Source organism: Oncorhynchus keta, chromosome 34 (genome assembly GCF_023373465.1).
Source record: "Oncorhynchus keta strain PuntledgeMale-10-30-2019 chromosome 34, Oket_V2, whole genome shotgun sequence".
Taxonomy (NCBI): Eukaryota; Metazoa; Chordata; class Actinopteri; order Salmoniformes; family Salmonidae; genus Oncorhynchus; species Oncorhynchus keta.
The window spans coordinates 51,890,664-51,962,752 of record NC_068454.1 but is presented as its reverse complement, the minus strand read 5'-3'; the positions used below and the strand labels follow the sequence as shown (position 1 = coordinate 51,962,752).

At 42.5% G+C, this 72,089-nt stretch overlaps 1 protein-coding gene across 4 annotated transcripts; it reads right to left on the bottom strand.

Moving 5' to 3' along the window:
• Positions 1 to 19,195: 19,195 nt before the first annotated feature.
• LOC118367252 (vascular endothelial growth factor A-A) lies at positions 19,196 to 36,772 on the bottom strand. Of its 4 annotated transcripts, none has more exons than XM_035750509.2 (7): positions 36,089 to 36,772; positions 34,744 to 34,786; positions 30,854 to 31,050; positions 30,236 to 30,312; positions 29,751 to 29,783; positions 22,086 to 22,217; positions 19,196 to 20,774 (listed from the first exon to the last, which is right to left on the bottom strand). In XM_035750509.2, exons 1-7 carry the CDS (start codon positions 36,155 to 36,157, stop codon positions 20,753 to 20,755), a joined length of 573 nt encoding a protein of 190 aa, XP_035606402.1. In that variant the 5' UTR covers positions 36,158 to 36,772; the 3' UTR covers positions 19,196 to 20,752. The 4 variants fall into 4 exon arrangements, with proteins under 4 accessions (XP_035606402.1, XP_035606403.1, XP_052349987.1 ...); XM_035750510.2 differs by having other exon boundaries at positions 36,498 to 36,772; XM_052494027.1 differs by lacking the exon at positions 36,089 to 36,772 and adding an exon at positions 34,957 to 35,362.
• Between the last annotated feature and the right edge of the window lie 35,317 nt (positions 36,773 to 72,089).

Genomic DNA, 72,089 nt, shown 5'->3' with positions numbered 1-72,089 from the left:
TGACAGCTTTGTACACTCTTGGCATTCTCTCGACCAGCTTCATGAGGTAATGCATTTCAATTAACAGCCCGAGAATTGAAGCCTGTGGTACCCCCATAGAGACTGCCAGAGGTCCGGACAACAAGCCCTCCGATTTGACACACTGAACTCTATCTGAGAAGTAGTTGGTGAACCAGGCGAGGCAGTCATTTGAGAAAACAAGGCTGTTGAGTCTGCCGATAAGAATACAGTGATTGACATATTCGAAAGCCTTGGCCAGGTCAATGAAGACAGCTGCACAGTACTGTCTTTTATCGATGGCGGTTATGATATTGTTTAGTACCTTGAGCGTGGCTGAGGTGCACCTGTGACCAGCTCTGAAACCGGATTGCACAGTGGAAAAGGTATGGTGGGATTCGAAATGGTGAGTGATCTGTTTGTTAATTTGGCTTTTGAAGACTTTAGAAAGGCAGGGCAGGATGGATATAGGTCTGTAACCGTTTGGGTTTAGAGTGTCACCCCCTTCGAAGAGGGGGATGACCGTGGCAGATTTCCAATCTTTAGGGATCTCGGACGTAACGAAAGAAAGGTTGAACAGACTGGTAAAATGGGTTGCAACAATGGCGGCGGATAATTTTAGAAAGAGAGGGTCCAGATTGTCTAGCCCAGCTGATCTGTATGGGTTCAGCTGGGTACCAAGGGTTATAGCTGTTCTTAGTTCTACATTTTTTGAAAGTGACACGAGACAAGTGACATAAGATGGTGAAGATTTTACTTTTAAAGAACGACCAGGCATCCTCTACTGACGGGATGAGGTCAATAACCTTCCAGAATACCAGGATACCCAGGTCGATTAGAAAGGCCTGCTCGCATAAGTATTTTAGGAAGCGTTTGACAGTGATGAGGGGTGGACATTTGACCGCGGACCCATAGTGGATGCAGGCAATGAGGCAGTGATCACTGATATCCTGATTGAAAACAGCAGAGGTGTATTTGGAGTGCAAGTTGTTCAGGATAATATCTATGAGGGTGCCCATGTTTACGGATTTAGGGTTGTACCTGGTGGGTTCCTTGATAATTTGTGTGAGATTGAGGGCATCTCGTTAAGATTGTAGGACGGCCAGGGTGTTAAGCATATCCTAGTTTAGGTCACCTAACATAACAAACTCTGAAGATAGATGGGAGGGCAATCAATTCACATATGGGCACAGCTGCAAGCGGAGGGGGGTCTACAACAGGCGGTAAAAGTGAGAGACTTATTTCTGGAGAGATTCATTTTTAAAAGTAGAAGTTCAAACTGTTTGGGCATAAACCTGGAAAGTATAACAGAACTTTGCAGGCTATCTCTGCAGTAGATTGTGACTCCTCCCCCTTTTTCTATCTTGAAGGAAAATATTTTAGTTGGGGATGGAAATCTCAGAATCTTTGGTGGCCTTCCTAAGCCAGGATTCAGACACGGCAAGGACATCACGGTTGGCGGAGTTTGCTAAAGCAGTGAGTAAAACAAATTTTGGGAGGAGGCTTCTGATGTTAACATGCATGAAACCAAGGATTTTCCGGTTACAGAAGTCGACAAATGAGTACCTTTGAGTACCTCGTTTGGTAGAAAAGCGCTATATAAATCCAATAAATTATTATTAATTATTATTATTTGTATACGATCAAGTGTCTCTTTTATGCGTGGGAATACTTCGGAACAGATTTACAAAATTAAAATCACTTGGAGCTGATTTTGACAGTCTTTTATGTCTCAAAAATATTTGATTTTTTTGAGCTCAATAAACTTAGGGGGCCAAATACGCGGGCCAAAATCGGCCGCGGGCCGCCAGTTGGGGAGCCCTGTCCTAAGGGGACAGCCGAAAAACCCTGTTGGAACACCTTTTTTCTAAGAGTGTAGTAGGACATAACCTTTTGGGTGTATTGAGTAGCATGGGAGTCATGAATATGAAGCATGGTAATGGGCATATCATTTGTTTGCTCGTTGTGGAGTGGGAACTGATCATAGAGATAGATAGAGGACTCTAGTGCCCAAAAGCCAGTTTTAGCATGGGCAGCGCCATTGAGGACTTTCACGATTTTGAAGTAGTCAACTGGGTGGGACTTTGTATGGGTTATGGAAGGATAACATAATTCCATCCAGGTCACCAGGAGGGATCAGCCAATGAATTATACTCGTGAGGAAACATTCCATAACTGCAGGTGGCAGTACATCGCCAACCTTGGCTTTATATCTGTTCAAACAACACAATCTAGGTGGCAGTGTGCCCCCTTTCAGTTTGTTTGCCAACTCATAAAAGTAGTACAAGAAAAAAATGGGCTAAATTCTAAATGGAGATGGCCTCAATAGCGCTGCCCATGCTCTCACAGACGCCCTTACGGGACAGATGTCTATCTTAAATCTATGGGCCTGATTCATGGTGTCATTGCCAATATTTATGCTGTGTTATCAGCCCATATCTAGCCTTGTAACTCCCCTTCTGTCCTGTTATCATCACTTGTTCCTGCTTACACGTGTTTTCACTGACTTTTGCCCTATTACGCAATGGCTGTCCTTCATTACGGAGGCTCTGTTTGTGTATCACCACTTGTTTGCATAGCCGGCTGTTTGATCCAATACATAAGTGTGACACATGGGAAGATTTTATTGTTTTTTCTAAAGGTATACTCACAGCGCCAGGCCAGACACGCCTACAGGAATACCATGAGTCAGGAGACCAGTCCAATGTGTCAATGTTTTGACTTTTGTATGACTTGTGTGGCGGTTTGCAATGCTAGATGTAAAACCTAATTTCGCAGAGTGAGTTTGATGGAGTCCACACAATTACAGTAACCACCCTAGACATTCCAGAGATAACACAGAGTGCAAAAGACAGGTCACCAAGACAGATTAAGGAATGGTCACCCATAGAGAAGTAAGTAGCCCTCTTCTGTTTCTGTAGCATAAGACATCTTTATGTACACGCATATTTGGTGTGCCTCGACCTGGGATCGAACCCTTAACCTTCCAATTTCAGGATAGACTGTAACCACAAGGTCGCTGAGTGTTTTCTGTAAAAAAATAATACCGCATCATTTAAAATACGAAGGAGGGAGGATAGAGGAATGCTTAGCTGACGATGGAGTTCAGTATATGTAAAGAGGACATGTTATCTTCAGAGAAAAGCAACCAGAAACCAAAAACAGATAACGTCTGTCTGTGACTCTGGGATTATAACTACCTAATTACTCATACGATTTAATTGGTTGGTAATTAAAAATGATAAACCTATCTGATTGGACCTGCATGAGTATCACTTAACCTTCTGGGCGGAAGATGTATAGTATAAAACCTGGAGTAGCTTGCAAATGATTAACTATAAACCAATGTAGTGAAAGAGTTCAGGTGCTTGCTATAAGCAATATGGTGTAACTGCAGACCGCAATTAGGGGCATTTCTTGAAGGTTATAGTGTTTCCAGTAAGCGTTGGTGTGTGGTGTCAATGACACCTTGAATGGGTTGATCATTGAGGTCAGTTTGATTCCAGAGTCATAACTGTAAACTGGGTTTGCTTTCAATGTTGTTATCGGTGGCATGATCATCATGGCATCATTTACAGAGCTGACGGTAATTGAGTCACTTTCAGATGAGGCGTGGCTCGAGAGTTGCTGTCATTATTATGGACTGATTATTTACATTTTAGAAGCTGGATTTAACTGCTGTAGGCTAGTTGGTAGAGGCATGACAGGGAGACAGACACACAGAGGTGAGAATCAGTCACATTTCTGGCAGAGGATGTTGTTGGAGTCATGCATTCTTACTTTCTATTTCTAAACATCCATGCCTGCATGCATGTGATTCTGTCTGTTTGTCTGTCTTTGTCTGACTGTCCATTCATCTGTTTTCTACCTGGGTAGGTGTGTTTAGGCAAGCCTAGAAGTAGTTTATCTCTATACTAGGGCTGGATTCAATCTGTATCGCGGAATTTAAATTTAAAGGCATTGTTCCCGCATTCGCATAGACAGCATTCACAGTAAACGCTGCATATCTTCCACGATACTTGCGCGATACAGATTGAATCCAGCACTAAGCCAATGAAAACGTGACCAAAATGGGAAGCGGTAAATAAATGAATGACTAACTTACTGGCAAAACTAGTAATCTTTAAGATTCACATTTGCGCAAACATTACTTTTATTACAGTGCTATTATGCCCATTGTTAGCTTCTTAGTGTTTTTGTAGCTTTCTTTGGCTTTTATAAACCAACAGTCTAGCTTGTTAGTTAACTAGCTGGCTAACTTAGATGGTGACTTTCCTTGGGCTTGGCCAAATGAGAATGTCCTAATTCTTAGGGTCTGTTTCGGCGGTCCAGTGCAAGTGGTCTTTGTGAGAAAACTTTGTGCTAATGGCTATTTTCTCCGTGTGTATTTGTAGTACAGTCACTTACAGTACCAATAACTACAGTGAGCAAACCAGGATGTGTGTCAATACTGTATGTGAACAGCTCACATGAACAAATACCACAGTTTACTATAGAATACTATAGTCCTTACTGTAGAATTCTGTAGCAAACTGTAGTATACCTCAATCATGTGTACAGTAGTACTTACTATAGAATGTTGTAGTATACTGTATAATACTATAGTAAATACTAGAAGTATACTACATATAATAAAAACATAAAAACACAACAGTAAATACTATAGTAATGTTTACAAATACATGACAGTCCGCAAAAACCCTACAGTAATTACTATAGTATATACTACAGCATTTAATTTGCATATACACTACAGTTCAAAAGTTTGGGGTCACTTAGAAATGTCATTGTTTTTTAAAGAAGAGCACATTTTTTTGTCCATTAAAATAACATCAGATTGATCAGAAATACAGTGTAGACATTGTTAATGGTATAAATGACTATTGTGCTGATTAAAGAAGCAATAAAACTGCCATTCTTTAGACCAGTTGAGTATCTGGAGCATCAGCATTTGTGGGTTTGATTTCACAGGCTCAAAAATGGTCAGAAACAGAGAACTTTCTTCTGAAACTCGTCAGTCTATTCTTGTTCTGAGAAATGAAGACTATTCCATGCGAGAAATTGCCAAGAACCTGAAGATCTCGTACAATGCTGTGTACTACTCCCTTCACAGAACAGCGCAAACAGGCTCTAACCAGAATAGAAAGAGGAGTGGGAGGCCCCGGTGCACAACTGAGCAAGAGGACAAGTACATTAGAGTGTCTAGTTTGAGAAACAGACGCCTCACAAGTCCTCAACAAGCAGCTTCATTAAATAGTACCCACAAAACACCAGTCTCAACGTCAACAGCGAAGAGTTGACTCTGGGATGCTGGCCTCCTAGGCAGAGTTCCTCTGTCCAGTGTCTGTGTTCTTTTGCCCATCTTAATCTTTTCTTTTATTGGACAGTCTGAGATTTGGCTTTTTCTTTGTAACTCTGTACTGTACCCTGCCCATTCCCCTCTCGATATCCCAATTTGTGCCACCCATGGGGCGGCAGGGTAGCCTAGTGGTTAGAGCATTGGACTAGTAACTGAAAGGTTGCAAGTTCAATTCCCCGAGCTGACAAGATACAAAATCTGCCGTTCTGCCCCTGAACAGGCAGTTAACCCACTGTTCCTAGGCCGTCATTGAAAATAATAATTTGTTCTTAACTGACTTGCCTAGTAAAATAAAAATAAATAAAAATAAAACAAGTGCGAAACCTACATGATAAAAAAAGAGAGTAGAAAAGAGCTGAAGCTCCGATGTGTCCATTCGGACTACAGTCCTACCTACCTAAATGCTCTTTGAATATTTTGCCCAGGGACAAAGTCCTCACTGCTATGTCAAAGATAATAAAGGCCTATCTATTAACTAACTCTGTGTTGTTGTTTTTGTTGCACTGCTTTGCTTTATCTTGGCCAGGTCACAGTTGTAAATGAGAACTTGTTCTCAACTGGCCTACCTGGTTAAATAAAGGTGAAATAAACACCACAGTAAGTACTACAGTATACTACAGTCCGCAAAAACACTACAGTAATTACTATAGTATATACTACAGTTTTTTTCCCCCCATACTACTGTATTTACACTACACTTTTTCCATTCACTCGCGACGTTGCTCCCTGTCCCAATACATTATTTTTGTATGACTCTTTTCAGTGGAAATCCCCACGGGATTCTCAGAGGAGATTGTTTCCTGAAGCAGGAGTCTGGAATGCAGCAACAAGTCTGGGCTTGCTGCCTGTCACCTGAGTCTCCCATTGGAATGTACACCTTCCCCCATCTATATGCACACGCAGACACAATCGTGCATGTACACGCATGCACACACATACACACACACCTGAAAGCAGGTGGACACAAATGCGTGTGCGCACACACACGAACACACACACACACACACACACACACACAGAGGATCTACATACATCCATGTAATGTGTTTACTTTCATATTTCTATGTGGTAAATGGAACATTTGCATATTCCTCTTTATCTGCGACTTTATCTGTATCTGAGTGTGAAATTGCAAAAGCATTGTGTAAAATTGCTCACACAAAAAAAAACGGAACTGGGTTCAATGTAAAAACAACTCCAGCAGAGGGCTTGACATAAGATCAGTGTGTTCACGAGAGCGTATAGAAGACATCCACTTCCCCGCCACGCTAACCTCGTAAACACCTCTCCTCACACAACAGTTCCAGTGGGAATACACAGGTAGCCATAATGTATCAAACATTTTTTTTTTACAGCAACACTGTTCAGGGCCCAGCCTCATACTTCTCACGATCATAAATATATCAGACGTGCTGATGTTCTAGGGGAACTAAGCCACAGACAGACAGACAGCAGAAGCAAAGGAACACCCGTCATGAAAGAAACCGGTCATGTCAGCCTAACCCCCCACAGTGGCCTCCCCCTAATCTTACCATGCGCCATCTATCACAGCATGCTTTACTGTAGGATGAGGTCACTTTGCCGTAGTGCACCCTGCTTTTTATTGGTCTTCCCACTGGATGTTTCCCTCAGAGCCCCTGGGGCATGCTGGGAATAGAAATGAAGTAGCTGAGCGGCCTATAATTCTCAGGCATTCTGACTCAGTAAGGGGTACACTGCACTTCAGCCATTCCAGAAAGAGATTCGAGGGAGTGGAGACTAAGAGAGTGGAAGAGAGAGGAAGAGAGTGGGAGAGAGTGGAAGAGAGAGAGAGACAGGGCAAGGAAGGTAAATTAGTATAAGAAAGAATTTAAAAAGATAGACTACTAGGTTGTACTCTTTAACTGTCTTGTATTATATAGATTTAACATTTGTAAAACCTTTGAGCTCTCTTTTTTTGGAGAGGGCAAATTGAAAAGGACGGACATTGTGTGTGTGCACCCTGGACCTATAGCACCCTGTCTGGCAGTCTGGCTGCCTCCTCATCTGTCACAATTATTCTTTCTATTCTATTATTTTATTCTTCACAACCAATATACATCACTTTATCTTTTTAATCAACGGCACAAACACATATAGAGATACTCAGGCACAAAGGGCAAGGGTTTTCAAAGAGAACCCGTTAACAGATTACATTAGCGCTCTTGGATACTAGTACTGTAATCTAAATTGGTTTAGCTAATTAGGGTCAGTAAGGGCACAACTGATCAGTGGTCAACAGAGGTGCTTTACTGTCCAGACACAGAGGGTGGTTGACAGCTTGGGAGTAGTTAACAAGATACAGTATACTGTCTGGTCTGGGTGATACTTGAAAATCATTGCCACAGTGGCCCTTGTACAATCATCATGTGAGATAGAATAAGGCTAATCCCCACGGGAGCTATTTTGGAGATGTCATTTGACATTTGAAAGAGGGCAGACATCTGCATCCAGACTGAAAGAAGCAACACTGCAATACCAAACCCCAGAAATTTCCAAACCAGTGACTTTCCACTTAAATAATTACTTAGGCAAATCAGGGGCAGAGTTACACTACACAGACGGAACGGAATGGAAAATGCTGTCTGTAATCTCTTTCACACTCTTGCTCTCTCCCTGGGAGGTGTGTGTGTGTGTGTGTGTGTGTTTGTGTGTGTGTGTGTGTGTGTGTGTGTGTGTGTGTGTGTGTGTGTGTGTGTGTGTGTGTGTGTGTGTGTGTGTGTGTGTGTGTGTGTGTGTGTGTGTGTGTGTGTGTGTGTGTGTGTGTGTGTGTGTGTGTGTGTGTGTGTGTGTGCATCGACAGAGCTGTAGTGGAGCAAGTTGAGAATTTCAAGTTCCTTGGTGTCCACATCACCAACAAACTATCATGGTGCAAACACAACAAGACAGTCATGAAGAGGGCACGACAAAGCCTTTTCCCCAGGAGACTGAAAACATTTGGCATGGGTCCCCGGATCCTCAAAAAGTTCTACAGCTGCTCCATCGATAGCAGCATCACTGCCTGGTATGGCAACTGCTCCGCATCTGACTGCAAGGCGCTACAGAGGGTAATGCGTATGGCCCAGTACATCACTGGGACCAAGCTTCTTGCCATCCAGGACCTACAGTGCCCTCGACTAATATTGGCACCCTTGGTAAATATCAGCGAAAGGGCTGTGAAAAAAGTGTCTGCTGTTTATCTTCTTGGTCTTTCATTCAAAATATTCATAAAAATCGAACATTTAATTGAAGTAAAATGATTGAAAATATAAATAAATAAATTGATTAAATCAATATTTTTTTCTAGAAATTCTTGAGTAAAGTCTAACTAAAGTATATTCCCATTCATATATTTTATATATATATTAAGTTCACCTGAGTGATTAGGAATACTTAAGTAGTAAGCCATGACTTCCTGTTTCACTAGGGTATAAATATGAGGTGACACACAGTTCCCATAGTTATCCCGAGCATACAATAATGATGTGCGCCAAAAGGTTGTTGACCTGCACAAATCAGGAAATGACTATAAGAAAATAGATCAACGGTTGAAAATGCCCATTTCCACTCTCAGGGCATTAATTAAGACATTTAAAGCAACTGGAGATGTTAACAATCGGCCCTGGAAGAGGATGTGTGTCTATATTGTCCCCACGCACAGTGAGGAGGACGGTTCGAGTGGCAAAGAAATCTCCAAGGATAACAGCTGGAGAATTGCAGACGTTAGTTGGGTCTTGGGGTCAGAAAGTCTCCAAAACTACGATCAGACACCACCTACATAACCACAAGTTGTTTGGGAGGGTTGCCATAAAAAATAATTTGCTGTCATCAAACAACAAACTCAAGCGCCTATAGTGTGCCAAACGTTACTGGAACTTTCAATGGGATCTATGGTCAGATGAGACCAAAATATAGCTTTTTGGAAACAAACACCAGAGGTGGGTTTGGCATAGACAGAAAGATAGCCATGCAGAAAAGTAACCCATCCCCACTGTGAAGTATCATGTTGGATCATTGATGTTGTGGGACTGTTTTTCTTTCAAAGGCCCTGGACAACTTGTTACGATACATGGTATCATAGACTGGGCCATGTTTGAATCTTCCAGCAGGACAATGATCCAAAGCACACCTCAAAGCACACCTCCGTGCTAGATCACGGAGACATCATTTAAAGATCGGCAGGTAAGGGTGCTCTCGAGCGGCTAGATGTTCTTTACCATTCAGCCATCGGATATGCTACCAAACACATCACTGCACTCTATACTCTATACTGCACTCTGTATTGTATACAGATCTCAAGACGCACTAGTTGATGCTTATTTATAAAACACTCTTAGGCCACACTCCCCCCTATCTGAGATATCTCCTGCAGCCCTCATCCTCAACATACAACACCCGTTCCTGCCAGTCACATTCTGTTAAAGCCCCCCAAAGCACACACTTCCCTGGGGCACTCCTCTTTTCAGTTTGCTGCAGCTAGCGACTGGAACGAGCTGCAACAAACACTCAAACAGGACAGTTTTATCTCAATCTCTTCATTCAAAGACTCAATCATGGACACTCTTACTGACAGTTGTGGCTGCTTTGTGTGATGTATTGTTGTCTCTACCTTCAAGCCCTTTGTGTTGTTGTCTGTGCCCAATAATGTTTGTACGATGTTTTCTGCTACTACCATGTTGTGTTGCTACCATGTTGTTGTTATGTTGTGTTGCTACCATGCTGTGTTGTCATGTGTTTCTGCCTTTGCTATGTTGTTGTCTTAGGTCTCTCTTTATGTAGTGTTGTGTTGTCTCTCATGTCATGTTGTGTGTTTTGTCCTGCATTTAAATTGTATTTATTTTTTATTTTAAATCCCAGCCCCCGTCCCCACAGGAGGCCTTTTGCCCTTTTGGTAGGCCGTCATTATAAATACGAATTTGTTCTTAACTGACTTGCCTAATTAAATAAAGGTTAAATAAAACATATGTATATACTCGGCGGTGTCAGAGGAAGGCCCACATTTTTCTTTACTATGATCTCAGCTACTGCACGGCAAGAGGTACCAAGCCCTAGATCCAAAAGGCTCCTTAACAGCTTCTACCCCCAAGCCATAAGACTGCTGAACAGTTTATCAAATGGCCATGCAGACTTTATTATCTATGCTTAGCCACTTTACCCCTACCTACATGTACAAATTACATTGACTAACCTGTACACCTGCACATCGACTCGGTACTGGTACCCCCTGTATATAGCGACGTTATTGTTATTTTATTGTGTTACTTTTTTCCCCCTTTTTGTCCCCTTTAGTTTATTAATAAATATTTTCTTAACACTATTTTCGTAACTGCGTTGTTGGTTAATAAGGGCTTGTAAAGTAAGCATTTCACGGTAAGGTATACCTGTTGTATTCGGCACAAGTGACAAATAAAATGTGATTTGATTTGAAGGTACTTTTGTGCCTAACCAAAAAAAGGTGTTAAATATGTGTAACACAACAAAATGTTCAAAAAGTCAAGGGGTATAAATACTTTCTAAAGGCACTGTAGCTTTCTTCTCGTGTTCTTCTTATTTCCATTTTGTATTTATTTTGTATTTTTCTCCTAACGTATGTTATATTTAGTAAGACGTTGTTATTGCTTAATGAATTGTTGGGTTTAGAGGTAGCAAGAAAAATTATTTGACTGTACTTGTGCACATTATAATTTTAAACTTGAACTACCCTATGTTTTAGCTAACCGACATCAGCAATCAGCTGATGATTGCATCATCACTCACACTCCATTCCTCAAAGTCGCTCTCACCTATAGCTTATACACTTCTCATTAAGACACAATAACCTCTCCCTCTGTTTCTCTCTGTTTCTCTCTGTTTCTCTCTCTCTCACACACACACACACACACACACACACACACACACACACACACACACACACACACACACACACACACACACACACACACACACACACACACACACACACACACACACACACACACACCACACATCTGAGTGGGGTAGAGTGTGAGACTGGTGACGTAGTGTGGATCTGGTGGTGAGGGCAGTTTCCACCGCCTGCAGCAGGAGACCAAGAATACCTGATCAGAGGCACATCGTCTTAGTCTTAGTCCCAGTGACAGCGTGTGAACTGAATACAGCACAGTGGGACTCTTAAAGCTACAGTACACAGTGACATGCATTCAGGGGAGGGAGTGTTAGCCTGTTACAAAATTGTCATCCTTTTTTGTTATCTAATATCTTTTTCTAAATTATTCTGATGGTTTCTATACACAAAATACAAAACATTTGCTGAAACTGCATTGTCGGGAAAAGCGCCACGGTATGCATACCTTCCTCCCCAATGTCCATTCATCCATTTAAATTGTTGACGCGCACGGCCGTTCCTGACTCCAATGACTGTTAATGGACAGGGTCAACATAAGCCTCGCTGCTTTGCCTAGCTGACATTTGTTTTATTATAGGTGAATTCCATGTTTTGCATTTTGCCGAAACACGTTGTGTGGGTATTGCCTGGGGTAAATTGTGCAAATTTGTGCGTGTCTGCATAATTTGGCATCCCTTGAACTGAACTAACTTGAAGCTAGCTAGCTAGCAAAAACAACCTGACAGTATCGCATACTGCACCTCAAACTATTTTCCAAGTTGGAATAATGTAATGCGCCTTTTAGAACTTTAGAGGGTATGAAGAGTGGAAGGCACACTCACACAATAATTCGGATTAAATGTGTCCATATATTGGTCCACTAGAAGGTACACTTTTATTCCACCTAATTTCTTCATGTCCTCCTGCATGTGTACTTTGAATAGCAAATTCCCAGTGGTATTTCCATAATTAGATTGCCAAAACCTTTCAAAATAGTTGTGTGCACACAGGTCAGTCTGACAGGCTTGGTCATTTGGGTTCCTCCCCCACCCTAATTTCAGGAGGACCCCATGGGATGTACACACACAAGCATACAAGCATGCATAGGCACAAACACACACATGCACAAACACGCATGCACGCACACATGCACCCACCCACACAAACGCACACACAAACAGCCATACAAGCAAGCAAACATGCACAACATGCATGCATGCATGCACACATGCATGCAAGCATGCGCACACAAACATTTAACAAAAATTAAGTCAGCGGTAGAGGTTTAATGCTAGCAACAGCAGCTTATAGCTGCTAAAGCATCACTTTAAAGTCGAGCGCAACACTTGCCCTTAAAGTTAACACAGGGTCAAGTTGGCCCGATATTTTTCATTCCTCTCTAATCACAAATAAAATAATTTAAAACATTCTTCGGAGCAATTAGTCCAACAATGTTTTGGGGGAAGATGATCTGTTCTGTCTCAAAATCTGACATTTAGAAGTGTTTCAGCCTTGTTTTATGGCATTCATCTCGGTTATTCTGTGTTGGGCGCTACTATAATTTGTAACTGTGATCTGGATGTCAGTCAAACAGCTGGATTGGCACTGCATTGTGTTTATGATCTCTGCCTCATAAGGGCAGCAATACAAGTCAATGTTACTGGGACTCTACAAAGCAATAACACGCTCCCGTAATCAAATGTCCATTCAACAACCGGAGCAAAGTTCACTAGACCCTGAATAACTTGAGCTATGTCAAGTGAACCTGAATAACTTTCGTGAAAAGACAACAAACCAATCTAGAGTGTTGTGTTTAAAATAATGAAACACATCATAAAATAATAAAACACATATAAAATGATTGTATATCAGTGGTAAACAGCTAGCTATGAAAACCAACCTGTGGCTGAATCCATATAAAAAAGACCCAACACATTTACATTCAAACCTTGGGACAGAGAGATTGAAAAAAAGCTTCTATCTCAAGGCCAACATATTGTTAAACAGCCATCACTAGCACAGAGAGGCAGCTGCTTACCCACAGACTTGATATCATTGGCCGCTTTTATAAATGGAACACTAGTCACTTTACGAATGTTTACATATCTCATATTACTTATCTTGTACTGTATACTGTATCCTTATCTATCTATTCTGTACTATCTATTGCATCTTAGCTGCTCTGTCACTGCTCATCCATATATTTTATATTTATATATTCTCATCCCATTTCTTTACTAGATTGTGTGTATTAGGTTTTGTTGTAGAATTGTTAGATATGACCTGTTAGATACTGCTACACAGTCGGATCTAGAAGCATAGGCATTTCACTACACTCACAATAACATCTGCTAACCATGTGCATTTGACCCAATAAAATTTGATTTGATTTGAAACCTGTATCGATTGATAACACTGCTGCTGATCAGTCAAGCGGAGCTGAACAGTCACAGAAATGTGATCAAATACTCACTCATGGCCTTATCGATAATCTGCATAGCTGACTGGACAGGACCTTTATTAAACATGCTCCTACATTGTATCATGTAATTCCTCCACATTCGTTTCAGTGAAGTCCTGTCATGACTTCCGCCGAAGTTGGCTCCCCTGCCTGTTCGGGCGGTGCTCGGCAGTCGTCGTCACCGGCCTACTAGCCACCACCGATCCCTTTTTCGTTTGTCTGTTTTGTCTTATCGATTCACCTGCATTTCCAGTGGTGTTGGGAATTCCCTGGCTAGCTCAGCACAACCCGGTGATTTCCTGGCGACAGGGGCTCTTAAGGGGTGGTCAGAGCAGTGTTCAGGCAGGTGTATAGGAGTTGCCATCGGTGCGACTACGGTGGAGAGTCCAGACCATGTTTTCACCGTGCGCAATCCCTCTGAATATGCCGATTTGGCTATTGCCTTCAGTAAAAGGAAGGCAACCCAATTACCACCCCATCGTCGAGGGGACTGCGTGATAGACCTGGAGAACGCTGCACTTCCTAGGAGTCACGTGTACCCATTGTCCCAGGAGGAGACCGTAGCTATGGAGACATATGTTGCTGAATCGCTGGGACAGGGGTACATTCGGCCCTCCGCATCACCCGTCTCCTCAAGCTTATTTTTTGTGAAGAAGAAGGAGGGAGGTCTGCGTCCTTGCATTGATTATCGAGGTCTAAATTCTATCACAGTGGGGTTTAGTTACCCACTACCTCATCACTACGGCGGTGGAATCATTTCACGGGGCACGTTTCTTCACAAAACTGGACCTGAGGAGTGCGTATAATCTGGTGTGTACCCGGGGAGGAGATGAGTGGAAAACCACATTTAGTACTACATCTGGCCATTATGAGTACCACGTCATGCCATATGGGTTGAAAAATGCTCCAGCCGTCTTCCAATCCTTCGTAGATGAGAATCTCCAAGACCTGCTTGGGCAGGGAGTGGTAGGTAGTGTACATCGATGACATCTTTATCTATTCTGCCACACGCGCGGCACATGTGTCTCTGTATTGCAAGGCAGAGAAATGTGTGTTCTTCAAACAGGCCGTTTCCTTCCTGGGTTATAGTATTTCCACCTCCGGGGTGGTGATGGAGTGTGACCGCGTTACAGCCATGCGTAATTGGCCAATTCCGACCACGGTGCAAGAGGTGCAGCGGTTTTTAGGGTTTGCCAATTACTACCGGAGGTCGGGGTTTTGGTCAGGTGGCTGCTCCCATTACTTCACTGCTGAAGGGAGGACCGGTGCGCTTGCGTTGGTCAGCAGAGGCGGGCAGAGCTTTCAGTCGTCTGAAGGAGCTGTTCACCAATGTGCCCGTGTTGGCGCATCCAGACCCTTCTTTAGCATTCATAGTGGAGGTGGACGCGTCCGAGGCGGGGGTCGGGGCCGTGCTGTCCCAGCGCTCGGGGCGTGCCACCAAAGCTCCGCCCTTGTGCCTTCTTTTCGAGGAAGCTCGGTCCGGCGGAGCGGAACTATGACGTGGGGGACCTGGAGTTGTTAGCTGTAGTCAAGGCTCTGAAGGTGTGGAGACATTGGCTTGAGGGGGCGAGACACCCTTTTCTCATCTGGAATGACCATCGTAATCTCAAGTATATCCGGGCAGCAAGGAGATTAAATCCGCGTCAAGCTAGATGGGTCATGTTTTTTACCAAAACACCAAAGCCGACGCGCTGTCCCGCCTCTATGATATCGAGGAGCGGTCCGTTGAGCCAACTCCCATCATTCCACCTTCATGTCTCGTGGCACCGTTAGTATGGGAGGTGGACGCAGAGATAGAGAGGGCCTCACGGTTAGAGCAGGCCACCCCAAATTGTCCAGCGGGTGCTCAGTACATGCCGAAGGGGGTCCGGGATAAACTAATCTGTTGGGCTCATACTTTCCCCTCCTCGGGTCGTCCTGGCATCGAGAGGACAGTGCAGAGTCTTAGAGGGAGATACTGGTGGCCCACATTGGCTAAGGATGTGAGATTTTATGTCTTCTCCTGCTCAGTGTGCGCTCAGAGCAAGGCTCCTCGACACTTGCCTAGAGGGAAGTTACAGCCCCTCCCTGTTCCACAACGGCCGTGGACACACTTATCGGTGGACTTTCTTACCGACCTTCCCCCGTCCCAGGGAAGTACTACGATCCTGGTCGTTGTGGATCGGTTTTCTAAGTCCTGCCGTCTCATCCCTTTGCCCGGTCTCCCTACGGCCCTGCAGGCTGCGGAAGCCTTGTTTACCCATGTCTTCCGGCACTATGGGGTGCCTGAGGACATCGTTTCTGATCGGGGCCCCCAATTCACGTCCAGAGTTTGGAGGGCGTTTATGGAGAGACTGGGGGTCTCGGTCAGCTTGACCTCAAGTTTTCACCCCGAGAGTAATGGGCAGGTGGAGCGCGTAAACCAGGATGTGGGCAGGTTTCTGCGATCATATTGCCGGGACCGGCCTGGTGAGTGGGTGAAGTATGTTCCTTGGGCTGAGCTCGCTCAGAACTCCCTCCGCCACTCCTCAACGAACATGTCCCCTTTTGAGTGTGTGTTGGGTTACCAGCCGGTCCTGGCCCCATGGCATCAGAGCCAGACCGAGGCTGCTTGCGGTAGAGGAATGGGTACAGCGCTCCAACGACACCTGGAAAGCCATCCAGGAGTCGCTAAGACTAGCGGGGGAACAAGGAGCGCTGACCAGCACCGCAGTGAGGCCTTCGTGTTCGCACCGGGGGACCGGGTCTGGCTCTCGACCTGAAACCTGCCCCTCCGCCTGCCCTGTCGGAGGCTGGGGCCGCAGTGTGTGGGGCCATTTAAAGTCCTGAGGAGAATAAACGAGGTGTGTTACAGGTTACAACTTCCTAGGTATTACCGTATTAATCCCTCGTTTCATGTTTCTATCCTCAGGCCGGTGGTGGCTGGTCCCCTGCAGGAAGGTGAGGTGCCTGAGAGGTCCCTCCACCCCCTCTGGACATCGAGGGATCCCCGGCGTACACAGTATGTGGCATTCTGGACTCAAAATGCTGGGCGAGGGGCCTACAGTACCTCGTGGACTGGGAGGGGTACGGTCCGGAGGAGAGATGCTGGGTTCCGGTGGGGGACATTTTGGATCCTTCTCTCCTGAGAGACTTCCACCGCCTCCACCCGGATAGCCCGACGCCCCATCCGCCGGGTCGCCCTCGAGGCCGGTGGCGGCGTGCTGCGGGAGCCGCGCGTCAGGGGGGTGGTACTGTCACGACTTCCACCGAAGTTGGCTCCCCTGCCAGTTCGGGCGGTGCTCGGCGGTCGTCATCACAGGCCTACTAGCCGCCACCGATCCCTTTTTCATTTGTCTGTTTGTTTTGTCTTATTAGTTTCACCTGTGTTCTGTTGTATGTGCTTAATGAACTTCCTTATTTAAAGTACTTATAGGGGTACGGTCCGCGCCCTGTGTTGTTGGGCTTGTCTAATTTTGTGTGCGTTATTAAAGAGCACTTTTTTTCCCAGTGCAACTCTCTGCGCCTAATTCCTTCCTCACCCACCTAGTCCCGCCTGACAAGTCCATTTCACTGGAAATGAAACTCCCTTCATGTAGGCCTCATGGTGCAATACTAGTTTGAGGGAGGAACTTCCTTTTAAGTATACAAAGGGAAAATGGGCCTGACCCTGTTGGTTAGCCATTTACCTGAAGGTTATTCGAACTTTATTCAATTACAGGCCTCATTGGGCATTTCCTGGAGTGGTTGGGTCAGCGTTTCCATGTTGTTCCGTGACTAAGCAATTTCTTAGTGCTAGGGTGCTTTTTACCTTAAACGTGATTAATGACCTACAGTACAAGAGGAAGAAGGAAGAGATGGAGGGAGGAGGCTGAAGAAGATAAGGATGCAAAATAAAATCCAAGATAATAGGCTACCTCCTTCCTCCTTCCCTCTCTGGGGTTTATTTTAAGAGAGAGCCAATGCTAATCTTTTCTTAGTGGAGGTAGAATGCATGAAATGACATAACCACATAGACATTGGGTACTTTTGGATTCTAATTAGAGAGGTTCAGTATAAAAATCACAACCCGCTCCTGACAGAAAAAACTCCACTATTTCAGAGATTCTATTTGTGAACAATTTGGGTAAATTATTTGAAATATGGCACAAGGTCAATGCTTGGGTCTGACATTTTTAGTGTGTTTATTTTCTCCTCCTCTTTTGTTCATCGTAAGTTATTGTGTTGAGGTGTTGACCACTTAACCAAGGGCTATAGTGCTATAGCGCGATTGTAATGTAAAGGCAATGTTTGCCAAAAACCGCATTCATGGTAAACGGCTCAATCGGAAATTACCTTTCCCTTCAATCCTGCGATAGCACAGAACTTTTGCAACACTTATCAAATCGAAGTGAAAGTGAGTCTACCGCTTTTTTTTAATGTACATCTGCCATTGTACAAGTATGGATAGATCAAAACCTTTTGCCGCTTCTTTTTTTCCAAATGTTTATTTTATGGTTTAAGCACCAGTTGGACCGACTTTTGTTCATGCAAAGGACCATGAGAGACCTATGGTTCCATTTGGGGCATTGTGGGAAAAATGTCAACTTCCTGCAACTGTATTGCACTTTGTACTGCACTTTGTACTGCACTTTGTGTTGCATCAGTGCTTAATGTAATGTAATTTCTGAAACTTTTTGCATGTAGGCCTACATACAGGTAACTGCCAAAATAATGGAAACACTTTAGTACAGTAAACGAGGGATACAACATATATTGAAAGCAGGTGCTTTCACACAGGTGTGGTTTCTGTGTTAATTAAGCAGTTAGCATCCCATTATGCTTAGGGTCATGCTGGGCAGGCCACTAGTTCGCCCATTATTTTGAATATCATGGCTCAGCCCCCACAGGATGACAATGGTCATTGAATGGTTTGATGAGCATGAAAACGATGTGAACCATATGCCATGGTCATCTCAGTCACCAGGTCTTAACTCAATTGAACACTTATGGGAGATTCTGCAGTGGCGCCTGAGACAGCGTATTCCACCACCATCAACCAACCAAACACCAAATTACGGAATTTTGCGTGGAAGAATGGTGTTGCATCCCTCCAATAGAGTTTCAGACAATTGTAGAATCTATGCCAGAGTGCATTGAAGCTGTTCTGGCTTGTGGTGGCCCAATGCCATATTAAGACACTTTACTTGGGGCGGCAAGTAGTCTAGTGATTTAGAGCATTGGAATAGAAACCGAAAGGTTGCAAGATTGAATCCCAGAGCTGACAATGTAAAAATCTGTCGTTCTGCCCCGAACAAGTTCCTAGGCCGTCATTGAAAATAAGAATTTGTTCTTAACTGACTTGCCTAGTTAAAGGTCAAATACATTTAAATGTTGTTGTTTCCTTTATTTTGGCACTGCATGTATTTTATTGTAGTCTTGTACTCTTATGATGCCTTATCAATTGGCTTAGGAATGATGAATAAAGTAGGATTGTGTTGTATTGTTACTTAATCAAATTATTTTAGATTGATCAAAATGTCAGAGGTAATTTCAAAACAGTTAAAAAGAGGCTTCCAAATAGAACTGAATTTTCTGTTTAATAAAAAACAATATATTTTCTAAATAAATATAGTTAATAGTTACACTAAAACAAAAAAATATGTTACTATTGTAAAACGGATAATTTTACAGCACCAATAAATATATTAATGTGAAAATATACTAAAAATGTGTCTGTACATGATACAACAAACAAAAAGAGCATTTCTGACACGGAAATACAAATAGAATGTTTCTTTTTTCATCAAAGGGCAGAGAGCATCATCTCCTAATGCTCCTGGTTCCCCACTAGGCCAAGTCCTGTTCTGGCTAAAGTGGGCTGGCCAGAGTCTCAGTCTCTCAGTGTGGAGTTTTCCCAAGCTGACCAAGGTCAGGGAGACGCCCTCAGTCCTCCTCACGTGTCTTCGGGCACTCAAGTACAAAAACACATGTCCCGCCTAAAACTGCAATGTTGGCTGGGCATCTTTTCACAAAGATGTTTGTGGCAGGGTTTGTTTGTAACAAAGTCAAGACACATGCTACCAGCCTCTCTAGCCCAACAAAACATACAGTATCTCATTTTCAGGAATGTTGAAGTTTATCTATCTGTTCTTTTTTTAAAGAAATATGTCTACAGTTTTCCATGGCCAAACAGATTGGTGATAACATCCTAGTAAAATCAAAATTGAAGTAAAATCAATATCAACCATAACACTGAATATAAATATATAAATTAAATGCACAGAATACTGAAAATATTCTAGCATTATAAATTAGATGTACTGTACTAGACAAAGGGATATTAGGTAAGTATATAGAGATCGATATTTTTTCTATAACGGACTATTCTTTAATATGTGTGTGCAATTATATCTTTGGAAAACAAATGAAGACATTAAACAAAGGAAATAGAGATTATTGATTTTGACAGTGGTGAGTTGAATACCACTGCTCCTAAGCGGAAGACGGAATCAAGTTCAGTATTGTCTCGTCTCCATACATACCTACGTTTAATATCCCTTTAGAATTATTCTCTCACCGAGTCCTATCTGGTATTAGTAGATACAGCGGTGACAAAAACGTAACCCCACAGAGGAAGTAGTTCTGCTTTCTGACAGTTCTCTCAGACCTCTGAAGGTCTAGGAGAAACATGTTCCCGTTGCACCTCTCAGTGAAGTTATGGTCACAATTTCTCTTAGTTTTTTATATAGATATATTTAAGATACTCATATCCACAGCAGACCAACATCCAGTGAAGTGTTACATAAAATTACAAAAACTCCCAGTCCTATCCACGCGAAGGCCCAAACACCCTGGGAACTAAACATTTGTCCAATTCACACGCCAGACAGTGGCGCATTCGTTCACTTTATAATGTCTCGTTTTTTTATAGCAGCAATACACAATGTCATTGTCCTTTTAGAATATATATCTTAGAAATATACAACAGCATGTTGCTATCTCAGTCTCTCTCCATCGTTCGCTCTTGCTCATTCTTTCATTGTAATTTTCAGTCCATTCAGGGAATGCGTCCTCAGGTTTCAAAGTGCTGTGCCAAGAAAATATTCCTTCATTTCATTGTCCCCCTCTCCTCATCTCATCTCCTTGGTTTGTCACATCTGTGGATGACAAGACATGACAGACAGTAGGTTAGAAGGTGGGCAACAAATCATCCTCCCAGCAGGGGTGTAGCCTGGAGCCAATCACATCATCCCAAATGTGGAAAACTCCTGCAGCTCCTCCCTCTTCCTCCCCTGACCAATTGGAATCATGTTGCTGGTCACCCCACTCATGTGTGGCTCTCTAAATCCAGCAAACCGTGTGGGGGGGCCCCTAAGGTTCAAAGGTCAGGGATGTATATAGTAGTGTCAAGGCAGGTCACCGACACAAGGCCTTGTGGGAGTGTGGAAGCAGTCAGCTCTCCATTGGGCCACTGACTGAATACAGCCATTATTTGCAACCAATGAAGATGGAGTGTTAATCAACGATTAGTAATTGAGTTTAGGGCTACGCCTCGTAGGAGTTATGAGTAGGACCATTAGAAACGAGCAGCATGGACACCAGCTCTACATTCACTCAATTAAGAGCCTGTTCGTTCACAGTTACGAACCAAGGGAAACACTTTCCCTTTGAGTGTTAGTGCCGTGCATGAGTTAGTTCTGGCTTGAGTCCTGTACTGTGCTGACTTATAAACATGTCTGTCTATTTGTGTGACCAAGACTGGTAGAAGTTTAAAAACAACAATGGATGCTAAAATTCCCCTCCTACGCAGGTGGTTTTATATATATATATATAGCGATGGGAAAGAGATAAGGAGACTATGTTGGGAGATAAGTAGGATGATAACTGTGGGTCTTATAATAAACGGGCAATACTACAGACTGACCCAAAATGGTGCGGACTGTCTCACACACATAAAACCCAACCGCCTACACATATCTTGATGTGTGTAGGGGGTTGGGTTTTATATAGATTCCCTTTAAATTAATGATATATATATTATATATATATATATATAGCATTAATTTAAAGGGAATCTAAAGCGAGAAAGGGGCTGTTTTTTTGCGTATTGTCTAGTTTAAGTGTCTACCATGCAAAGGGAATACACTATACTAGCTAGATAAAATATACTACCTTTACAGAACACACAATAACAGAGTCACAGTTCTAACATCAAGGATGATGCTAAAAAGAGTATCAGAATATTACACAGGACAGACAATACAAACACACTTACAAGCAAACAGTCCCACACAATTCTCAAATCAAACAAAAACAGTCTATAAGAAACTGAGAAGCATGCATTTCTCATGCAGGAGAAAATAAATCCAGCAAATGACAGAAGTATAAAAAAGGCGGAGGGATGTAGATGTGGGTGAGCGGAGTAGAGACCAAGTCACGTTGTTTATCATAATATTTCGTAAACAAACCTGCAAGTTCTTTCGCTTAACTCAAGTTGTCTGGACTTGCAGTCTAATTGTGTGAATTTGCAGGAACATTTACAGGTGAGAGGGTCCTGCACAAACAAGCGCTTTCTTCTCTCTGAGCAAGGCTCACAGTGGCTGCAAGGGAAGCAAAAAGGGAGAAAGAGAGAGAGGTCTAAGCTATAGAGCGTATCCAGCAGAAAAAGGGTGCAGACAGACTCTCATGCACCATCCAAAACCACAACCCATTGCTGCCCCCCCCCCCAACGCACCGACACTGGAAGAACATTTGAGCAACATCAGCTCAATACTTCTGTAGCCGCTGGGTGGTGTGAAGGTTGTTTGAGGTTGTGGCGCATTGTGATCGGGTTTGAAAGAGAGCACGTGTAAAGACTTTTCTACACACATTGCCCTGATTCATGCTTGCATACACTCACACACTTTCACCCACTCTTTCATTCATCCTCTATAAATCGTATGAAAAGCACATGTGTGACTGGGTCAATGAGAGCAACATTGAATGAGAGAATGTGCACCATATACACTAACAGCCACACACACACACAGACACACAAAACAGGTGCATGTGATAAGATAAAGGCCACAGCAGAAAGACAGAACACATAGCATTTGCTTCCCAATCCACCCAATGACATGCTCACAAGGGAGCAGCCATCTTTAAAAACCCATCCCTCCCAAAATCTGCCGATAATTCCCACTACAATTACCCTACAGACGTGCTCACATGAGCGCCACAACTTAATGGGATGTTAGGATGACATTAGGATGACGGTTGGGCTGAGCAAGAGCAGGCTCAAGCACAATGTAAGGATTGTGAAATACAGATCAAAGACAAATCTAAATCGTAATAATTTCACTAGCCTAGTCAAAGTAGATGCCATCGCTGGTGCTTAAAGATGAAGTATATTTTATGGAGGTGAACATTGTCAGATTTGGGGCACACACCATAGACAAACAGAGACAGGGGAGCGCTGCGATGCACCAGACGAGGTGAAGCTACGCTTCGTCCCAGACGACGCAGTTGGACGTATTTCTACTAGCTATGCGAGGTCAGATCACGTCTGGGTCATGTTCTAGACCGTCCCGTCTAAAAGCAGGAACAAAGCAACCTAAAGCAGCCCTTTTTGGTTTAAGACAACAGTGTTGGTCCATCCACCTATCTGCGAAAACAAAAAGGCAACAGAGAAACAGAGCAGACGCCTAGCAGCGTGTAGACTCAACATGGCATCGACTCTGCAGCCATGGATTAGTGAGGGGGTGGTAAAACAGCCATGCTTCATTCTGACATCATCATTACCTGACAGTTCTCACTCACGTCAACTTCACATTACTACCCTCGCCATGGACTTAAGTGGTGCAAATGCCATACAAAAAAAAGGTTCCTTTAAAAAGAATGGAGCCTCCTCATGCCAAACTAAAAGGTTTGCATTTTACAAGATAAAAACAAGGTCCTCCAAAATCAAACCAACCATCAAGAGAGACATAGTGCCCATGTGCGGACACGCCACAGAAGAGGCCTCAGACCTCATCGTGCCAGTGTCTCTCTCTTTCTTTCTCTTTCGGTCATTGCCCCTGGAAAATAGAGAACAGGGCAAAAGAGAAGAGACACCTAAGTGGAGGCAGGGACACTCATACAGAGTTCAATCAATAGAGGTTAGGCCAAAGAGGAGACAATCAATCAAGTCAGGCATCTCCCTTCTAATCTAGACTCCTAATAAGCAGTGGGATCGATCCCTTTTTAATGTGTGTCTCAATGTAAATGCATCCACTGTTGCCTGTGTAAATCAGTCTATGCATATCAAGGGCTCTATTTTCGGCTGGCGTTAAGGCGGCACTAATGTGAAATTGCAATTTCGTCACGTAAAAAAATAACGCAGACATTTTCCGGACCTAGCGCCAGGTTCGGGAATTTACCCGTCTTATATCAGCACGCTTGCACTCAGATGGAAGGGGTGAAAATATTTTAGGCATGTCCTAAAAAACATGATCCAAAGTGCTAAATTCAGACAGCGCTGATAGGGATGTTTAAGACCAACCAAAAGCTGGTTTTAGTGGTAACACAGCTGGTTATGGCATGAATGTTGACAGCGGAAACTCAGCCTATACACAATGCCCATATGCGCATGGAACAATAGTAGCCTAATGTGCTTTTGGTGCCTGAATACATTGTATATAGAAACATTAAAAAACGTTGAATAATTGTTTTATTTGTATTTTGTATTTCTCATGGATCCCCATTATCTGCTGCTTTGGCAGCAGCTACTCTTCCTGGTGTCCAACAAATTTAAGCCAGTTTATACAATTTTAAAAACATTACAATACATTCACAGATTCCACAACACACTGTGTGCCCTCAGGCACCTACTCCCCCACTACCACATATCTACAGTACTAAATCAATGTGCATGTATTAGTATCGTGTGTGTGTGTGTGTGTGTACGCATGTGTCTGTGCCAATGTTTGTGTTGCTTCACTGTCCCTGCTGTTCCATAAGGTGTTTTTTTTATCTAGTTTTACTGCTGGCATGAGTTACTTGATGTGGAATACAGTTCTATGCAGTCATGACTCTAAGTAAACTCAGCAAAAAAAAGAAATGTCTCCTTTTCAGGACCCTGTCTTTCAAAGATAATTCGTAAAAATCCAAATAACTTCACAGATCTTCCTTGTAAAGGGTTTAAACACTGTTTCCCATGCTTGTTCAATGAGCCATAAACAATTAATGAACATGCACCTGTGGAACGGTCGTGAAGACACTAACAGCTTACAGACAGTAGGCAATTAAGGTCACAGTTATGACAACTTAGGACACTAGAGAGGCTTTTCTACTGACTCTGAAAAACACCAAAAAGAAAGATGCCCAGGGTCCCTGCTTATCTGTGTGAACGTGCCTTAGGCAAGCTGCAAGGAGGCATGATGACTGCAGATGTGGCCAGGGCAATAAATTGCAATGTCTGTACTGTGAGACGCCTCTGGCAGCGCAACAGGGAGACAGGATGGACAGCTGATCGTCCTCGCAGTGGCAGACCACGTGTAACAACATCTGCACAGGATCGGTACATCCGAACATCACACCTGCGGGACAGGTACAGGATGGCAACAACAACTGCACGAGTTACACCAGGAAAGCACAATTCCTCCACCAGTGCTCAGACTCTCAGCCTATTGCGGACAGAGGCTGGACTGAGGACTTGTAGGCCTGTTGTAAGGCAGGTCCTCACCAGACATCACAGGCAACAACGTTGCTGGACCAGACAGGATTGGCAAAAAGTGCTCTTCACTGACGAGTCGCGGTTTTGTCTCACCAGGGGTGATGGTCGGATTCGCGTTTATCATTGAAGGGAAGAGCGTTACACCGAGGCCTGTACTCTGGAGCGGGATCGATTTGGAGGTGGAGGGTCCGTCACGGTCTGGGGCGGTGCGTCACAGCATCATCGGACTTAGCTTGTTGTCATTTCAGGCAATCTCCACACTGCCCGTTACAGGGAAAACATCCTCCTCCCTCATGTGGTACACTTCCTGCAGGCTCATCCTGACATGACCCTCCAGCATGACAATGCAACTAGCCATACTGCTCGTTCTGTGTGTGATTTTCTGCAAGACATGAATGTCAGTGTTCTGCCATGGCCAGCGAAGAGCCCGGATCTCAATCTCATTGAGCACGTCTAGGACATGTTGGATTGGAGGGTGAGGGCTAGGGCCATTCACCCCAGAAATGTCTGGGAACTTGCAGGTGCCTTGGTGGAAGAGTAGGGTAACATCTCACAGCAAGAACTGGCAAATCTGGTGCAGTCCATGAGGAGGAGATGCACTGCAGTACTTAATGCAGCTGGTGGCTTCACCAGATACTGACTGTTACTTTTGATTTTGACCCCCCCCCTCCCTCTTTGTTCAGGGACACATTATTCAATTTCTGTTAGTCACATGTCTGTGGAACTTGTTCAGTTTATGTCTCAGTTGTTGAATCTTGTTATGTTCATACAAATATTTACACATGCTAAGTTTATTTTCAGCAGTGAGAGGACATTTCTTTTTTTGCTGAGTTTAGTACTGTGTGCCTCCCATAGTCTGTTCTGGACTTAGGGACTGTGAAGAGACCTCGTGACATGTCTTGTGGGGTATGGATGGGTGTCCAAGCTGTGTGCCAGTAGTTTAGGCAGACAGCTCGGTGCATTCAACATGTCAATACCTCTCATAAATAAAAGTAGTGATGAAGTCAATCTCTCCTCCACTTTGAGCCAGGAGAGAATGACATGCATATTATTATTATTAGCTCTCTGTGTACATCCAAGGGCCAGCCGTGCTGCTCTGTTCTGAGCCAATTGAAATTTTCCTAAGTACTTTTTTGTGGCACCTGACCACACGACTGAACAGTAGTCAAGGTGCGACAAAACTAGGGCCTGTAGGACCGGCCTTGTTGATAGTGTTAAGGCAGAGCATCGCTTTATTATAGACAAACTTCTCCCCATCTTAGCTACTACTGCATCAATATGTTTTGACCATGACAGTTTACAATCCAGGGTTACTCCAAGCAGTTTAGTCATCTCAACTTGCTCAATTTCCACATCATTTATTACAAGATTTAGCTGAGGTTCAGGGTTTAGTGAGTGTTTTGTTTCAAATACAATGCTTTTAGATTTAGAAATATTTATTCCTTGCCACTCACTCTGAAACTAACTGCAACTCTGTTGAGTGTTGCAGTCATTTCAGTCACTGTAGTAGCTGACGTGTATAGTGTTGAGTCATCCATGTGCAAAAACTGTCTTTGTAAATTTATTTTTACTTAACCTGTTTCCTTTTGTAGTTTTAGCCTCCTCTCCTCTCAATGAAGGCTTTTTTACCCAAGACTGTCGATACAGGGTTTGGCTCCTGAGAACGCTTGGAAATAAATCTTAAAATCACCAGAGCTTTATTCAAATAGAACGTTTGAGAGGAGTAAAACAGTGAGCTGACATTCCCTTTTTATCTACAATAATATAATCTCCACCCGGCACAGCCAGAAGAGGACTGGCCAAACCTCATAGCCTGGTTCCTCTTGAGGTTTCTTCCTAGGTTCTGGCCTTTCTTGGGAGTTTTTCCTAGCCACTGTACTTCTACACCTGCATTGATTGCTGTTTGGGGTTTTAGGCTGGGTTTCTGTACAGCACTTTGAGATATCAGCTGATCTAAGAAGGACTTTATAAATAAATTTGATCTAATGCATTGTAGGTAGGCCCACATTATTTTAGTCATGCGGTCCCATTTTGGATGTGTGTACACCTCCCCTCCTCCATGATGTAAGCTACAAGTCATGCCAATCATGAAACGAAAGATGAGAACCTCGTTGAGTACAGGTGAACCTCGCATTTAGAAGTTATCTGTAACAATTGCCTGTTTTCCGTTTCATATGCTCAACCCCTCCATTAGGCCTACTATAACAAAGGCTGGTTCAACTGCACTGCGCTTCTTTTCATCATGCCAATTTGATGATATCATTACATGTTACAATAATTTATTGTTGTTGTTGTTTAAAAAAAAGAAAGATTGCTTGTTTTTACAACCAATCTTATTAGAATGATTCCCATTCCTGGTTTTATTTGTTTTGTTTAGAATTTGATTAGAGCTATTTGTTCTCTTTGTAGGCCTTATCAATAGTGAATTTAATATTGCTTATTGACAATGTTTGTCATGTCTGTGCTCAGCTATAATGCAATTTACAATAGGCCTAGCCCCTATCCTATATGGGAATGCCATGTATGCCTTGCAATTACTTAGAACAATGTGGAATGCAAATGGGTTAAAGTTAACGTATTTAGCAAAGATAGGTCTTCAATTTGTTATTTAGTTTCTGTAAGCCATTTTAAAAAATATAACAGACACACTGGAATTGGCATTTATTCCAAGTCAAAACATAAAATACTGTAAATACACAACTTGAAGCAACAACATATTTCGCCATGGAGCACGTTCTGATAGGCCAGTGAGGGGCCAAGCCTCGACACCCACAACTAGTTTACTCATCAACACCCAGCCCTTTCGCGCCAACACCATCAAGTGCGCAGATAATTGTAATAGTGAAAATTGCTAAAATATTTCTGACACACCCTTGAACCTACAGCGCTACCACATGCCCTTAGATTTACCATTGAGTTAGGTTTGTTAAAATAGAGCCCCAAGTGTTGGTCGAGAGTATTACGTACAGTATGCATTTGAGTGAAAGAGTGAGGGTGTGTCTGAGCTCATGAATGGGCAGTCTTTTCCCTGCACCCTACCCTGGCCTGGCTGGGGTGAGCTGTCTGCCTACGTGCTGGGTGACAGGCAGAGATGTGTGTGTGGCACAACGCGAGGACAAGGCTCAGCTCAGCCCCATGACAAATGGATTTGATTTAGCCCTCTCAGGTAGCTAACATGATCCCATCTCTCCTCCTCTGATCCATGTGGCTTTATCCCTATGTGGTTCTTATCCAATAGAAATAAGGGACATCCTCTGACGGGTCAGCTGCAGCTGAGGTGGCTAAAGACATACATATATATATGGGTGTGTGTGTGTGTGTGTGTGTGTGTGTGTGTGTGTGTGTATATATATACACACACACACACACACACACACACACACACACACACACACACACACACACACACACACACACCCTTGCATCAGTCGGTTTCCCTCCCTCCACACTGCCTGTAACTAACCACGTCCACTGCGTCTCCGTCTCTAGGCTCATCCACTATTTTACAACTCTAAAAATAAAAATGGTTTAACTGAATGACACCTGTTGCACTGTGGAAGTAGCCACGAGGGCCGAGGGTCAGGCTTAAGCAACTGGAGCTAAGAAGAAGGCTGCTGGACGGCCCAGCCAGTCGCGGGTGGTCTGGCGCAAGCTAACTACCTCAACCCAACTGTTACAGCCGCACAGTAAAGCACTAAACCAACCGCCATAAAACGAACAGAGCCTGGCAGGAAGACAAACTGAAACAAACCCCGTTAAAAAAAATCCATTCTCTTATCAGCACCAGTAAAGATAGAGGAGAGAGGCTGTTTTTTCCCCATAAGGTGTGCTGCTAGTCCACTAACTCCCACAAGGCGGGAAGGGAACATGGAGAACTAGGCCTCTACCTCCACTCCATCGCTATGCAAAAAAGAGAGAGACAGGGCTACGTGGTGCGTTGTAGGAGCCTATGAGGTGATGATAATCCCAATCACTAGTAGAGAAGGCACCCTAACACTTCCTCTCACCAGCCTTTAAAATTATCGACTCAATCCTATCAGCTGGAGTAGTGCCGCTGCTGACTTCTCAGTGCAGCAGTGGTAGAAGATACTGCAGCTTCACTGTTACTATTAAGCATTAGCGCTACCCCACATGGTCGCTGGTACCACAGTGTTCAGCTGGCTGCTTCTCATCTGCATGTACAGTGGCCAAAAAACATGAGGAATACTGAATACGTATTGTTTCGGGAGGATTGGGCCCCAGCCTTCTGTGTTAAGTTACAACGTCTGTGGTGAGAAAGGGATGATGATTGGTTGGGAAACTGGTCAATCAATATATTGAGATATTTTGGGGCTGGCAGATAGAGCTGTTTCGACCGTTTGAATATCAGAGTGGGAGTCAAACGGAACACAGAAAGCTCCCCCCACAAATAACTCAATAAGAACGCAAAACGTGTACTTACTTTTCTTTCTTTGCTTTAACTTCTGGCTTTGGTCTGAAATTAAGAGGAAAATAGAGAACAAAACATTTAGCTTTATATTTAGCGAGGCCCAGTGCAGTCAAAAACATGATTTCCTATGTTTCTTATATATTTCCACACTATGGAGGTTAGAATAATACTGTAAAATAGTGAAAATTATGATAATGCCCTTTTAGTGGAGGAGCTGTTTGAAAAGACCGACTGAAATGTCAGCCTGTTTTGGTGGGATGGAGTTTTGGCCTAAATAATTAGTTAATAGACCAATAAGAAATATATTTCCAAATCTCTGCCAATAACAGCAAGTTTTCAGTTTAACATTTTAATTGAAAACAATCACAGGAAGGTACTTAATTGTTACCCAGAAATTATTTGATATTGAGATTAAAAACACCTGCATTGAACCTCCAACCAGTAAGCAAAATAACATTGAAGCCTGAAATCATTATAGGCCTGATAAATATTCTTACCTGCATTCACACTTTCGATGTTCTGTGAAACTTAACAGAAAATGATGTTGCGATACTCTCTGTTTCACCTGTATTACCTGTAGAGAAACATAAGACATTAAACATTAAAATTCACGTTGAAAAAGGGTTTGTAGTCGCTTACTTGGGTCAATCCCCCCCCCGCCCAAACCAAATTACCCTGCCGCAACATTACTACCTCAGAGATTCTTAGCGAGTGATTGCTCTGTCCATTGACAATGTGGTCACAGTCTGGCCACTAGCTAACCGGTCGATGAAGACAGGGCGACACCATAGCCAGGCATGCGCTGGATCACATTCCTATAGCTTAATCCTTTCCACCTTAGGCTCATGCCAACAGTAAGTCCTGACTCCTGACCGTGGCCAAGAGAGACTTCAACCTCATAAAACAGGGGCGTAAACAGTGTGTGCAAGGGTAAACAAAATTGCTGACATGCCAGGCCCCTGCTGCTTCACTTTTTCCATGGGACATAGAGAGAGACGCAAAGCGAGCAAGAGCGAGACAGTGAGAAAAGGAATGGAAGAGAGAGAGGACACCAAGAAATATGGAAGAGAGAGGGGGTTATAAGTTGGATAACCCCCGCGAGAGTTGGAGCTTACCTCCATGGTAACGTTTTTTGTTTCCGTGGGTACACACTCGAGCGCCTCGTCGTTGCAGCATCCAGCGCAGCGCATGAGCACCACGCACGAGGGGATGTAGGTGTGCTCAATCTCATCTGGATACTCCTGGAAGACGTCCACCAACATCTCCCGTGTCCGACACATGCTCTTGTTATACACGTCCATGAACGGGACCACTGCAGGAGGAAGAGCAGAGGGAGAACATCAGTCCTGCTTCCTTCTCATCCTCACTGTGCCGTAGATAACTGTCAGTAACCGTGAGATTCCTTGAGGAGAAGACAGTAACATCAGTGGCAATCCTATCACAAAACTGCTATGCTGTAGAGAACAGCACATCCATCCTCTCCACTTAGTAAAACTCTCCAATGCATTCTCTTTCATCCTCCTTTCCTCCCTCATTCCCCAGTTGTGTCCCTTTTTCTCCTTTATCCTAACTCTCCATGCCTCCTCAACTTCCTAGAATCCCCCATCTGCTCTGGTTCCGTTTGGCAGTGGAAAAGAGTACTTGTGTGCCTTTGTGGTCGTCAAAAGGTACAGGCATTTGTTTCCTGAGTGGTTCCCATTGCGAAAGCTAGTTTAGCAGATGAACAAAGCCACATATATATGGCTACAGATGTAACAAAGCAGACTATTGTGCTGACAAGGATCTTAATGTCCCCCAGCAAAATAATGTCAAACTTGCTCATGTGCTCACAGCTGTCTAAAGCCTACAACACACACGGACAATTACAACACATCCACGTGTTTAAGCTACATGATCTGAACTCACTCACACATGCCATATACAGTTGAAGTCAGAAGTTTACATACACCTTAGCCAAATACATTTAAACACAGTTTTTCACAATTCCTAACATTTAATCCTAGTAACAATGCACTGTCTTAGGTCAGTTAGGATCACCACTTCATTTTAAGAATGTGAAATGTTAGAATAATAGTAGAGAGAATTATTTATTTAAGCTTTTATGTATTTCATCACATTCCCAGTGGGTCAGAAGTTTGCATAAACTCAACTAGTATTTGGTAGCATTGCCTTTAAATTGTTTAACTTGGGTCAAATGCTCTGGTTCAGCCTTCCACACGCTTCCCCCAATAAGTTGGGTGAATTTTGGCCCATTCCTCCTGACAGAGCTGGTGTAACGGAGTCAGGTTTGTAAGGCCTCCTTGCTCACACACACTTTTCAGTTCAGCCCACAAATGTTCTATAGGATTGAGGTCAGGGCTTTGTGATGGCCACTCCAATATCTTGACTTTGTTGTCCTTAAGCCATTTTGCCACAACTTTGGAAGTATGCTTGAGGTCATTGTCCATTTGGAAGACTCATTTGCGATCAAGCTTTAACCTCCTGACTGATGTCTTGAGATGTTGCTTCAATATATCCACATACTTTTCCATCCTCATGATGCCATCTATTTCATGAAGTACACCAGTCCCTCCTGCAGCAAAGCACCCCAACAACATGATACTGCCACTCCTGTGCTTCACGGTTGGGATGGTGTTCTTCAGCTTGCAAGCCATTTTTCCTCCAAACATAACGATGGTCATTATGGCCAAACAGGTCTATTTTTGTTTCATCAGACCAGAGGACAGTTCTCCGAAATATACAATCTTTGTCTACATGTGCAGTTGCAAACTGTAGTCTGGCTTTTTTATGGCGGTTTTGGAGCAGTGGCTTCTTCCTTGCCGAGCGGCCTTTCAGGTTATGTCGACATAGGACTCGTTTTACTGTGGTTATAGATACTTTTGTACCTGTTTCCTCCAGCATCTTCACAAGGTCCTTTGCTGTTGTTCTGGGATTGATTTGCACTTTTCGCAGCAAAGTACGTTCATCTCTAGGAGACAGAATGCGTCTCCTTCCTGAGCGGTATGACAGTTGCGTTGTCCCATGGTGTTTATACTTGCATACTATTGTTTGTACAGATAAACATGGTACCTTCAGGTGTTTGGAAATTGCTCCCAAGGTGAACCAGACTTGTGGAGGTCTACAATTTCTATCCTGATGTCTTGGCTGATTTCTTCTGATTTTCCCATGATGTCAAGCAAAGAGGCACTGCGTTTGAAGGTAGGCCTTGAAATGCATACACAGGTACACCTTGTGTATGTATTTGGATGTATATAAATTATTTCAATGTATTTTATATGTAATTATCTCAATTAGCCTATCAAAAGCTTCTAAAGCCATGACATAATTTTCTGGAATTTTCCAAGCTGTTTTAAGGCACAGTCAACTTAGTGCATGTAAACTTCTGACCCACTGGAATTGTGAGACAGTGAATTATGAAATAATCTGTCTGTAAACAATTGTTGGAAAAATGACTTGTGTCATGCACAAAGTAGATGTCCTTACTGACTTGCCAACACTATAGTTTGTTAACTAGACATTTTTGGAGTGGTTGAAAAACAAGTTTTAATGACTCCAACCTAAGTGTATGTAAACTTCCGACTTCAACTCTACATACAACCCACAATTCATCAGATGCTGACTAACTCTACCCATCTCCATCCCAGAATAATCCTGCACGCTCCATCCTATGGACTGGTTTCCCAGCGACACCGTCCCCCTCCTGACCCCCAGGTCATCCGAGCAACCCATTCACTCAGGCTGTGTGGTGCCAGGGTTCACCTCTGACATGTGACCCCCGGCAGCCCACCCCTTAATCAGTCGGCCTGGTCAGTTCCCACCTAATGCTACAATAACATCCTGAGACACCACTGCCTGCCTGCGTAGCTGGATCTGTTACTCCTTCTCAAACCATGCACCGCTGCTGCTAGCCCATGGATGACCTGCCTTGTCAGCAGATGCGGTGTCCATACCTCCCTTTATCCCTCCCAGCACCTGCTCTCAGAGGAGAAGCCCAGGCCCTGGCCAGCCTGTAGGGGGAGAAAGGCTGTCACTCTGTCTCGCTGCCATAGACAGGAGTGTCTCCGTCTACAGCCCAAGGTCACCAGCCCAAAACGTCTCCCTGTGCTGTTCTGGCTCTGCGGAGCCCCATAGTCTCTCTCTGCACAGCTGCTGCTTCACAGTCTGTCTAGCAGAGTTCTAGTACCTAGGCAACATTTGTTTTAATGTGATTGTGTGTGTGAGTGTGTGCGTGTGTGTGTAATGAAGGTCAGAAGCCGCTAACAGGTGTCAGAGAAGAGGAAGGGAGTCGCTGCCCTTGTGCTGTGAATAAAACAACAATTAAATTCACTGTGTTTTCTCTGCTGATGACCAGTCCCTGATGTATGACAGTGAGTAACCTTTCTGTGTGCACTATTGACCAACATGGCTAACCTTGAACACAGCGAACAAGTGAAACACACTCTGTCGCTCTCAATAAACAAACATAACCATGTGTACAGCCTTGGACCGAGGCTTGTCCAATATAAATGATACAATCTGACCATATGTTTGCCATGTGACCAAATCACAAGAGGAGGAAGAAAAAAGCTAAATAAAAGACGAATTCAGCAGTGGCCTTGAATTCACGCAGTAATCTTGTCTGTTAACATGTACCAGACTATTTAGATCGGACACACTTTTATGGTAATTCCAAAGTAAAGCCTTTCACTCAGGGACTCACCACTAAGACTTCAATATAGCACCATGGGGTCCTATACAATACCCATCTTCTCTCACTGATAGAGAGGGAGCATTGCTACAATGGAAAGATTTTGTTATGACAATAGCCATGTGCAATAGCCAATTTGTCAAAAACATATTTTCATTGAAGGCCTAAACTTGAAAAGCTATTTTCAGTGAAAATTCAGATTCAGAATATGTCCACTAGGTGGCTATTCACACAACAAATCCCCCAATAAGGGTAAAACACTTAGAAGAAACTTCTACAATATTGCACTTGTAATACATTTGTACATTCAGCACTTACCATCATTGTTACTCTTCTCCCCGTCCTTGGGTATGTGGGCTGTCTGTAAAAAAAACAACAACAGGTAAGCCCATTAGAGAAAGCTTCACGTCTTAGCCTATGTCATACACATTTTTTCATATGGTAGGCTATGCATCACGTTGTAAAAAAGGCAATGCAGTTTTGCCTCCCTGAATTATGTATACATCATTTCCATAATGGAACTGCACGCACAATCATTTTTGGTATGTCCGTAAGCCATTAGCTTATTATACAGCAAGACTCCAATACATTCCCTCTTTATTCTGACAGCTAGCCGACTTCATTGAATATGATCCCGTTTATGGGCAAGTGCAGAGGGACAATGGCATCACAGCAGTGCTTCAGTCACGTTATCACCGGACCGAGACTGTTGCAATAGCTCTTCAATATTGCGTGAGAAAGAAGACTGTAATTGTATAGATGAAAGACTGAGTTGCCCATTGTTAGCGTTTACAGGTTGTACGGATTATCGTAAACATTTTAGCCAATATGTTTTTATTAACAAGGCCTAAGTTTAATATAAACGGGCTATTATTAGCCTTAAGTAGGGAGTGAAATACACGTTGACACTTTATACCTTCTGCGACCCAGCGAGGCTATTCGGTTAGGGGCCAACAGGTTTGCACTATCCTTGCGCTCTCAATAGACAGGACGTCTGGACTTTGCTTTTCATTACAGTAGACTAGCCCACAAAACGAGAGCAAATACATTGCCAATATTGGAATCAACCCACTGGACACACACACATCAGTTCAACATCTATTACACGTTGGTTCAATGGAAACAACGTTGGTTCAACCAGTGTGGCGCCAGTGGGAATAGTGACATTATGTTGTCGTGATTTTATTCAATAGGAATCCAATTGAATTAAATCACGACAATAGTGATTTTGGATTATGTTTGTGTAATGAGGAAACTCATTTCACTTTTACGTCACTCAAAATTCCGATTTTGCCTAGCTTACTATTTTTTTGACATTAATGTCGGGTGCATTGTGCATTTTCAAAAGTTATAATAATAAATACAAATAATAGCATAATTATAATAGAAAATACAGCGTTAATTGGATAGGCCTATGACACTTTTTCCCAAAAGGACCAAAATGTATGTCAAACGTCAGGATTAACCATTCTACGGTGACATAAAATCACTCATTGGGCCTATGATTTACAGAAAGTGAATACATTGTAAGTGGCCTACACACCTAGCAGCAAGTGACGTGGTTTTGCGATAAGGGCGATCACCTCATTAATGAAACATGAACAGCATTGTATTCATAATTCAAACGCATCTGATCCCCCTCCGATTTAAATATAATTCTCACCTTAACTGCATAAAAATGAAGCTGAAGCAGCGCTGCAAATAATAATTGTACAAAACTGCCAATGTTCATGATTGTAATTCCGAGGGTGAGTGGTACAGTTGTACTAAAATTTCAGCTGTCGTTTGGATCAGACACAATAAAGAAAAAACACACAAAAAATGCAACAATTTCTTGATAACTTGGTTATAGTAAAATCAAATCCATCCAAACATAGCAATGTGCCACCTGAGAGGAATCCTTTTTCTTTTTTTTGTATTGCCACCGCCTCTAAGGAATCTCAGAGAATAGCCCCAAAGAATGGTAACATCCAAAACGCGTCGGTCATCCGGAGACTTCCAAGATTTCTATTCTACATCCACATTAGAAACCCCATAATGGACTGAACATCTCCGTCCTATTATCTGCTCACCAGGATGAAAACTTTCACCAACTTCTGAAAGCAACTTAACGCAATGCCTCCACTGTGTGAAAGCGGCGGCTGAGTTATAACGACATTGATCACAGTAGTGAGTGTGAGCGGTTGCCTATGCAAAGTGATCCGTTAGCAATCCTCCTTGAAACGCACTGAAACGGTCTCCCTTTCCTTTGTCTTGCTCTTTTAAATGTATTTTACTATGACTTTGGGTTTGGACGTCCAGGCGCAGAATAGGGAGATCTTGTCATGCACGTCCGTTTCTCGCTCGTGTAGCGCGTTTACTGTTCTATGATCGTCAGCTATTGCGTTAAGCAATCGGACGTGTCGACCGTAGGACGACGTTTGCGCTCATTGGCTAGATCACCAATGTGGGCGTTACTGGTTGGTGGCGAGGGGGTGGTGGGCGCGCTCCCATAAAATATTTAATAGTGATGTTCACATTGTGCGATTTGGTGAGTGCTTAAGTCACATTTTTTTATGAAAAATATAATACATGACACGTTTAAAATGGTAAGTATTAAATGTCCAATAGTTAGTTGTGTTGTTGGTGCATTTAAATGGTCTCTTGTTGCCTTTTTTTGCAGCTTTTGAATCGTTCATCATTGTGATAGTCATTTACCATTTTGTGTAAATATTAGAATTGACATACTTCTTATTTTTCAACCAACGTTTTTTGTATGTTAAAGTATTGGCAAGAGTTACCATAAACAATGTGAAAATACCCAATTAGAAGCAGGCAGGGCCTATACTATTGCAGGAATCACTTTAGCACCCAACTTAACTTCCAGCGGTTGGATGTGGTGGTGCACACATGTTTTTAGTTGATCAGTTAAACTGATTGTAGCCTATATTGGACATTAGAGATGCCTGGATCTCTAAAGGATACAGAGTACAGTAGGTGAGGGTGTTCAGGTATGAAAGAGTGGAGAGGGACGGTAAGGTGTTTTGCTTTTGTGGTACCACACACATGATGCTGAGTTCAGCAATCATAAAAGGCTCATTCCATAGCCTCATTATCACAGCATTTCTCGGTGCTGAAAGTTGCAAGAAATGAAGTTGCAAGAAATTATCCTTATTAGAAAGAAAGTCAAACTTTAGAAAATGTCATTCATTATATGTTCCCAAGTGAGAATGACACTGGTGTTCAGGTGAGCTTTAGGAAGCTCTTAGCTAGGCATGGCTGAACCAACACAATCAACTGAAACATGTCAGATTCTTGACTTGCATGGACATATTGTTTGATATTGGAGGTTTTGTTTAAGCATTTAAGCATTCCCAAAAGCACAATTGTTTTTGATACTCATCCTCTTTCATCTGTCATGTAAATCAAAAGAGAACAAGGCATACATATCTGATAATTGATCTCTATGCGTAGGGAAGACGAATGCCTGCTACATATTTGTTACACAAGGAATTAATTTAATAGGGGGACTGCATGAGTCTGTACGGATGGGATATCTCACACACACACACACACACACACACACACACACACACACACACACACACACACACACACACACACACACACACACACACACACACACACACACACACACACACACACACACACACACACACACACACACACACACACACACACACACAGAGAGAGAGAGTGAGATACAGAGAACCTCTATCCTCTCTCGCTTTAGTTCTCACACACACAGTCCCGCATCTTCCCAATACTGCCCCTCAAAACATACTCCCACGAAGACGCACTCAATCTCAAAATATGCACATAATATCCATATCCTCTAAATCCCATCTCCCCTGCACCAACTCCATCCCTTTGTGGCCCAGTAGAAGCGTGCATGTTCCCCATTCACTATAACATTGTACCAGTATTCCGCCATCACAGCGATGGGTCACTGTTCTCTCTCTCGAACACTGCTTTAGTGGAGGCACTCCACATAGTTTCCATGGTTTCTGACCTCTCCAATCCCTCACCTCACTCGTTGTTGTCTTTTCTCCTTTCTTTCTCACGCAAGACAGGATCTATAGCGAGGACAGCCCCAGGGCTGAGGACCTTGTTGTGTTGATTAGCTTCCTGAGGCTTCGAAAGGAGTTTCAATATCGAGTTAATGAGAGTATAGCAACTCTGTCCACATGCCCATACACAAAGCAAAGTGTTTCCCCTATATGCATACGTTTGTAGTGTTTAAAAAGTAACCTTTAAAAAATGTCATATTTCGATTTGTGGAGACAGAACAAATAGACTTAATAGTATATTTTCAACTATGGAAAAGTACAGTTATTCAATGTATGACTGACATTCAAATGACTATTGTAGAGCATAGAAAGGTTTTGTGACCAATGGTTAATGAGCAAAGGGTGAGGCGAATGGAAATACTCCACATGCATACCATTTGCAAACACTCACACACATATTTACCCATGAAGCATGGGTTTAGATATCTCCTCTAGGATATGTAATCAATATCTTTTTAAATGGTGTATCTGGCACCATAGCATATTGCATTCGTTCTAATATACATATCTACTTTCCCTCAGATTGTCCTCTATATTTCCTGTGAATGGGAGTTGTCATTATATGTGCATGTGTCTGTGATGGTTGCATGTGAATTTGGTCTGAACAGGTTATATTACTTGTCACCTGAATAGAATCCCAATAAAAGTGAAGTTTTATTTACTCTTCTATGGGATGATTATGGTTTGACCGGCAAGTCACTGGTGCTAATGTTTTTTTCACCCTCTGTTCATTGAACTGATACGGTTAGTACTGTTCCCAGGCCATCATTGAAAATAAGAAAATAAGAATATGTTCTTAACTGACTTGCCTAGTAAAATAAAGGTAAAATAAAAATAAATAACCTGTAGAGGACACTGTGGAGTCATTTGATTTTACAGCAGACAACAACGTATTTGCACTCAGAACGTGTCAATAGCAAGAAAAGGTACATTTCGCTCTGTTCACATGCTTGGGAGTAATTATTTGCAAGAAGTCAATCCTTGTTCTAGATTGCGCGCTCTGTCTCTCTCTCTCTCGCTCTCTCTCTCTTTCTCACTCTCCTCTCTCTCATGTCCGTTTCAAACTCAGTGCTCTCTGTAAGCACACTGTATCATCAGCATTATAGGCACATCTCATATACGCTTAATCCACGACACGATGAGATGTTACACTTGCTGAGGGAATCTATGAAAAGTAACTTTCTATATGCCTTTGACAAGGAATCTGAGCCTTGACCCCCTGTGTGGGAACATATTGTCCCATCTTAGATGTCTTGTCTAACGTTCTCAGACCTGTTCTTTATCAAGGTCTCTTCTCCCCTTTTATTTTCTGCCATGGTTATAAGTCTGTTGCTCTTTTTATTACGTATTTGACAGATTCAATAATCTATGAATTTGTACCATAGTAAGACACTGATAAACTCATGTCTATGCCTATAGAAATCATAATATATAAGTAGTTTGGGTGTTAGGATGATATTAAACTGTTTTCTTCCCCCACCCAATGAATTGCATCAAAACCTCTCCCTGCCGAACCTTGTGAGCCTGGAGGTCAAATCTGAACCACTTCACCATTCTAGGCCATAACCTCTGTCCTTAATCCCGAGAGCCGGTCGGAGGCCTACAAGACCTGTCACATGCTTTCTGCAAAAATATTTAGCCTGGACCCAACGTCCAGGGGAGTCACAACGATAACACGTGCATCCGCAGATCAAAACTAAGGGCTGGGAAACCCATCACACCACGAGTGCAGGGGAAGGAGGAGAAGAGAGGGAGAGAGTAGAGAAAGGAGGCATGGGGAGTACCTCTTTGCTGTGATGTCACCTAAGCCGGAGGACGGAGAGGACTCGTCGTGTCCACGGAGCGTCACTCCTTTTGTTTGCGGGGCTTTGACTTTTAATTGAAAGATAACAAGCAGGTGCATCTGCCTCCATAAGAGCCTCCCTGCTTTGTGCTGATTCGAAACAAAACACCCTCAGTGTTTTGGGCCAAGACACCTAATGAGCTCTCTTCCTGTCCCTTCAGAGGTAACACCCACACCAAACATGCACACACAGAGGCGCATGTTTGTGTGTACAGTTCAATTCTGTCTGCTGGTTAAACACACATGCTTCCTGATTAGTTTACATTTCACAGCAGGAGAGGGATATTTAGCATTTAGACTTCAGAGTCATCAGAGACTCAAGCAAGCAGAACAGTGAATACTCCCTACCCAAGGTATGTCAATCAGGTAATTACTATTGAGGAAAAACTCACAAAATGAACACTTGTAAAAAATGTAATCTACCCCACCTTCACCTTTTGTATAACTACTAAACTCTATTATCAGGATTTGAACACCACAATGGACACTTACATTTTTCAAAGTCCTCAGCTCTTACATACAATTATTATCCAATAAGCTGCTCCAGGATAGTCCTTTCTCATCGTCAATAAACCAAGTCTTTATTAATACATATTACCCATGACTAATCTTCATGTACAGTAGGGTCTCACACATCAAAACAGTCAGCTTTGACTACCTGTCCTTTGGTTTAAAATCCATTCACCCTCAGTTTGAAAACATGGGCCTAAAATAAGTGATACGGAATGTTAAGGATAAATATGTGAATTGTCCAGACACGGCAGATGTTATGTCCCACATTATTTAATCAGTGGCAATCAGATTATACTACGGATGAAAAGGCACGCTGGCAGAGCATGCCAAATTTAACTCATTCATACATATCAGATCATACTGTACGGACAGAGATCTCACGTAACCTCTGCTAGATAACTGTCCATTGCAACTTGATCTCACAAGAAACAGTTACATTGTCCAAATCGCAACAGAGTGTAACAGCCGAGAAACTGTTACACTCACGATTTGTAAAACCAGTAGTATTTACACGAAAGCGCAAGTGGTTAGGACGAAGTTAAGTTTAGGTATGCTAGTATGCGGTTAAGTTTATACACGACTGCAAGTAGCCTATAAGCAGCCAAGACAGAAAGATAAACATGGTCAGAGACCAGCTAAGGCAGCAATGCCTCCTCAAGTGTCTCAGCCTGCCTGGCAGGGCTGGTCTAACAAAGCCCCTGGATGGGTGGAATTTCTCAAAGCTGCAAATGAGGACTTTGATGACATCTACCTAGCCGGTGGGAATTTCGGTGAGGTACCTTCACCCAGGTAGTGGCAGTGCTGGCAACACTAGCTGCAGTAACCCATGGGGAGGGGCTCACACTCGAACAATCAGAGAGGGGGCAAATTATTGTGGCCCTGATGGCATAAAATAATAAAAAGGTCTGACTGCACAGAGATGCTTGGGAAAATGGTCACAGCGGGGGACCAGCATATGTGTGTTTCAGGGTAGGGGATGGTATTTGAGCTCCATTAGCTAGGACTTGACATTGGTTAATCAAATCTCCCCATTCTTGCAAAACTGTTGCATGCCTTCTCAAACAGCTACAACTGTATATGCATTTGCATATCAAGTCTTCTCTTGAGTTTGTATGTGTGTGCGTGTGTATCCCACGCTGCTATGGGGTGATGTTAGGATCAATACAGGATGAATCACAATCATTCTTTGCAAAAAATAATAATTGCTTGACAAAAATGTAGTTTTTGTAATGCCAATCCTGGTTACAGGTGACAATCCTTCCAATTGTGGAAATTGTCCTGATGAAAAACAAATGATAATCGCACTAAGCACACACCAGATGGGATGGCGTATCGCTGCAGAATGCTGTGTTAGCCATGCTGGTTAAGTGTGCCTTGAATTCTAAATAAACCACTGACAGTGTCACCAGCAAAGCACCCCCACACCGTCACACCTCCTCCTCCATGTTTCACAGTGGGAACCACAGGTGTGGAGATCATCCGTTCACCTACTCTGCGTCTCACAAAGACTTGGCGGTTGGAAACAAACTCATCAGACCAAAGGACAGATTTCCACCGGACTAATGTCCATTGGTCGTGTTTCGTGGCCCACGCAAGTCTCTTCTTCTTATTATTGGTGTCCTTTAGTAGTGGCTTCTTGCAGCAATTCGACCATGAAATCTTTGTACAATATGATCTTGTTGCCATCTAATGCACATTCAAATGTTATAAATCAACACTGTCCTCCATGTCCTCTGCTGTGCTCTGATTGTATTACTCCTAAGCTGCTGCCCGGTTGCTTCCTCTATAACTACTGTTTATATTACTTGACCCTGCTAGTCATCTATGAATGTTTGAACAGCTTGAAAAATGATATAGCCTTTATGGCCATGTATTCGTATAATCTCCAACCAGTTCAGATTTATGTATAACTTTTGTATGACTGAAACCTTTAGTGAGAGGTCTAATGTTTTCACATTTAATCATGTATGCCCTCCATTTTCATATTCATGATATAAATAGGACCATGTGCACCTTCATCAGATGAACAGCAACATTTCGGCTAAAGATTGTGGACTACAGGAAAAAGAATTCCGAGCACGCCCCCATTCTCATCGATGGGGATGCAGTGGAGCAGGTTTCTTGGTGTCCACATCACCAACAAACTGACATGGGCCAAGCATACCAAGACAGGCTTGAAGAGGGAACAACAAAACCTATTCCCCCTCAGAAGACTGAAAAGATTTGGCATGGGTCCTCAGATCCTCAAAAGGTTCTACAGCTGCACCATCGAGAGCATCCTGACTGGTTGCATCACTGCCTGGTATGGCAACTGCTCGGCCTCCGACTGCAAGGCACTACAGAGGGTAGTGCGAATGGCCCAGTACATCACTGGGGCCAAGCTTCCTGCCATCCAAGACCTCTATACCAGGCGGTGTCAGAGGAAGGCCCTAAAAATTGTGAAAGACTCCAGCCTCCCTAGTCATCGACTGTTCTCACTGCTACCGCACGGCAAGCTTTACCGGAGCGCCAAGTCTAGTTCCAAGATGCTTCTAAACAGCTTATATCCCCCAAGCCATAAGACTACTGAACATCGAATCAAATGGCTACCCAGACTATTTGCATTGACCCCCCCGCCCCCTCCTCCTCTTTTACACCGCTGCTACTCTCTGTTGTTACCATCTATGCATAGTCACTTTAATAACTCTACCCCTGAATACAGTCTCGCTATTGTTATTTTACTGCTGCTCTTTAATTACTTGTTACTTTTATTTCTTATTCTTATCGTTATTTTTTTAACTGCATTGTTGGTTAGGGGCTCGTAAGTAAGCTGTTGTATTTGGCGCATGTGACTAATAAAATTGAATTTAAAGTGATTTAATTCATGAATCCATTTGAACATTTTTAATATTGTGATAGTGATTTGTATTTTGTTTTTCACAAGCGTAGCAGGCTGTAAATTCTGCAAACAAGCCAACCTAACTAAGAAATACATGTAGTTGGTTGCCATGGTGAATAATCCAATAACAATTGGTAGGATACATAAAAGGAAACATCAAAGAGTTTACCGGAATCTCTAAATGAAAATACTAGCAGATCAATAAAATGTCCTTGTACAGTAGATCTAATTAAATATCTAAAGGGCTTTTATACAATTATAATGCAGGGTTAATAATAAATGAATATATTTGTATGGGTTGATGCATTTTTTTGTTGGCGCAAATATGCTTTTAGAGTTAAAACAATGCATTTGGTGGACTCATTAAAATGGACTCACTGGTGGTTGAAGATGAGTACCTGTCTTACAACAGACCTACAAGCCCTCAGTCCAGCCTCTCTCAGCCTATTGCGGACAGTTTGAGCACTGATTGAGAAATTGTGCATTCCTGTTGTAACTCGGGCAGTTGTTGTTGCCATCCTGTAGCTGTCCTGCAGGTGTGATGTTCGGATGTACTGATCCTGTGCAGGTGTTGTTACAAGTGGTCTGCTACCGCGAGGACGATCAGCTGTCCGTCTTGTCTCCCTGTAGCGCTGTCTTAGGCATATCACAGTACGGACATTGCAATTTATTGCCCTGGCCACATCTACAGTCCTCATGCCTCCTTGCATCATGCCTAAGGCACGTTCACGGAGATGAGCAGGGACCCTGGGCATCTTTCTTTTGGTGTTTTTCAGAGTCAGTAGAAAGGCCTCTCTAGTGTCCTACGTTTTCATAACTGTGACCTTAATTGCCTACTGTCTGTCTACCGTCTGTAAGTGTCTTCACGACCGTTCCACAGGTGCATGCTCATTAATTGTATATGGTTCATTGAACAAGCATAGGAAACAGTGTTTAAACCCTTTACAATGAAGATCTGTGAAGTTATTTGGATTTTTACGAATTATCTTTGAAAGACAGGGACCTGAAAAAGGAACGTTTTTTGTTGTTGCTGAGTTTGTATACACTACTGTTCATAAGTTTGGAGTCACTTAGAAATGTACTTGTTTTATGAAGAAAAGCATTTTTTTGCCCATTAAAATAACATCAAATTGATCAGAAATACAGTGTAGACATTGTCAATGTAGTAAATTACTATTGTAGCTGGAAGCAGATTTTTTATGTAATATCTACAGAGGCCCATTTATCAGCAACCATCACTCCTGTGTTTCAATGGCACGTTGTGTTAGCTAATCCAAGTCTATAATTTTAAAAGGCTAATTGATCATTAGAAAACCTTTTGCAATTATGTTAGTACAGCTGAAAACTGTTGTTCTTATTAAAGAAGCAATAAAACTGGCCTTTAGACTCGTTGAGTATCTGGAGCATCAGCATTTGTGGGATCGATTAGAGGCTCAAAATTGCCAGAAAAAAATAATTATTTTATGAAACTCGTCAGTATATTCTTGCTCTGAGAAATAAAGGCTATAAAGGCTATGCAGTCTCAACATCAACAGTGAAGAGGTGACTCCGGGATGCTGGCCTTCTAGGCAGAGTTCCTCTGTCCAGTGTCTGTGTTCTTTTGCCCATCTTTTCTTTTTATTGGCCAGTCTGAGATATAGCTTTTTCTTTGCAAGTCTGCCTGGAAGGTCAGCATCCCAAAGTCGCTTATTTACTGTTAACATTGAGACTGGTGTTTTGTGGGTACTATTTAATGAAGCTGCCAGTGGAGGACTTGTGAGGCGTCTGTTTCTCAAACTAGACACTCTAATGCACTTGTCCTCTTGCTCAGTTGTGCACTCCCATTCCTTTTTCTGTTCTGGTTAGAGCGAGTTTGTGCTGTTCTGTGATGGGAGTAGTACACAGGGTTGTTCGAGACCTTCAGTTTCTTGGCAATTTTTTAAAACATTAACAATGTGTGTTCTCTTGTTTTGCACTGTTCTTTAGTTTCAACCCAACGATTCGTCTTTTGACGAACAACGAACTTTACAGGCCCAGGAATGGATCAAAGTTGGCGAGACATTCAATGACATCATCTCGAGATATGCTGGACCCAAAATCAGAGAGGTGTTTTTAGGACCAGATCGTGTCTATTGTCCTGCTAATAACCCTTTTGAAAAACAAGTGTTTGAAAACATTTTCACCTTCCTCTTGCCTCTTCCATTAATTTAGAAAAAATATTTTTTATCATTATTTTATTAACGAAAGAATAAATATGTTGATGAAGAAATACTGCGCAGTATATACTTCATCTGACATTTTGCAGTTGCATGAGGTTTGGATTTAGAGATGTAAAACTTTAGAGTACTTAACACACTGCAAATTGGGGGGATTATTTTTTACACCCTAGCCAAGCTATCCTTTTGTAAAGGTTGAAGAGTCTATTGTCCTGCTAATAGCACCATGACAAGGATCTTTATTAATTTAAGTGAGCAGATTAGGGCTTTCAGGAGGAACGGGAGATTGCTTGTCAATTCATAAACCACGTGCCATGAAATGGTACATCGAAAATCTCTTCCCAACTATTTAGCTAAGTGATAAATCGTATTGATTTATCAAGACCAGTCCCCATGCTGGTCTCAGAGCAGCGCGAAACAGTGCTGAAACAGTGCTGAAACAGTGCGGCTATTATAACAATAGGATGACTTTGGGTGTTCCAGTAAGCAACAATTTGTTTACTTAACTTCATTAGCCTACTTTATTCCAATATTTCTTTCATTCAGTGATATTTATTCCCATAGTTATTAATTAACGAAAGCATAAAGAGGTTGATGAAGGAATATTGTACACTATAGGCTTTATCAGACATTTTGCAGTTGCATGAAGTTGCCCACACGCACTTTGGGATAATAAAGCATTTAAAGCATATTGAAGATAGAAGCCGCCTGCATATGTTTATTAGGCTACTGTGCAGTCTGACAAGTAAACATAGCGCACAGTACATAGTAGACATGGTAAAGTGCCAAATTCCTTACATAAGGGAGAGCCGGCCATGTCCAATTTTTCTTGGTGACCTCAAGTACTCTGTCTTAACTCTGTCTTTAATGCTTTTTTGGGTTGCATCAGTCATGGACAAAAACTTCTGAGACACAGTATTAATGATAAACAGCCGGAGGTTCACTGGTAAACCACATTTTACTCGGGATCCATCCCAGTTGGTATTCTGTGTCCACTCGTGGTATCTCTCTTCGGTTACACATCCTTGGGATAGCAGAACAGCATTTGGACGGCCCTTGCTGTGCCTGGTGAGCAGTTGGTCAAGTTCTGTTGTCAGAAGAGGAATGGAAATGTCAGGGTAAAGCGACCACCTGACGAACCCGCCACATGTTGACTGCCTGTCAGTCTTCAAAGTTTGCCAACTATTTTGCAATCTCAAGGGCTCTCCGCCAATAATTACACTTAGACGATTGGAAGATTCTAAATTAATATCTAAAGGACATTTTTCGTTAGGGCAAATCTGGAAAATGACATGGGCAAGAGAAGGTGGTAATATTTTTCCTTTTAGAGATTATGGTGTCCAGGTCAGGATAAGCAAAACATTTCTTTATTAAAGACTATCAGAAAGAATGTTGGTACTTATTTATTTTGATCCAAAGCCATGATTGAGTGAGTCACTCACTGCCGAGGCCATATGACTGCGCCATCAACTTGATTATTTAGCATACATCAATTGCTGCAGCTTTTGTGGAGCAATGGGCGACGATGCTTCGAGGGTGACTGTTGACGTGTGCAGAGCGTCCCTGGTTCGCACCCAGGTCGGGGCAAGGGGATGGACGTAAAGTCTATACTGTTACATATAGTCAACATATATATATATATATATCTTAAGAATATCATGGAAAATAATTGAACATTTTAGTTTCTAAATTCAATCACCTTCTTCATCCTCATCGTTTAGTTCATTGAAATTCAATTTTGAAGTTGTGCGCAATTATCAGTTTCTATTTGGTTTATATCGCCCATTCGTTGTCAGTTAGAGACACATTAGTGCCTTGCAACACAAAAGCATAATCAGTACTCTAACTCCCCCTTGTGGTGGTCTGGAGCAATGCAGCAGTGGTGCAGGGTACCGTACTAAACCACAAATTACCTCTGTCCTGCTGCATAATCTCAACACTTTTCATTCAGGAACCATTGTACTCGGAGGACCGTTATTAGCGTTTTAACTACTCCTATAAAAATGGTAGGTTATCAGATACCCAACAAGGTCTGATTTCATTATTACTGAACAGGACCCAAGTTGTAAAGATAAAGATCCAATCAATTTAAAAAATGTAAAGACCTTTACACTTCAGTGTTGGGATGCAAAAATTCTAGCAAAATGCATAGTACATAGAATTAATAAGGTATTCTCAGACATTATTAGTCCTACAGGTTTCTTACATGGACGATACATTGGAGATAATATATGACAAGTACTGGAAACAATAGAACTGCCACGCCCTGACCGTAGAGAGCCTTTTTATTTCTCTATTTGGTTAGTTCAGGGTGTGATTTGGGTGGGCATTCTAGTTTGTATATTTATTTGCTGGCCGGGTATGGTTCCCAATCAGAGGCAGCTGTCTATCATTGTCTCTGATTGGGGATCATACTTAGGCAGCACTTTTTCCCACCTTCAGTTGTGGGATCTTGTCTTTGTTTGTTGCATGTTTTGCACTGCGAAGCTTTACGTTCGTTGTGTTGTTTATTGTTTTTTTTGGTGGAACATTAATAAAGAAAATGTACGCCTCCCACGCTGCACCTTGGTCCGGTCATTCTACAAACGAGGGGCGTAACAAGAACTCTATGAAAAATCTGTGAGACCAGGCCTGGTATTCATAGCTGACTTTGAAAAGGCTTTTGATAAAGTACAACTGAAATGTATGCCGTAAATGCCTGGAAAATTTAGATTTAGGAGAATCTCTTCTACAATGGTTTAGAGTTATATGTAGTAACCCTAGGTGGATTTTTTAAAATGGTTTCTTCTCAAAACGTTTTAAACTATCAAGAGAAAAATAAGGTTGTCCACTATTGGCATATTTATTTATTATGGCCATCAAAATGTTAGCTGTTAAAATCAGATCCAACAATAATATCAAGGGGCTAGAAATCCAGTGCTTAAAACAAAGCTGTCATCGTATGCTGATGATTCATGTTTTCTTTTAAATCCACAATTTGGATCTCTCCACAGCCTCATATAGGATCTCGATAATTTTTCTAACCTCTCTGGATCACGACCAAATTATGATATGTTTTTTATTTTTTTATTTTTTTTTATTTCACCTTTATTTAACCAGGTAGGCTAGTTGAGAACAAGTTCTCATTTGCAACTGCGACCTGGCCAAGATAAAGCATAGCAGTGTGAACAGACAACACAGAGTTACACATGGAGTAAACAATTAACAAGTCAATAACACAGTAGAAAAAAAGGGGAGTCTATATACATTGTGTGCAAAAGGCATGAGGAGGTAGGCAAATAATTACAATTTTGCAGATTAACACTGGAGTGATAAATGATCAGATGGTCATGTACAGGTAGAGATATTGATGTGCAAAAGAGCAGAAAAGTAAATAAATAAAAACAGTATGGGGATGAGGTAGGTAAAAATGGGTGGGCTATTTACCGATAGACTATGTACAGCTGCAGCGATCGGTTAGCTGCTCAGATAGCAGATGTTTGAAGTTGGTGAGGGAGATAAAAGTCTCCAACTTCAGCGATTTTTGCAATTCGTTCCAGTCACAGGCAGCAGAGAACTGGAACGAAAGGCGGCCAAATGAGGCGTTGGCTTTAGGGATGATCAGTGAGATACACCTGCTGGAGCGCGTGCTACGGATGGGTGTTACCATCGTGACCAGTGAACTGAGATAAGGCGGAGCTTTACCTAGCATGTACTTGTAGATGACCTGGAGCCAGTGGGTCTGGCGACGAATATGTAGCGAGGGCCAGCCGACTAGAGCATACAAGTCGCAGTGGTGGGTGGTATAAGGTGCTTTAAGTTTGGAGGCGTGAGTAAAGGAGGCTTTGTTGCGGAATAGAAAGCCGACTCTTGATTTGATTTTCAATTGGAGTTGTTTGATATGAGTCTGGAAGGAGAGTTTACAGTCTAGCCAGACACCTAGGTACTTATAGATGTCCACATATTCGAGGTCGGAACCATCCAGGGTGGTGATGCTGGTCAGGCGTGCGGGTGCAGGCAGCGAACGGTTGAAAAGCATGCATTTGGTTTTACTAGCGTTTAAGAGCAGTTGGAGGCCACGGAAGGAGTGTTGTATGGTATTGAAGCTCGTTTGGAGGTTAGATAGCACAGTGTCCAAGGACGGACCGGAAGTATATAGAATGGTGTCGTCTGCGTAGAGGTGGATCAGGGAATCGCCCGCAGCAAGAGCAACATCATTGATATATACAGAGAAAAGAGTCGGCCCGAGATTTGAACCCTGTGGCACCCCCATAGAGACTGCCAGAGGACAGGACAGCATGCCCTCCGATTTGACACACTGAACTCTGTCTGCAAAGTAATTGGTGAACCAGGCAAGGCAGTCATCCGAAAAACCGAGGCTACTGAGTCTGCCGATAAGAATATGATGATTGACAGAGTCGAAAGCCTTGGCAAGGTCGATGAAGACGGCTGCACAGTACTGTCTTTTATCGATGGCGGTTATGATATCGTTTAGTACCTTGAGCGTGGCTGAGGTGCACCCGTGACTGGCTCGGAAACCAGATTGCACAGCGAGAAGGTACGGTGGGATTCGAGATGGTCAGTGACCTGTTTGTTGACTTGGCTTTCGAAGACCTTAGATAGGCAGGGCAGGATGGATATAGGTCTGTAACAGTTTGGGTCCAGGGTCCCTTTGAAGAGGGGGATGACTGCGGCAGCTTTCCAATCCTTGGGGATCTCAGACGATATGAAAGAGAGGTTGAACAGGCTGGTAATAGGGGTTGCGACAATGGCGGCGGATAGTTTCAGAAATAGAGGGTCCAGATTGTCAAACCCAGCTGATTTGTACGGGTCCAGGTTTTGCAGCTCTTTCAGAAAATCTGCTATCTGGATTTGGGTAAAGGAGAACCTGGAGAGGCTTGGGCGAGTAGCTGCGGGGGGGGCGGAGCAGTTGGCCGAGGTTGGAGTAGCCAGGCGGAAGGCATGGTCTACTTGGACCACCAAAAAATGTAACATTTTACATTACTGTGTAGTTTACCAGTAAAATGGTCTGACGGTGAAGTGGACATATTCGGTATTCATATCACGAAAGAAAGAAATTCTCACTACAATACATTTGAATAGAAAGTTAGCAAGAAAATAAGATCTCGCTACCATTGAAAGGGAAATTCCTGTCTATTTGTGGGAAAATTATCCTGATTAACTCTTTAGTCATATCCCAGTTTACCTATTTGCTTATGGCCTTGCCTACATCTAGCAACTTGTTTTTTAAATTATATGAGCAATAAAATATTCCATTTTATTTGGAATGGCAAGCCAGACAAAATTAAATGGGCCTATTTATATTATGAGTATGAATTCGGAGAGCAGAAATGAAATATTAACGCATTAGAATTCTCACTAAAGGCTTCAGTCATAAAAAGTTATACTTAAATCCAAACTGGTTCTCTAGCAGATCAGTAAGAATGTCTCACCCAATGTTCAAGAATGGCATTTTTCCCTTTATTCAGATTAAAACCTCTAACTTTCAGTTTTTTTTAAATGAAATCCACTCGAAAATATGGCTATTTTTTAAAACAAACCATAGAAAGTTGTTTGCAATTTCAGTTTAATCCACCACAAAAGACAGAACAATATTATGGTTAAACTCAAATATACTAATATAGAGATATACAATATTTTGGGGGGTTTTCAAATGGTATAATCATTGTAAATTATGTCATTAAAAGGACTGGTGGAGTTATATCACAGATGCAGCTAACAAAACTGTATGGAACTGTTTGCTCTACTCAAAATTGCAACCAAATAATTGCAGCTTTACCGGAAAAATGGATGAGGCAAGTGGAAACAGGATTAAGTCACTGCACAGCTATTTTCAGGTCTCTCCAGAGATGTTCGATTGGGTTCAAGTCCGAGCTCTGGCTGGGCCCCTCAAGGACATTCAGAGACTTGTCCCGATGCCACTTGTACATTGTCTTGGTTGTGTGCTTACGGTCAATGTCCTGTTGGAAGGTAAACCTTCGCACCAGTCTGAGGTCCTGAGCAGGTTTTCATCACGGATCTCTCTGTACTTTGCTCCGTTCATCTTTCCCTCGATCCTGACTGGTCTCCTGGTCCCTGTCGCTGAAAAGCATCCCAACAGCATGATGCTGCCACCACAGCATGCTTCACCATAGGGATGGTGCCAGGTTTGCTACAGATGTGATGCTTGGCATTCAGGCCAAAGAGTTCACAATCCTGGCTTCGTCACACCAGATAATCTTGTGTCTCATGGTCTGAAAGTCCTTTGGTGGGTTTTGGGAAACTCCAAGCGGGTTGGCAAGGGCCTTTTACCGAGGAGTGCCTTCCGTCTGGCCACTCTACCATAAAGGCCTGTTTGGTGGAGTGCTACAGAGATGGTTGTATGTCTGGAAGGTTCCCCCATCTCCACAGAGGAAATCTGGAGCTCTGTCAGCATGACCATCAGGTTCTTGGTCACCTCCCTGACCAAGGCCCTTCTCCCTCGATTGCTCAGTTTAGTGGTTGCAAACTTCTTCCATTTAAGAATGATGGAGGCCACTGTGTTCTTGGGGACCTTCAATGCTGCAGAAATTGTTTGGTACCCTTCCCCAAATCTGTGCCTTGACACAATCCTGTCTCGGAGCTCTATGAACAATTCCTTCGACCTCATGCCATTGGTTTTTGCTTTGACATGCACTGTCAACTGTGGGAACTGTGGGATCTTATATAGACTGGTGTGTACCTTTCCAAATCAATTTAATTTACCACAGATGGACTCCAATCAAGTTGTTGTAGAAACATCAAGGATGATCAATGGAAACAGGATGCACCTGAGCTCAATTTCAAGTCTCTTAGCAAAATGTCTGAATACTTATGTAAATAATCTATTTCTGTTTTTGTTTGTAAGACATTTGCTAATATACTTTGTAGAAGTAGAAGTTTGTAGAAGTACCTTTGAGAGTGATTACAGCTGTGAGTCTTTCTGGTAAGTTGCTAAGAGCTTCCCGTAACTGGATTGTACAACATTTTCCCATTATTCTTTTCAAAATTCCTCAAGCTCTGTCAAATTAGTTGTTGATCATTGCTTGACAACCATTTTCAGGACCAGCCATACATTCAAGTAGATTTAAGTCAAAACAGTAACTCAGCCACTCAGGAACATTCACTGTCTTCTTGGTTAGCAACTCTAGTGTAGACTTGTCCTTGTGTTCAAGTTTATTGTTTACATTTCATATACTGTATTCGAGTATTGTGTTCATAGCTCCAACAGTGCAGTAATATTTAACAATTCACAACAAGACACAAAAATCTACTAACTAAGAAATATATAAAATGTTAGGAAGAGCAATGTCAGAGTATATAGTTGAGGTCGGATGTTTAGATACGCCTTAGCCAAATACATTTAAACTACGTTTTTCACAATTCCTGACATTTAATCCGAGTAAAAATTCACAGTCTTAGGTCAGATCACCACTTTATTTAGGAATGTGAAATGTCAGAATAAAAGTAGAGAGAATGATTTTTTTGAGCTTTTACTTCTTTCATCATAATCCCAGTGGGTCAGAAGTTTACATAAACTCAATTAGTATTTGGTAGCATTTCCTTTAAATTGTTTAACTTGGGTCAAACATTGTGGGTAGCCTTCCACAAACTTCCAACAATAAGTTGGGTGAATTTTGGCCCATTTTCCTCCTGACAGAGCTGGTGTAACTGAGTCAGGTTTGTAGGCCTCCTTGCTCGCACACGCGTTTCAGTTCTGCCCACAAATATTCTATACGATTGAGGTCAGGGCTTTGTGATGGCTGCTCCAATACCTTGACATTGCTGTCTTTAAGTCATTTTGCCACAACTTTGGAATAATTTTTATTTTTTACCTTTATTTAACTAGGCAAGTCAGTTAAGATCAAAGTCTTATTTTCAATGACGGCCTAGGAACAGTGGGTTAACTGTCTGTTTAGGGGCAGAACGACAGATTTTTACCTTGTCAGCTCGGGGTTATCAACTTAAAACCTTTCGGTTACTAGTCCAACACTCTAACCCCTGCTTGGGGTCATTATCCTTTTGGAAGACCGATTTGCGACCAAGCTTCAACTTCCTGACTGATGTCTTGAGATGTTGCTTCAATATATCCACGTCAGTTTTCCCTCGTCATAATTCCATCTATTTTGTGAAGTGCACCAGTCCCTCCTGCAGCAAAGCACCCCCACAACATGATGCTGCCACCCCCGTCCTTCACGGTTGAGATGGTGTTCTTCGGCTTGCAAGCCACCCCCCTTTTTCATCCAAACATAATGATGGTCATTATGGCCAAGCAGTTCTATTTTTGTTTCATCAGACCAGAGGACGTTTCTCCAAAAAGTACGATCTTTATCCCCATGTGCAGTTGCAAACCGTAGTCGGCCTTTTTTATGGCGGTTTTGGAGCAGTGGCTTCTTCCTTACTCAGCGGCCTTTCAGGTTATGTCGATATAGGACTAGTTTACTGTGGATATAGATACTTTTATACCTGTTTCCTCCAGCATCTTCACAAGGTCCTTTGCTGTTGTTCTGGGATTGATTAGCAATTTTCGCACCAAAGTACATTCATCTCTAGGAGACAGAACACGTCTCCTTCCTGAGCGGTATGACGGCTGTGTGGTCCCATGGTGTGTATACTTGCATACTATTGTTTGTACAGATGAACGTGGTACCTTCAGGCGTTTGGAAATTGCTCCCAAGGATGAACCAGACTTGTGGAGGTCTTTTTTCGAAGGTCTTGGCCTATTTTCCCATAATGTCAAGCAAAGAGGCACTGAGTTTGAAGGTAGGCCTTGAAATACATCCATAGGTACACCTCCAATTGACTCAAATTATGTCAATTAGCCTATCAGAAGCTTCTAAAGCCATGACATAATTTTCTGGAATTTTCCAAGCTGTTTAAAGGCACAGTCAACTTAGTGTATGTAAACTTCTGACCCAATGGAATTGTGATACAGTGAATTATAAGTGAAATAATCTGTCTGTAAACAATTGTTGGAAAAGATTATTGTGTCATGCACAAAGTAGATGTCCTAACCGACATCTCAAAACTATAGTTTGTTAACAAGAAATTTGTGTAGTGGTTGAAAAATGAGTTTTAATGACTCCAACCTAAGTGTATATAAACTTCAGACTTTAACTGTAGTCAGGCGGTTGGGGATGGGTTATTAGCAATTGCGGGTGGGTGTGGGTGAACAAATAGCCGATCCGCGCGCACCACTAGTCTGTACTTTGATAATTATTTTCTTCTAACTTTCAATTGAAACACTTTTATACACTCACTCTTTTACCGTGAGATATCATTACAGATGAGTGTGGTGTGGTGAACCTTTGTCTTTAATAAACCTTTCTGAAGATATCTTGCAGGACAGACCTGTGGTGGCTGAACCCCACCTATTGCCACCTACAGTAATAGCTCTCTAATAGCGCCTGTCCTACATGGTCCTCCCAGATCAGTCCTTTAGTAACAACTTCTGACTTATTATGGGAAACCTTTGACCCTTCTGCCAGTAGCTAAGAGCAATTCTGGCACTGATGGTGCATAGGGGTGACAGTTTCACACTGGAATGCAGTGCTGAAAGCGTGTGTGTGTGTGTGTGTGTGTGTGTGTGTGTGTGTGTGGGTGTGGGTGTGTGTGTGTGTGTGTGTGTGTGTGTGTGTGCGCGTGCGTGTGTGTGTGTGTGTGTGTGTGTGTGTGTGTGTGTGTGTGTGTGTGTGTGCGTGTGTGCGCGTGTGTGTGTGGATGTGTGCACATGGAAGACAGTGACAGTGACTGTGTTATGTTGTCTATCAAGCACAACATATGGCAACAAAATCTATCAAGAATAATTGTGTGCACACTAGCTCTCAGTTGACTCATATGAACTCGAGTTTACCATGAGTTACAGTATATAATAAATCCACAGGGTCTGCACAAGTACAGGTTACTAATAATACATTGAGTAGTTTATGTTTTTTAACATGGTCAGAAAACATGGCAGCATGATTCCCATCGGATTCCCATCCGAAACAAACACACAAGGAGGAAGGTAGGGAGGGGGAACAGAGCGCAAGGGAGACGGCACCACCTCACACACAACCCTCTCCTGGATTTAGTTCTACTGCCTTGTGAGACTGTGTTCTATGTCAACTTACCTGGTAAACTTTAGGGGGATTCTGGAACAAAGGAAATACAATAATCTTCCCTAACCATTTACGTTATCTGAATTTTTGAATTTCCCACATCCTAGCCAATGATCATGTCTGATTCATGGGTGGTCCAGTGACATTATCTTGTCCAGGCTAGACAGGGATGTTCTCATCCTGATGTCCGGCTCCACCAGCATTCCCTGGAGGGAAGGAACCATCAATGTGGAGCTTCTCACATCCCCTTATAATCTTTCCTTGAGTTTCTTCAATACCATTCAATATCTTCTGTATGTACTGTACTGTATTCCTCTGCTTAGGCCCATAGATTGGGTTGTGAATCCAATCATATACTTTGGAGCTCAAGTTACATAGAGGGTAGTTACAGAACATTGTGGCTTGAGTTACTCATGATAGACAGGAAGTACATTCCTACATGAGAAAATTATATTTCAAAATGAATTGTAACATTTCTCAGATGGAATGAAGATATCTGAAGTTTTATCCTCGGGAAAATGTGGTAAGTAACTGAATAAACTTCAAAAGACCAAAAAAGCTGTCCATAAAATGTCTATATTTAATCGGAAATGTATGCTTGTGATTCCTCTGGTCTACCTGTCATATCCTAGGGTCACTTTGAATATCTGTGAAGTTGATCATGAAAGCCTTGCAGTCTTAATGTTCCAACTGCCTTGGAACAGTATAAGAGAGTTTGTCTCTTTGATATGCCCCTAAACATGTAGCATCACTGTACTCCATTAATCAACATTAAAACCAGAGACCAGTAGTACCCTGGTCCTCCAACCTTGAGTTTGACAAGCCAATCACAGCAGACATCAGCCCCTAAATGACAAAGCCAGTCATTGAGGGTGAATCTGCTGAGGGTTGGCTTAACTCCTCACACAAGGTGGTAGGCCAGCAAATCGTAAAACCAGGCTGCAAATGACAAAACCTGCTGACAGAGTAGAAACAGTCCTCTCTCTCTGATCCAGAACAGCATTGACTTGAAAGGGAGGTAAATGTTTGCACGCCACACTTAACGTGATTGCTTTGGCTTTTGCACGTGATATCCCTCAAGGAAACATAGGTGAAATAACAAAGTTCGGATGTGTATTCTTCTTCTTCACATATGGTAGATACAACAAAAGGAGAGAATCAAATGTCACCTCAATGTTATATTGGTCGTTGAACAAGATCGTGACCGACAAAGATTGAAGTGCAAACACAAGCCTTGCTTTTGTCTTCATCGTAAGCACACACACGACGATAAAGGAATTTATCAAGATTGATCTTGAGGTTTGAAAGAGCTAGTTGTAATAGCTGACCGAGTGTGTGAGAGAGAGAATGGAGAGAGAAAGATGGGGAAAGACAAGTGGATACAGAGTTGTTTATGTTGTAATGAACTTTTAAGATCTCACATGCAGAAAACACTTTGCAGCCCCTTCCCACCACTTTGTCACATCAATCAGCAAGAGCCTGCAGTATATTGCTAACACAAGCACATCATACCAAAGATGGTTGAGTATGAAGATATTTAGAAACTGCTTCTCCAATTGAAATCTCAGATCATGCTTGTAGGCGATGTCATGACGTCATTGGCTAGGTAAGCTCATGCACAGAAACATGTCATTGTGTCTAGCGGTTGTTTCACGCCGAACTGCACATATGCAGGCCGTCAAATCAAAGGCGCTCCTTCAATATAAAGTTGTTTTTTATGAAAATGAAAAAGTGTCAGGCACTGCATAGCAGTGGTTGAGGCGTCAATACAGACCCGGATTCGATCCCAGGCTGTGTCACAGCCGGCTTTGCCCGGAAGATACTTGAGGCAGCGCACAACTGGCCCAGCCTTGTCCGGGTTAGGGGAGGGTTTAGCCAGCTGGGATTTCCTTGATTCATCACGCTCTAGCGACTCCTTGTGGCGGGCCGGGTGCCTGCAAGCTGACTTCAGTAGCCAGCTGGACGGTGTTTCCTCTGACACCTTGGTGTAGCTGGCTTCCTGGTGTCATGATTCTCTTGGGAGGGCCAAAGGATCAGGTTACGGTGGATCAGCTAGAGGGATGAATGTGTTTTTTTTTAAGACTCTGGGACAATATATTTCATCATCCGAATGGGTGGGAATAATGATGGATGGAATATGTGTCTAATTTTGTGATGTCATTAAAAGTTAAATGAAGACGTTATGACAAAAATATTGTAACTTGAAGACTTTTCATAATGTGTATATGTTTACATATTTTACGTTGTGTAGAAAATATCCAGATTAAAGAGACTGTTTTTGTGATGATAAGAATGTGATTTTAGTTGTCTTAACGAGATCATAGTAAATTCTAATACACCTTACCTCGTAACTAGCTACGCCCCAGGGAACCCAGAGAGCATGTCATGAAGATGGAAATGCCCCTTTCTACCCGAGGGTATAAAGCATGTGTCACGCCCTGGTCGAAGTATTTTGTGTTTTTCTTTATGTATTTGGTCAGGCCAGGGTGTGACATGGGTTTTTGTATGTGGTGTGTAGCTTAGTGCGATTGTAGCTTAGTGGGGTGTTGTAGGAGAGTCTATGGCTGTCTGAAGTGGTTCTCAATCAGAGGCAGGTGTTTATCGTTGTCTCTGATTGGGAGCCATATTTAGGCAGCCATATTCTTTGGTTGTATTGTGGGTGATTGTCCTTAGTGTCTTTGACGTCCTTATTCTGTGTTAGTTTGCACCAGTTTAGGCTGTTTCGGTTTTCATTACGTTTATTGTTTTGTTGAGTTTTTGTATTGATTCGTGTTACGTTTGTTTTATTAAACATGGATCACAATATACACGCTGCAGTTTGGTCCGACTCTCCTTCACCATTAGAAAACCGTGACAGCATGTGAGTTAAGAATTAAGCAGATTGAACCCAAATTGCAACACAAAGTTGGAGGACAAAGAAACCTCTTTAACAATCAATGCTAAGAGTACTGTATCTAAGAATGTGAATTCAAGCAGGACCACCCGGTTATTCTCTTCAAGTCATCAGTTGTCTACACTGCTTTCCTTCCCACCCTGGGAATATCGACACGGCTGATTAGCCATCCTCAGAAGAATACTCTCACAGAACGAGTGCAAGGAAACAGACAACCAAGAGAAAGCATATTGTGACATCGTGTGGACAATCAGAAACTTACACCTTAATTTATGATCGTATGCTATCCATTTGTTTGTATGCTGTTTTTTGTATGCCATTTTAATATTTGATAATTAACCAATAAGTCTCTCACTGTTGCCGCCTGCTACCGACCCCCCTCAGCTCCCAGCTGTGCCCTGGACACCATTTGTGAATTGATCGCCCCCCATCTAGCTTCAGAGTTTGTTCTGTTAGGTGACCTAAACTGGGATATGCTTAACACCCCGGCAGTCCTACAATCTAAGCTTGATGCCCTCAATCTCACACAAATCATCAAGGAACCCACCAGGTACAACCCTAAATCTGTAAACAAGGGCACCCTCATAGACGTCATCCTGACCAACTGGCCCTCCAAATACACCTCCGCTGTCTTCAACCAGGATCTCAGCGATCACTGCCTCATTGCCTGTATCCGCTACGGAGCCGCAGTCAAACGACCACCCCTCATCACTGTCAAACACTCCCTAAAACACTTCTGTGAGAGCAGGCCTTTCTAATCGAACTGGCCCGGGTATCCTGGAAGGACATTGACCTCATCCCGTCAGTTGAGGATGCCTGGTCATTCTTTAAAATTAACTTCCTCACCATTTTAGATAAGCATGCTCCGTTCAAAAAATGCAGAACTAAGAAAAGATATAGCCCTTGGTTCACTCCAGACCTGACTGCCCTCGACCAGCACAAAAACATCCTGTGGCGGACTGCAATAGCATCGAATAGTCCCCGCGATATGCAACTGTTCAGGGAAGTCAGGAACCAATACACGCAGTCAGTCAGGAAAGGCCACCTTCTTCAGGCAGAAGTTTGCATCCTGTAGCTCCAACTCCAAAAAGTTCTGGGAAACTGTGAAGTCCATGGAGAACAATAGCACCTCCTCCCAGCTGCCCACTGCACTGAGGCTAGGTAACACGGTCACCACCGATAAATCCATGATTATCGAAAACTTCAACAAGCATTTCTCAACGGCTGGCCATGCCTTCCGCCTGGCTACTCCAACCTCGGCCAACTGCTCCGCCCCCCCCCGCAGCTACTCGCCCAAGCCTCTCCAGGTTCTCCTTTACCCAAATCCAGATAGCAGATGTTCTGAAAGAGCTGCAAAACCTGGACGCGTACAAATCAGCTGGGCTTGACAATCTGGACCCTCTATTTCTGAGACTATCCGCCGCCATTGTCGCAACCCCTATTACCAGCCTGTTCAACCTCTCTTTCATATCGTCTGAGATCCCCAAGGATTGGAAAGCTGCCGCAGTCATCCCCCTCTTCAAAGGGGGAGACACCCTGGACCCAAACTGTTACAGACCTATATCCATCCTGCCCTGCCTATCTAAGGTCTTCGAAAGCCAAGTCAACAAACAGGTCACTGACCATCTCGAATCCCACCGTACCTTCTCTGCTGTGCAATCTGGTTTCCGAGCCGGGCACAGCTGCACCCCAGCCACGCTCAAGGTACTAAACGATATCATAACCGCCATCGATAAAAGACAGTACTGTGCAGCCGTCTTCATCGACCTTGCAAAGGCTTTCGACTCTGTCAATCACCATATTCTTATCGGCAGACTCAGTAGCCTCTGTTTTTCAGATGACTGCCTTGCCTGGTTCACCAATTACTTTGCAGACAGAGTTCAGTGTGTCAAATTGGAGGGCATGCTGTCCGGTCCTCTGGCAGTCTCTATGGTGGTGCCACAGGGTTCAATTCTCGTGCCGACTCTTTTCTCTGTATATATCAATGATGTTGCTCTTGCTGCGGGCGATTCCCTGATCCACCTCTACGCAGATGACACCATTCTATATACTTCCGGCCCGTCCTTGGACACTGTGCTATCTAACCCCCAAACGAGCTTCTATGCCATACAACATTCCTTCCGTGGCCTCCAACTGCTCTTAAACGCTAGTAAAACCAAATGCATGCTTTTCAACCGCTCGCTGCCTGCACCCGTATGCCTGACCAGCATCACCACCCTGGATGTTTCCGACCTTGAATATGTGGACATCTGATCATTTATCACTCCAGTGTTAATCTGCAAAATTGTAATTATTCGCCTACCTCCTCATGCCTTTTGCACACAATGTATATAGACTCCCTTTTTTTCTACTGTGTTATTGACTTGTTAATTGTTTACTCCATGTGTAACTCTGTGTTGTCTGTTCACACTGCTATGCTTTATCTTGGCCAGGTCGCAGTTGCAAATGAGAACTTGTTCTCAACTAGCCTACCTGGTTAAATAAAGGTGAAATAAAATAAAACATTTTTTAAAAATGATATTAGGCCACTCTTGGCCATGATTACAGACACCTGTGTCTTTTGACACTACATAAACGAGTCATCCCGCAGTGTTTGTGATTATACCCTGATGAAGGCAGCTTGGCTGTTTGCATCTGAGCTCCTAGAGTGTGCGGCTCTCTTTTATTTTCAAGTCTTCTACTCCGCTAGCCAGCACCTCACCTAAATAGGTGTGCGTTTCTTTTCTTCTAGATTGAATCTAGGTTGTGCCTTTAAAAATCAAGAAAATTATCAACTAGGGAATATATTTTCATATCTCTCATTGATTTCTCAAACCCAATCCCTGGTCTGATCTGCCGAGTCTGCTTCACAAGCATTCACAGAAGTATCGAAATATTGGGACTCCGGGTTTATAAACTGCACTACCGTTCAAAAGTTTTGGGTCACTTTTGAAAGAAAAACACATTTGTTGTCCATTAAAATAACATCAAATTTATCAGAAATACAGTGTAGACATGGTTGTAGCTGGAAACAGCAGATTTGTATGGAATATCTACAGTATATAGGCGTACAGAGGCCCATTATCAACAACCATCACTCCTGTGTTCAAATCGCACACTGTGTTAGCTAATCCAAGTTTATCATTTTAAAAGGCTAATTGATCATTAGGAAAACTATTTTGCAATTATGTTAGTACAGCTGAAAACTGTTGTTCTTATTAAAGAAGCAATAAAATTGCCATTTTTTAATTAATTAAACTAGTTGAGAATCTGAAGCATCAGCATATGTGGGTTTGATTACAGGTTCAAAATGGCCAGAAACAAATAACTTTCTTCTGATACTCGTCAGTCTATTCTTGTTCTGAGAAATGTAGGCTATTCCATACGAGAAATTGACAAGAAACTGAAGATCTGGTGCAATGATGTGTATTACTCCCTTCAAAGAACGGCTCTAACCATAATAGAAAGAGGAGTGGGAGGCCCCAGTGCACAACTGAGCAAGAGGACAAGTATATTAGAGTGTCTAGTTTGAGAAACAGATGCCTCACAAGTCCTCAACTGGCAGATTCATTAAATAGTACCCCTCCAAAACACCAGTCTCAATGTCAACAGTGAAGAGGCGACTCCGGGATGCTGGCCTTCTAGGCAGAGTTCTTCTGTCCAGTGTCTGTGTTCTTTTGCCCATCTTAATCTTTTCTTTTTATTGGCCAGTCTGAGATATGGCTTTTTCTTTTTCACTTTTTGTTGTTAGTTTCCTAGGGTTAGAGGCAGAATGGAGAGATGATAGGATAGAAGAGGAGAGAGTAGTGGGCGAGAGAGAGCGATGATTGTGACGGCGCATGACCATCTAGGTAGGGACTGAGTGGTTAGGGTTGGAGGAAAGGGAGACAGAAAAGGAAGCAATGTAGTGATCAGAGACTTGGAGGGATTTGCAGTGAGATTAGTAGGGTAACAGCCTCTAGTAAATATGAGTATAACAAGCGTATTGCCTGCCTCGTGAGTTGGAGGGGATTGGGAAAGGATGAGGTCAAAAGAGGCAAGGAGGAGAAAGAGAGAATTGGAAAGAAATTAATTGAAGGCAGATTCTGGAAGGTTGAAGACGCCAAGTAAGAAGAGTGGTGAGCTATTGTCAGAAATTAGCTTATCAAGCTCATTGAGGAACTCTCCAAGGGCACCTGGTGGGCGATAGATGACAATAATGTTAAGCTTGAGTGGACAAGTGACAGCATGGAATTCAAATGAGGAGATGGACAGGTGAGAGAGGGAGAAAATGAGTAGACCTGTGCCACCACCGTGATGACCAGATGCTCTATGACTATGAAAGAAAACATAATAAGATTAAGAAACTTCTTAAGGCTAGGTGTTCCGTCAGCGGGACACCGGTCGACAACATTATTCAAAATAATATTTGTAATATTGAACATTCATGAACATAGAAGTGTCTTACATAATTTAAAAGCTTAACTTCTTGATAATCTAACCGTGTTGTCAGATTTCAAAAAGCTTTACGGCGAAAGCATACCATGAGATTGCCTGAGAACAGCACCCCATATCCACATATTTTTCAAACAGCACAAGCTTCACAAAATCACAAATAGCGATTCAATAAATCACTTACTTTTGAAGATCTTCCTCTGTTTGCAAGGGTCCCAGGTACAACATGAATGGTCATTTTGTTCGGTAAAATCCTTCTTCATATCCCAAAGTCTGTTTAGTTGGCACCATTGATTTCAGTAATCCACTCGTTCAACATGCAAACAAAGGAGTCTAAAGCTACTGGTAAACCTCATCCAAACAAGTGAAACGACATTTCTATTTAATCCTCAGGTACTCTAAGATGTAAATAAACTATCATATTTCACATGGAAAGTAGTATGTTCAATAGGAAAGGAAATTTCGTAAGCGTGTTCCCTCTCCCTCGGGCGCCGCTTCAGGTGGTCCCCTAACAAAAACTCCAAATACTTGTTTGTTTATCAAAAATGAAGCCTGAAACCTTGAATAAAGACGGTTGACATCTAGTGGAAGCCATAGGAATTGCAATCTGGGTGACGGAGTTACATTGAAACAATAGGTTTCCATAATAAGAGTCTGGGAGCTAAAAAAAAAATTCTGGTCGGATTTACTTTGGATTTTCACCTGCCATATAAATTCTGTTATAGTCTCAGACAGTTTTAGAAACTTCAAAGTGTTTTCTATCCAATCCGACCAATTATATGCATATCCTAACTTCTGGGCCTAAGTAACAGGCAGTGTACTTTGGGCACGTCAGTCAGGTGGAAATTCTGGAAACTAGACCCTAGCCCTATTAAGAAAAAGCAACGGGTGTTTTCTGGGGTGATCCATGTCTCCTTCAGGGCCAAAAAGTCAAGAGACTGAAGGGTAGCATAGGCTGAGATTAACTCAGCGTTCTTGACTGCAGATTGGCAGTTCCAAACACTGCCAGAGACCCTGAATTCCACATGGGTTGTGCGTGCAGGGTACACTGTTTGATTGCTAGGTTTTATGAGTATTATGACACCTGCACTGTGGGGCTCTATACAAGTGGTGGATTAAATCACTAGTTGTAGGCTATATTATCACATGCTGTCATAAGGAGCATTTTGCGACAGGGACAGGAGTGGCAGCAAATAATTTGTTGACAATTATGTGTACAAAACAGCACTATACAAGGCAAGTTTCCAAGCTGCTCTTTTGACAATTGAGTTAATAACATTTCATCGAACGTGCCTGTCCAGTTTGCCATGGCTGCACTCCACTCTAATTGTAATGGGAATTTCTTTGCAAACGCATTCCCATCGCCTTGGTCCTTGACCCATACGAAACCAATCACAAGCTTCAATCTGCCACGGTTCACTGTGCGGTGGCAGGAAAATGATTGGAGATGTAGAATATTATATGCTCTGATTTCAAAAACAATTTGGAAGCACGGTTGAAAAGTTAACGCACAGTGGACTCATTAGAAAATGAAAGCAGTACTTTTTTCAATGTGTGAGAAATAAAAGGTGTGGTGTGTGAGTGTGTGAAGAGGGTCAAATTGCATGTGTCTAACGGCCAATGCATGAGAGTTGTCAGCACTGCTCAATGTCAATCACTCAATGTCAATCACATACCCTATACCGCTGCATTGAAATATAATCCAATACCTCCAATTTCAGTTTTTGTTCCTTTTGAAAACTATGAAAAAAGTTAATTGAAACAAACACAGTTCATATGGATAGAATTTTGCTATCTACTTTGTCTAGATATTGCGGAGATTCCATCTCCCTTCCCTCTCTGTGATGTGGCCAATGTGTTAGAGCTCTTTCCCCTCCATACATCCTGCAAGTTCATTTGTACAGCTGGTTATTTGCTGGTGCAAATTGAAGTAAATTGCTTTTCCCAAGAGGACCAGGAATTGGGGATTTGGGTGAAGTGCTTTAACAATCACACTTTGTGCCCTCATGCACGTGTGTGTGTGTGTGGTTTGGAGTAATCTTGTTGAAAATAACCCGATCAAAGTCAGAGCTGAAACATCAGCATGCAATTATGAATGTCAGGATCTCAATACAACACAGAGTGGGAGATGGCCTACATTTAGATATGGTAACTCTACACACCATTGAAAATGGGACTGGGGGGGGCTTATAGACTCTCTTCTTTGGTCCGCTTATGATGGCCGCTCATTATGGCTCTTGTTACTTGCACACACTCACACAGCACCAGCTAAAACACATTGGGCAGTGCTACTGTACTGCTGGAGATGTGCGAATGTGAGGGAACAAACACAGAGCTATGGCCTCGTGAGCCGTAGAGTACCTCTTGTCACCTGGCTAAGCTTTGCATCAGGCCTGAGCTCCCACCACACACAAACTCAGTCTTAATCAAACTACAGTGTCGCACTTTCTAGGCATGTGGCATCAAGAGAAGAGAGTTTCTGTTCAGTTCCATTTTGAACGAAAGTCAAACAAACTGATCATTAGACATGGAGACTACACAGAACATACATTCTCTCTCTACCGCAGTATCTTGTTTCAATGAAAACAGAATTGTGGAATAAACAACTTCCCATCATTGAATTTTGTGTTTTGTTTTTGTTGTTTTGTTTTCTTATTACTCTTTCTCAGGAGAATTTGTGAAAATGGCCAATGAATAGACTGTGTAAATAAAGCTGTGTATAAATAATAATAATAAAAACATACTTTGCATACCAGAGGCTTCCACATAACCCCCATCCTCTCCCCCTCCCCACTTGGATGAACAACCATCTCTATCTTTCAGCATCACAATGTACTTAAGAAAAGTGAGTGAGGAGAGATGGGAGGAAGTGACAAAGGGAGAAAATGCACATGTTGGTGTATAGTAACTGGGTAAGTCATAGCGTAGTGGATATGAGTGTCTGTGCCACGCCCATTCCAGGTAGGTGTTTGTTTACGGTGTTGTCTGTTTCACCTAGCTAGAAGGATGAAACAGAAATAGCACCAGTGGTGGGAAAAGTGGTGGAAAAAGTACCCAATTGTCATACTTGAGTAAAAGTATAGGTACCTTAATAGAAAGTGACTCAAGTAAAAGTAAAATATTACTTGAGTAAAAGTCTAAAAGTATTTGGTTCTAAATATACGTATATACTAAATATACTCAAAACTAAAAGTAGGAATCATTTTTAAATTCCTTATATTAAGCAAAGCAGGCAGCAACATTTTCTTGTTTTTAAAATGTATGGATAGCCAGGGGCACACTCCAACACTAAGACATCATTTACAAAAGATGCATTTGTGTTTAGTGAGTCCGCCAGATCAGAGGCAGAAGGGATGACCATGTGTTGTCTCGATACGTGCGTGAATTTGACCATTTTCCTGTCCTGCTAAGCATTCAAAATGTAACGACTACTTTTGGAGTAAAAAGTATATTATTTTCTTTAGGAATGTTGTGAAGTAAAAGTTGTCAAAAATATAAATAGTAAAGTACAGACACCAAAACAAACTACTTAAGTAGTACTGTAAAGTATTTTTACTTTACACCACTGCATAGTACTCTAGATAGTATACTGTCTAGTGACTCAAATGTATGTGTATTTTGGTGTGTATAAGTGTGTAGGCCCTTACTGTATGTAAGGATTTCCTTTGTGCTGTCTTAGGAATTCATCATTCTCTGTATTGCTCTTGCCTACCCCTCTTTTCACACTCCTGAGAAGCAGAGGTTATGTTGTCTTTACAGGTCTGATATCTGATTGGAGGTTAACTTTACAGCAATGCTATTGGTCAACAACACCGACTTTAAATCTTAACATGTTTAAATGGTTATACATGGGTCTTAGTTTCATTGTCTCTCTCTTTTTTGTGCAGTGCTGTTGACCGGGGTAGGGGTAGTCAGGTGGAAAGCATGGCCAGCCGTAGAAAAATGCTTCTTGAAATTCTCAATTATAGTGGATTTATCGGTGGTGACAGTGTTTCCTATCTTCAGTGCAGTGGGCAGCTGGGAGGAGGTGTTCTTATTCTCCATGGACTTTACAGTGTCCCAGAACTTTTTTGAGTTTGTGATGCAGGAAGCAAATTTCTGCTTGAAAAAGATTCCTGGATCTAAATTTCTTGAATGGGGCATGCTTATTTAAGATGGTGAGGAAGGCATTTAAAAAAAAATTGCCAGGTGTCCTCTACTGACGGGATGAGATCAATATCCAGGATATCCCGGCCAGGATTCCCCGGCCAGGTTTATTAGAAAGGCTTGCTCGCTGAAGTGTTTCACGGAGCGTTTGACAGTGATGAGATGCAGGTAATGAGTCAGTGATCGCTGAGATCTTGAAAACAGCAGAGGTGTATTTGGAGGGCAAGTTGGTTAGGATGATATCTATGAGGGTTCCCGTGTTTACGACTTTGTGGTGGTACCTGGTAGGTTCATTGATCATTTGTGTGAGATTGAGGGCATCAAGTTTAGATTGTAGGATGGTTGGGATGTTAATCTTGGAACTACCCATCCCGGATCCGGGAGTATTGTCATCAACTACACTAATTAGCAAAGCGCAACAGTCAAAAAATATTACTAGAAAATATTCATATTCATAAAATCACAAGTGAAATACAGTGAAACAGCCTTTTGTTAATCACCCTGTCATCTCAGATTTTGAAATTATGCCTTACAGCCAAAGCAAAATAAGCATTTGTGTTTTTTATTTAACTAGGCAAGTCAGTTAAGAACAAATTCTTATTTTCAATGATGGCCTAGGAACAGTGGGTTAACTGCCTGTTCAGGGGCAGAACGACAGATTTGTACCTTGTCAGCTCGGGGATTTGAACTTGCAACCTTCCGATTACTAGTCCAACGCTCTAACCACTAGGCTACCCTGCCGCCCCGTGTAAGTTTATCGATAGCCTAGCATAGCATTATGTCCAGCTAGCAGCAGGAAGCTTGGTCACGAAAATCAGAAAAGCAATCAAATTAACCGTTTACCTTTGATGATCTTCAGATGTTTTCACTGACGAGACTCCCAGTTAGACAGCAAATATAATTTTGTTCCATAAAGATTATTTTTATACCCAAAATACCTCCTTTTGTTGGTCAGGTTATGTTGAGAAATCCACCGGAAATAGCAGTCACGACAACGCCAATTTTTTTCTCCAAATTATGTCCATAATATCGACAGAAACATGGCAAACGTTTTTTATAATCCTTCCTCAAGGTGTTTTTCAAATATCTATTCGATAATATATCAACTGGGACAATTGGCTTTTCAGTAGGAGCGAGAGGAAAAATGACTACCCCTGTCTTTTACGCAAGAATCAGTCTGAGAGCCCTCAGATGGCCACTGACGCAATGTAGTCGTTTACGCTCATTCTTCAAAATAAAGGTAGACACCTTATAGGGAAGCCACAGAAAATGGAATCTGGTTGATATCCCTTTCAATGGGCAATAGGGGTTTCAAAATAAGAGTCACTTCCTGATTGGATTTTTCTCAGGATTTCGCCTGCAATATCAGTTTTGTTATACAATATTTTTACAGTTTTGGAAACTTTAGAGTGTTTTCTATCCTAAGCTGTCAATTATATGCATATTCTAGCATCTGGTCCTGAGAAATAGGCGGTTTACTTTGGGAACGTTATTTTTCCAAAAATGAAAATAGTGCCCCCTAGTTTCAAGAGCATGTTCCAGTTTAGGTCACCTAGCAGCACGAGCTCTGAAGATAGATGGGGGGCAATCAGTTCACATATGGTGTCCAGAGCACAGCTGGGGGCAGAGGGTGGTCTATAGCAGTCGGCAACAGTGAGAGACTTCGTTTTAGAGAGGTGGATTTTTAAAAGTAGAAGTTCAAATTGTTTGTGTTCAGACCTGGATAGTAAGGACAGAACTTTGCAGGCTATATTTGCAGTAGATAGCAACACAGCCTCCTTTGGCTGTTCTATCTTGTCTGAAAATGTTGTAGATGAAGACTTCAGACTTTTTTTTTCTATGCCAGGATTCAGACACGGCTAGAACATCTGGGTTGGCAGAGTGTGCTAAAGCAGTGAATAAAACAAACTTAGGGAGGAGGCTTCTAATGTTAACATGCATGAAACCAAGGCTATTGCGGTTACAGAAGTCATCAAAAGAGAGCGCCTGGGGAATAGGAGTGGAGCTAGGCACTGCAGGGCCTGGATTCACCTCTACATCACCAAAGGAACAAAGGAGGAGTAGGATAAGGGTATGGCTAAAAGCTATGAGAATTGGTTGTCTAGAACGTGTCATCGCATGTGTGGGTGGTGGAACTGAAAGGTTGGATAAGGTATAATGGAGCAGGGCTAGAGGCTCTACAATGAAATAAGCCAATAAACACGAACCAGAACAGCAATGGACAAGGCATATTGACATTAAGGAGAGGCATGCTTAGTCAAGTGATCACAAGGGTCCAGTGAGTTGGGGTCACAGCGATTCAGACAGCTTTCAGGGCCATCGTTAGCAAGCTAGCATAGGATGGAGGTCTGTTTTTAGCCACCTCGTGCGTTTCCGTCGGTAGATTAGCGGGGTTCCGTGTGGTAGAGTGGATCAATCCAATTGCCAAAATAGATAGTTATATTGACCCAAGAAAAATTGTCCGATAGACCTATTCAGAAGACAGCTAACGATTAGCGGGCCGCAGATGGGCGTTCAGGTAACGTCGTGACGGAGGGGCCAGTTGGATAACTCCCTCGGGCAGATAACGTCGGTAGTCCAGTTGTGAAGGCCCGGTGGGGCTCCGCATCGGCAGTAAAACTGGTTCGGATAGGTGATTGTGGCCCAGGAGTGGCTGATGGAACTCTTTAGCTGGCTAGCTCCGGAATAATTGATGTTTGCTCCGGGATCGACGTAAGCCAACGATGTGCAAATAGTGAAGGGGAAAAAAATATGGATTGTATTTACGATGGTGTTTGTTCTTTTCTTGTGGTAACAGGTCACACATATTGCTGCTGTGACGGCACACTGATATTTCACCCAGTAGATATGGGAGTTTATCAAGGTTGGGTTTGTTTTCAAATTCTTTGTAAATATGTGTAATATGTGTAAATATATGAGGGAAATATGTGTCTCTAATATTAGCATACATTTGGCAGGAGGTTACGAAGTGCAGCTCAGTTTCCACATTTTATGGGCAGTGTGCACATAGCCTGTATTGTCTTGAGAGCCAGGTCTGCCTATGGCAAAAATTCTCAATAGCAAGGCTATGCTCACTGAGTCTGTACATAGTCATAGCTTTTCTTAAATTTGGGTCAGTCACAGTGGTCAGGTATTCTGCCACTGTGTACTCTCTGTTTAGGGCCAAGTAGCATTCTAGTTTGCTGTTTTTTGTTAATTATTTCCAATATGTCAAGTAATTATCTTTTAGTTTTCTCATGATTTGGTTGGGTCTAATTGTGTTGCTGTCCTGGGGCTCTGTGGGGTCTGTTTGTGTTTGTGAACAGAGCCCCAGGACCAGCTTGCTTAGGGGACTCTTCTCCAGATTAAACTCTCTGTAGGTGATGGCTTTGTTGTGGAAGGTTTGGGAATCGCTTCCTTTTAGGTGGTTGTAGAATTTAACTGCTCTTTTCTGGATGTTGGTAATTAGCGGGTATCGGCCGTAATTCTGCTCTAAATGCATTATTTGGTGTTTTACGTTGTGCACAGAGGAATATTTTTGCAGAATTCTGCATGCAGAGTCTCAATTTGGTGTTTGTCCCATTTTGTGAATCCTTGGTTGATGAGCAGACCCCAGACCTCACCATTAAGGGCAATATGTTCTATTACTGATTCAAGTATTTTTGCCAGATCCTAATTGGTATGTCAAATTTGATGTTCCTTTTGATGGCACAGAAGGCCGCTCTTGCCTTGTCTCTCAGCTCATTCACAGCTTTGTGGAAGTTACCTGTGGCACTGATGTTTAGGCTGAGGTATGTACTATATAGTTTTTGCTTGCTCTAGGGCAACGGTGTCTAGATGGAATTTGTATTTGTGGTCCTGGCGACTGGAATGTTTTTGGAACACCATTATTTTTATCTTACTGAGATTTACTGTCAGGGCCCAGGTCTGTCAGAATCGGTGCAGAAGATCTAGGTGCTGCTGTAGGTCCTCCTTAGTTGGGGCCAGAAGCACCAGATCATCAGCAAACAGTAGATATTTGACTTCAGATTCTAGTAGAGTGAGGTTTTGCAGACTGTTCTAGTGCACTTGCCAATTCATTGATATATATGTTGAAGATGAGGGGGCTTAAGCTGCATCCTTGTCTCACCCCACGCCCTGTGGAAAGAAATGTGTGTGTTTTGCCAATTTCAACTGCACACTTCTTGTTTGTGTCCATGGATTTTATAAATAATTATTATTTTTATTGTTTCATTTTTCCTTTATTTAACTTCTTGCGTCGAGCCAACCCGGATCCGGGATCATGACTACAGCCTCAAGCCCATTACCATAACGCAACGTTAACTATTCATGAAAATCGCAAATGAAATCAATATGCTAGCTCTCATGCTTAGCCTTTTGTTAACAACACTGTCATCTCAGATTTTCAAAAATATGCTTCTCTACCATAGCAAAACTAGCATTTAACATTTAGCATTAGCATTTAGCATTAGCATTTAACGTTAGCATCACCAGGCAACAATTTCACAAAAAACAGAAAAAACAGTCAATAAAACATTTACCTTTGAAGAACTTCGGATGTTTTCAATGAGGAGACTCTCAGTTAGATAGCAAATGTTCAGTTTTCCTGAAAGATTATTTGTGCAGGAGAAATCGGT

Bases quoted from the DNA above. Each gene is read 5' to 3' on its own strand.
- LOC118367252 (XM_035750509.2), bottom strand. From the start codon at position 36,157: ATGAACATTGGCAGTTTTGTACAATTATTATTTGCAGCGCTGCTTCAG. The intron at 30,313-30,853 runs GTAAGCTCCAAC...GTTTCTCTACAG, and splicing joins CAAAAAACGTTACCATGGAG to GTAATACAGGTGAAACAGAG. The intron at 22,218-29,750 runs GTAAGTACACGT...CTTCCCTTGCAG, and splicing joins GTTAAAGCAAAGAAAGAAAA to CCACTGTGAGCCTTGCTCAG.